At 49.7% G+C, this 71,867-nt stretch overlaps 2 protein-coding genes and 1 long non-coding RNA gene across 3 annotated transcripts; all 3 read right to left on the reverse strand.

Annotated features, from left to right (window-relative positions):
• Window positions 1-40,380: 40,380 nt before the first annotated feature.
• On the reverse strand, window positions 40,381-46,615 carry LOC139830505 (uncharacterized). The gene is made up of 4 exons (XR_011742718.1): window positions 43,048-46,615; window positions 42,678-42,958; window positions 41,941-42,025; window positions 40,381-40,630 (listed from the first exon to the last, which is right to left on the reverse strand). It is a non-coding gene; the product is annotated as an uncharacterized lncRNA (long non-coding RNA).
• A 17,484-nt stretch (window positions 46,616-64,099) lies between these two features.
• LOC139830506 (uncharacterized) lies at window positions 64,100-65,205 on the reverse strand. Its single transcript, XM_071818720.1, has 2 exons — window positions 65,173-65,205; window positions 64,100-64,805 (listed from the first exon to the last, which is right to left on the reverse strand). The coding sequence occupies exon 2, from the start codon at window positions 64,702-64,704 to the stop codon at window positions 64,219-64,221; it is 486 nt and encodes a 161-aa protein (XP_071674821.1). The 5' UTR covers window positions 64,705-64,805; window positions 65,173-65,205; the 3' UTR covers window positions 64,100-64,218.
• Window positions 65,206-65,303: 98 nt separating this feature from the next.
• LOC127293518 (uncharacterized) lies at window positions 65,304-65,971 on the reverse strand. Its single transcript, XM_051323157.2, has 3 exons — window positions 65,807-65,971; window positions 65,594-65,699; window positions 65,304-65,509 (listed from the first exon to the last, which is right to left on the reverse strand). The coding sequence occupies exons 1-3, from the start codon at window positions 65,969-65,971 to the stop codon at window positions 65,304-65,306; spliced, it is 477 nt and encodes a 158-aa protein (XP_051179117.2).
• Between the last annotated feature and the right edge of the window lie 5,896 nt (window positions 65,972-71,867).

Genomic DNA, 71,867 nt, shown 5'->3' on the forward strand with positions numbered 1-71,867 from the left:
TTGCACCGTTGAGAAATTATCGTCGCTGGAATATGCACCGTGAAATAATGAAATACCAAAAGTCCAAAAAAAACATATTGTAGCATATGCTACATGGCGCAAGCTGATTGAAATGAAAAGTTGTACCGGAAAATGACCATCGAGTAAATAAAAGAAGTTGGAAAATACAACCGTAGACGTAGGCTAACTAACGTCAAAATGTTATGGCCGAAAATATGTATCAAATCGAGTTGCATCAAATATTAATGCCGGAAAGTTGTGCCATAAGATTACCATCAAGTCATTTTTTAAAGGAGCTAAAAAATATACGGTCTACGAAATATGGCTATAAAGACGTGTCAAGCAAAAATACCGGCAAGCAGTTTTAAAAGAAGGACATAAAAATATTGTTGTAGATGTAGATAATTTTTTATTTGAGAGGTAGACGGACACCCGGAAAATTAAAGATAAAAAGTTATTGCATGTAAAATTATATAATTCAAGAGTCTTAAAGAAGAAGAAAAAAAGGAAACAAAAGCACATTGTAATAGTCCATGTGGCGAAGATTGATTGGATTAAAATAGTTGTCTACAGTGCTCCAACGTGGAGCACTATTGCATGTAAAATTATATAATTCAAGAGTCTTAAAGAAAAAGAAAAAAAGGAAACAAAAGCACATTGTAATAGTTCATGTGGCGAAGATTGATTGGATTAAAATAGTTGTCTACAGTGCTCCAACGTGGAGCACTATGGTGCAAGCAAACCCCTTCAACTTTAATATATAGTATATAGTAGCTCAATACGGGTGTGTGATATAGTTGCGCATCCCAAAAACTCGGACATACATACCTGCTTCAGCCTTCCGTGTATACAACTCTTTTGCATGTATACTGCCTCCGTTCGAAACTCGCTGGCGTAGCTCTGGTTAGATTTGATCTAGTTATATGTATATAGTATAACGCGTTTTAGTCTGTAGGATACTAGGATCACTTGTTTTGGATAAAAGTTGTTGGACGTAGATGGGCTGCAGCCTAGTAAGTCAGCTAATGTACCTATAATTTTTGAAATCTTAAGCCCCATCACGTTGGCAGCTTGAAGACCCATCACGTTGGCAGCTTGAAGACAGCCTTGGGGGACAAAGTTTAGTCCCACATTACTAGTTGGGAGGGAGTTGGAAGTGATATATAAGAGCTGCTCTTCTAGTCCTTCCAAGTGAGTGAGAAGAGAAGGAGCCCTCGCGCACTCCTCCTCTGCTGCCCGCCTCGCCGTGTTTCGTGACTCGAGACACCTTCCGGGAAGCTTAGTCTGTCTCTCTCACGAAAAAGTTCTTTTTGCTGCGCTACTCTCTAGTCTTCTCCATCCCAGCGACTGCGTGCACAGCCGTACGGGAGAGCAGGCCTCCGAAATCCCATCCGTTCAAATCTTGCACCGGGAGGCGGGCGATAAGGTTTTTGAGGAGCGTCTTGGCGCGACTGCTCGCTGCTGTTCGTGTTCTACTTCGCCGGTTTGACTGCTTCCTCGACAAATCCGTCTACACCATGGGTTGTTAGAGATATGCCCAAGGGGCAATAATAAAGTGGTTATTATTATTATATCTTTGTGTTTATGATAATAGTTTGCATCTCATGCTATAATTGTATTAACCGGAAACATTAATACATGGGTGTTATGTAAACATAAAAGAGTCCCTAGTAAGTCTCTTGTTAAACTAGCTTGTTGATTAAAATATGATCATAGTTTCATGATCATGAACATTGGATGTTATTAATAACAAGATCATATCATTAGGTGAATGATGTGATGGACATACACCCATAGTAAGCGTAGCATATGATCAAGTCATTTAGTTCTTTGTGCTTCAAGCTTCAATATGCATAGTAACTTAATCCTTCGACCATGAGATCTTGTTAATCACCTACACCGGATGGTTGCTTTGATGACAGCAAACACTACTGTGTAAATGGGTTGTTATAAAGGTGGCATTAAGTATTCGGAAAGTATAGGGTTGAGGCACTTGTATCAATAGTGGGATTTGTCCATCCAAATGACAGATAGATATAGTTTGGGCCCTCTCGGTGGAATGATATCTAATTAGCTTGCAAGCATGTGAATAGTTCACAAGGGATATCATATCACGGTACGAGTAAAGAGTACTTATCAGTAACGAGTTTGAACTAGGTATGGAGATACCGACGATCAAACTTCAGATAAATAAAATATGGCGAGACAAAGGGAATTGTTATTTTATGTGAATGGTTCTTTCGATCACGAAGTCATCGTTGAATATGTGGGAGGTATTATGGATCTCCAGGTCCCGCTATTAGTTATTGATCGGAGAGGAGTCTCGACCATGTCCGCATAGTTCTCGAACTGTATGGTGACACACTTAAGGTTTGATATCGTTTTAAGTAGATATGGAATATGGAATGGAGTTCAAATGTTGTTCGGAGTCTCGGATGGGATCGAGGACATCACGAGAAGTTCTGGAATGGTCCGGAGAATAAGATTCATATATAGGAAGTCACATTCCAAGTTTGGAAATGATCCGGTGCATTTATGGAAGGTGCTAGAATGTTCTAGAACCTTCCGGAAGAAATCACCATGGAAGGTGGAGTCCCGGATGGACTCCACCAACCCTAGCCAGCCGACCAAAGGGGAAGGTGGAGTCCATGGTGGACTCCACCACCATGGCCGGCCATAGGGGAAGGAAAGGGAGGAATCCCACTTCCCCTATGTTCCACCCATATGGTAAGTTTTGAGTTGGACTCTTATTCGAATTTTTTGCAAACCCTAGGGGTTCCACCTATATAATGAGGGAGAGAGGGAGGGGGCCGGCCACCACACCAGCTGTACCACCTAAGGGCACCAAGGTCGGCGCCCCAAGTGCCCCCTCTCCCAAACCCTAGCCACTCCCCTCCTCCCGATACGCCCGCGGTGCTTAGGCGAAGCGCTGCCGGAGATCTCCACCACCACCGCCACCACTCCGTCGTCCTGGCGGAATTTCGAGGAGGATCTACTACATCCGCTGCCCGCTGGAACGGGGAGAAGGACATCATCATCAAAAATGAACGTGTGACCGAGTGCGGGGGTGCTGCCCGACTGTGGCATCGTCAAGATCTTCTATGCGCTTTTGCAAGCGGCAAGTGATCGACTACATCAACCACGAGATCTAATCTCGTTAACGCTTATCGATCTTCAAGGGTATGATGATCTTCACCTCGTTGCTACCATCTACTAGATTAGATCTTGGCTTGTTATTCGTTCTTGCTGTAGGAATTTTTTTGTTTTTTATGCTACGAATCCCTACAGTGCAGAACCGTGTCTATGCATAGATTGGTTGCACGAGTAGAACACAATAGTTTTGTGGGCATTGATGCTTTTTTGTCTTTTTTATGTGTACTTTGCATCTTGCGGTATGGTGGGATGAAGCGGCTCGGGCTAACTTTACATGACCGCGTTCATGAGACTTGCTCCACGCTCGACATGCAACTTGTATTGCATAAGTGGCTTTGCGGGTATCTGTCTCTCTCGCCATAGTTAAGATTCAATTTACTATTTCAACTGACAACACTAGTATCAACGTTGTGGTTCATGTTCGTAGGTAGATTGGATTTTACTCGAAAACCCTAAACCACGTAAAATATGCAAACCAAATTAGAGGCATCTAACTTGTTTTTGCAGGGTTTGGTGATGTGATATGGCCATGATGTGATGATGAATATGTATTAGATGATCAATATTATATTGTGGCAACCGGCAGGAGCCTTATGGTTGTCTTTATATTTCATGTGGTAGTATTATTTCAAAGTAGTTGTAATAGTTGCTACATGTGGTGAACAACCATGAAGACGGCGCCATTGACCTTGACGCTAGGCCGACGATGATGGAGATCATGCCCGTTGATGATGGAGATCATGTCCGTGATTTGGAGATGAAGATCAAAGGCGCAAAGAAAAAAGGGCCATATCATATCACATTATGAATTGCATGTGATGTTAATCCTTTTATGCATCTTATATTGCTTTTAGATCGCGACGGTAGCATTATAAGATGATCCCTCTCACTAAAAATCAAGATAATAAAGTGTTCATCCTTAGTTAGCACCGTTGCTAATACTCGTTGTTTTGAAACATCACGTGATGATCGAGTGTGATAAACTCAACGTGTGCATACAACGGGTGCAATTCAGTTTTGCACATGCAGAAACTAGGGTTTGACTTGACGAGCCTAGCATGTATAGACATGGCCTCGGAACACGGAAGACCGAAAGGTTAAGCATGAATCATATAGATGATATGATGAACATGTTGATGTTCGCCATTGAAACTACATCATCTCACGTGATGATGGAACTTGGTGTAGTTGATTTGGTTCGTGTAATCATTAAGACAATACGAGGGACATTGTTTTGAGTGGGAGTTCACCTAGCTAGTTAATTTTAAATTAATAGTAAACTCAATTTGTCATAAACTTAGTCTAAATTATTTGCAAATATGTTGTAGATTATGGCGACGCTACCATCAACTTTAATCGTTCCTAGAGAAAGAAAAGCTGAAAAACAATGGAAGCAACTTTACAGATTGGTTCCGTAACTTGAGGATTGTCCTCACAGCTGGACAACTGCTCTATGTGCTCGATGCACCACTGGGTGACCCACCTACAGAAACAGCTACCGATGAGGCTAAATTTGTTTATTTCACTCGGAAGACACATTACTCCACAGTTTAGTGTGCCATCCTCTACGGTTTAGAATCGGAGCTTCAGAAACGCTTTGAGACCCACGACCCTCATGATATAATCAGTGAGCTCAAAATGATATTTGGAACTCATGTGGCCGTGGAAAGCTATGATGCTTCTGAAAAGTTCTTTAACTGTAAGATGGAAGAAGGCAGCTCCGTTAGCAAGCACGTGCTCAAGATGTCTGGCACGCGAAGAAACTCCAAGACTTGGGAATAAACGATTCGTAACGCCTTGGGGATTCATCGTGTTCTTCAATTACTGCCACCTAGTTACAAGAACTTCGTGATGAACTACAACATGTAGTGCATGGACAAGACGTTGCCTGAACTCTTCTCAATGCTGAAAACTGCTGAAGTGGAGATAAAGAAAGAGCACCAAGTGTTGATGGTCAATGAGACCACCAAGTTCAAGAAGCAGGGTAAGCCTAAGGAAAGGGGTAAATTCAAGAAGGGCGGCAAGAAAGATGACGCACATCCTAAGAAACCCAAGTCTGGCCCTAAATCTGATAGTGTGTGCTATTACTGCAAAGAAGAGGGACACTGGAAGCGGAACTGCTCAAAGTACCTGACAGATCTGAAGAGTGGCAACATCAAAAAGAAAGGTATATCTGATATACATGTTATTGATGTCTATCTTACTAGTAATCGTAGTAGTACCTAGGTATTTGATACTGGTTCGGTTGCTCATATTTGTAACTTGAAACAGGAGCTACAGAATAAACAAAGACTAGTGAGGGACAAGGTGACGATGCACGTTGGAAATGGATCCAAGGTCGATGTGATCGCTGTCGGCACGCTCCCTCTACATCTACCATCGGGATTAGTTTTAAATCTGAATAATTGTTATTTGGTTCCTGCGTTAAGAATGAACATTATATCTGGATCTTGTTTATTGCAAAGTGGTTATTCATTCAAGTCTGAGAATAATGCTTGTTCGGTTTATATGAATAATATCTTTTATGGTCATGCACCTAAGATGAATGGTTTATTTCTGTTAAATCTCGATAGTAGTGATACACATATACATAACATTGATGCTAAATGAAATAAATTAAATGATAATTCTACATATATGTGGCACTTTCGTCTTGGTCATATTGGAGTGAAACGCATGAAGAAACTCCATTCTGTTGGACTATTTGAATCACTTGATTTGAATCACTTGATAGATGCGAGGCATGTCTGATGGAAAAAAATGACTAAGACTCCATTCTCTGGTATTATGGAGCGAGCTACAGACTTGTTGGAAATCATACATACTGATGTATGTAGACCAATGAGTGTAGCATCACGTGATGGTTATCGTTATGTTCTTACTTTCACAGATGGTTTGAGTAGATATGGGTATATCTACTTGATGAAACATAAATCCGAAACTTTCGAGAAGTTTAAGGAATTCCAAAGTGAAGTACAAAAGCAACATAACAAGAAGATTAAATCTCTATATTCTGATCGTGGAGGTGAATATCTAAGTTATGAGTTTGTCATATATTTAAAGAAATGCGGAATACTTTCACAGTTGACACCGCCGGGAACACCACATCGCAATGGTGTGTCTGAACATCGTAATCGAACTCTATTGGATATGGTTCGATCTATGATGTCTCTTACAGATTAACCATTATCTTTTTGGAGTTATGCATTAGAGACAACAGCATTCACTTTAAATAGGGCACCATCTAAATCCATTGAAATGACATCGTATGAATTGTGGTTTGGAAAAAAAACCTAAGTTGACGTTCCTTAAAGTTTGGGGCTGCGAAGCTTATGTAAAGAAGTTACAACCTGACAAGCTTGAACCCAAAGCGGAGAAATGCATCTTCATAGGATACCCTAAAGAAACAATTGGGTATACTTTCTATCACGGATCTGAAGGTAAAATCTTTGTTGCCAAGAACAGATCCTTTCTTGATAAGGAGTTTCTCTCAAAATAAGTTGATACGTCTCAAACGTATCTATAATTTCTTATGTTCCATGCTAGTTTTATAACAATACTCACATGTTTTATATACACTTTACATCATTTTGATGCATTTTCCGGTACTAACCTATTAACAAGATGCCGAAGCGTCAGTTCCTGTTTTCTGCTGTTTTTGGTTTCAGAAATCCTACACAGGAAATATTCTCGGAATTGGACGAAACAAAAGCCCACGGTATTATTTTCCACGGAGTCTTCTAGAACACCGAAGAGGAGATGAAGAGGGGCAACGAGGCGGCCACACCATAGGGGGGCGCGGCCCCACCCCTGGCCGCGCCGCCATATGGGGTGGGCCCCTTGGGCGTCCCCCGACTCTGCCCCTTCGCCTATATAATCCTTCCGTTGCGAAAACCCTAGTACCGAGAGCCACGATACGAGAAAAGTTACTGAGACGCCGCCGCCGTCAACCCCATCTCAGGGGGGTTCTGAAGATCGCCTCCGGCAATCTGCCGGAGAGGGGAATCATCACCGGAGGGCTCTACATCACCATACCCGCCTCTGGACTGATGCGTGAATAGTTCATCCTTGGACTATGGGTCCATAGCAGTAGCTAGATGGTTTTCTTCTCCTCTTGTGCTATCATGTTTAGATCTTGTGAGCTGCCTATCATGATCAAGATCATCTATTTGTAATGCTACATGTTGTGTTTGTTGGGATCCGATGAATATGGAATACTATGTCAAGTTGATTATCGATCTATCATATATGTGTTGTTTATGATCTTGCATGCTCTCCGTTGCTAGTAGAGGCTCTGGCCAAGTTGATACTTGTGACTCCAAGAGGGAGTATTTATGCTCGATAGCGGGTTCATGCCTCTATTGAATCTGGGACAGTGACAGAAATTTCTAAGGTTGTGGATGTGCGGTTGCCACTAGGGATAAAACATCAATGCTTTGTCTAAGAATATTTGTATTGTTTACATTACGCACAGTACTTAATGCAATTTTCTGTTGTTTGCGACTTAATACTGGAAGGGGTGCGGATGCTAACCCGAAGGTGGACTTTTTAGGCATAGATGCATGCTGGATAGCGGTCTATGTTCTTTGTCGTAATGCACTAAGTAAATCTCATAGTAGTCATCATGATATGTATGTGCATTGTTATGCCCTCTCTATTTGTCAATTGCCCAACTGTAATTTGTTCACCCAACATGTTATTTATCTTATTGGAGAGACACCACTAGTGAACTGTGGACCCCGGTCCATTCTTTTACATCTGAAATACAACCTACTGCAATCGTTGTTCTCTGTTGTTCTTTGCAAGCAAACATCATTCTCCACACCATACGTTTAATCCTTGTTTACAGGAAGCCGGTGAGATTGACAACCTCACTGTTAAGTTGGGGCAAAGTATTTTTATTGTGTTGTGCAGGTTCCACGTTGGCGCTGGAATTCCTGGTGTTGCGCCGCACTACACTCCTTCACCAACAACCTTCACGTGGCCTTCATCTCCTACTGGTTCGATAACCTTGGTTTCTTATTGAGGGAAACTTGCTGCTGTACGCATCACACCTTCCTCTTGGGGTTCCCAACGGACGTGTGCTTCACGCGCCATCAGAAGTGACTGGAAGAAAAGTAGAAATCGATGAGGTTACTGAACCTTCTCTTGAAAATCAGAGTAGCGCAACAACGGAAGATGTTCTTGTGCCGCCTACACCGATTAATGAGGAAGCTAATGATAATGATCGTGAAACTTCGAACGAAGTTACTACTGAACCTCGCAGGTCAACGAGGGTTCACACCACTCCTGATTGGTATGACCCATGTCTAAATGTCATGATTGTGGACAACAATGATGAAGACCCTGCAACGTATGAGGAAGCAATGATGAGCCCAGATTCCAACAAATGGCAAGAGTCCATGAAATCCGAAATGGAATCCATGTATGATAACCAAGTATGGACTTTGGTAGACTTACCTGATAGCCGTAAGGCTGTCAAGAATAAATGGATCTTCAAAAGAAAAATATATGCTTGTGGTAATATTACTGTCTATAAAGCTCGACTTGTCACGAAAGGGTTCCGACAAATTCAAGGAGTTGACTACGATGAGACTTTCTCACCTCTAGCGAAGCTAAAGTCTGTGAGGATATTGTTAGCAATAGCTGCATTTTTCAATTATGAAATTTGACAGATGGATGTCAAAACGGCGTTCCTTAATGGTGTCATTGAGGAAGATTTGTATACGGTACAACCCAAAGGTTTTGTCGATCATAAAAAATGCTTACAAGGTATGCAAACTTGAGTGTTCAATTTATGGACTAAAGCAAGCATCCCGGAGTTGGAACCGACGCTTTGATAAGGTGATCAAAGACTTTGGATTTATACAAACCCATGGAGAGGCTTGTATTTACAAGAAAGTGAGTGGGAGCTCTATAGTATTCCTGATATTAGGAAATGATGTAGAACTTATGAGTAGTGTAAAATGTTATTTGAATAAGTGTTTTTCAATGAAGGACCTTGGAGAAGCAGCATACATTTTAGGCATCAAGATTTATAGAGATAGATCAAGACGCCTAATAGGGATTTCATAGAGTACATACCTAGATAAGATTCTAAAGCAGTTTAGACTGGATGAAAGCAAGAAATGGTTCTTGCCCATGTTACCAGGTAAGACCTTGAGTAAAACTCAACGTCCAACTACGGCAAAAGAGAGAGAAAGGATGAACAAAATCCCATATGCCTCGGCATAGGCTCTATCATGTATGACATGTTGTGTACAAGACCGGATATCGCACATGCTCTTAGTTTGACCAGCAGATATCAAAATGCTCCAGGAATGGAACACTGGATAGCGGTCAAGAATATCCTGAAGTACTTGAAAAGAACTAAGGATATGTTTCTTTGTTATGGAGGTGACGAAGAGCTTGCTGTAACCAGTTACACCGATGCTAGTTGGAACACTGATCCGGATGAATCTAAGTCTCAATTCGGATACGTATTTATTTTGAATGGTGCAGCAGTAAGCTGGAGGATTTCTAAGCAAAGTGTTGTGGTGAAATCTTCAACTGAATCAGAATATATAGCTGCTTCGGAGGCTTCATCAGAGGTAATATGGATGAAGTGTTTCATTACTGAGCTTGGTGTGGCTCCTAGTGCGTGGGACCCGATGATCATCTATTGTGACAACATGGGTGCAATAGCCAATACACAAGAGCCAAGGTCACACAATAAGCTGAAGCATATAAAGCTACGTTTTCATTCTATTCGCGAGTATGTCGAAGACGGCGACTTAAAGATTTGCAAAGTACACACTGATCTGAATGTGGTAGATTCATTGACTAAACCTCTCCCTAGAGAAAAACATGACCTACACCAGAATGCCATGGGTGTTAGGTACATTACAATGTAATCTGGATTATTGACTCTAGTGCAAGTGGGAGACTGTTGGAGATATACCCACGAGGCAATAATAAGTGGTTATTATTATATCTTTGTCTTTATGATAATAGTTTGCATCTCATGCTATAATTGTATTAACCGGAAACATTAGTACATGTGTGTTATGTAAACATAAAAGAGTCCCTAGTAACCCTCTTGTTAAACTAGCTTGTTGATTAATAGATGATCATAGTTTCATGATCATGAACATTGGATGTTATTAATAACAAGGTCATGTCATTAGGTGAATGATGTGATGGACATACACCTCATAGTAAGCGTAGCATATGATCAAGTCATTTAGTTCTTTGTGCTTCAAGCTTTAATATGCATAGTAACTTAATCCTTCGACCATGAGATCTTGTTAATCACCTACGCCGGATGGATGCTTTGATGACACTAAACACTACTGGGTAAATGGGTTGTTAAAAGGTGGCATTAAGTGTTCAGAAAATATAGGGTTGAGACACTTGTATCAATAGTGGGATTTGTCCATCCTAATAACGGATAGATATACTCTAGACCCTCTTGATGGAATGATATTTAATTAGCTTTCAAGCATGTGACTTGTTCACAAGGGATACCATATCACGGTATGAGTAAAGAGTACTTATCAGTAACGAGGTTGAACTAGTTATGGAGATACCGATGATCAAACTTCGGATAAGTAAAATATCGCGAGACAAAGGGGATTGTTATTTTATTTGAATGGTTCTTTCGATCATGAAGTCATCGTTGAATATGTGAGAGATATTATGGATCTCCAGGTCCCGCTATTAGTTATTGATTGGAGAGGAGTGTCGATCATGTCCGCATAGTTCTCGAACCGTAGGGTGACACACTTAAGGTTTGATGTCGTTTTAAGTAGATATGGTATATGGAATGGAGTTCGAATGTTGTTCGGAGTCTCGGATGGGATCCAGGACATCACGAGGAGTTCTGGAATGGTCCGGAGAATAAGATTCATATATAGGAAGTCACTTTCCAAGTTTGGAAATGATCCGGTGCATTTATGGAAGGCGCTAGAATATTCTAAAGCCTTCCAAAAGAAATCACCATGGAAGGTGGAGTCCCGGATGGACTCCACCAACACTAGCCGGCCGACCAAAGGGGAAGGTGGAGTCCGTGGGGGAGAGGGGCGGCGCACGGCGGCGGCGGTGGCGAAGGGGCAGAGTCGGGGGACGCCCGAGGGCCCCACCTCATACGGTGGCGCGGCCAGGGGTGGGGCCGCGCCCCCCTGTGGTGTGGCCGCCTCGTGGCCCCTCTTCGTCTCCTCTTCGGTGTTCTGGTAGGCTCCGTGGAAAATAAGACCGTGGGCTTTTGTTTCGTCCAATTCCGAGAATATTTCCTGTGTAGGATTTCTGAAACCAAAAACAGCAGAAAACACGAATTGGCGCTTCGGCATCTTGTTAATAGGTTAGTACCGGAAAATGCATCAAAATGATGTAAAGTGTATATAAAACATGTGAGTATTGTCATAAAACTAGCATGGAACATAAGAAATTATAGATACGTTTGAGACGTATCACAACCCCGCAAGCCTCACAAGCCTGCGAAGGAAAGAAACTTGGTACCAATAGAGCTCATACATTCAGATCTATGTGAAATGAATGGTGAGTTGACAAGAGGTGGAAAGAAATATTTCATGACTTTGATTGATAATTCCACTAGGTATTGTGATGTGTATCTCTTGAAAACTAAAGATTGAGGCTCTTGATTTCTTGAAAATCTATAAGGCTGAAGTTGAGAACCAACTTGAAAGAAAGATAAAAAGGGTTCGGTCCGATCATGGTGGAGAGTACTTTTCTAATGAGTTCAATATATTATGTGCGGAACATGATATAATCCATTAGAGGACGCCTCCCAATTTCCCAAAATCCAATGGGATTGCGGAAAGAAAAAACCGTACTCTAACATATTTGGTTAACACCATGTTAGATGTTTCGGGTTTATCCAAGGAATAGTGGGGGGGAGGCTATATTAACTTCGTGTCATGTCCGAAACTGTGTTCCAACCAAGAATAAAGAGATTACCCCATATGAGGAATGGGAAAAGAAAATGCCAATACTCTCCTACCTACGAACTTGGGGTTGTCTGGCTAAAGTGAATTTGCTAATCAACAAGAAGCGAAAGCTTGGACCAAAACCGTGGACTATGTCTTTCTTGGCTATGCTGCCCATAGCATTGCTTATAGATTTCTTGTGGTGAAATCTTGAGTGGATGATATGAATGTTGGCACCATCTTTGAATCAAGAGATGCTACATTCTATGAGGATATATTTCCTATGAGAGATATGCATGACATGTCTAGTTGGGAATCTGATCCAATTCATGAAACTCCTATGGAGTTTAGTGAATTTGATGATGAGAGTTCAGATTCTGATGAGGATGAAAATGAAGCTCCCATAAGAAGCAAGAGACAAAGGAATGCAAAGTATTTTGGTAATGACTTCATTGTGTATCTTGTGTATGATACTCCCACTACCATTTTAGAATCTCTTGTATCTCCTGATACAGACTACTGGAAGGAAGCGGTTCAAAGCGAGATGGATTCCATCTTGGCTAATGGAGTTAACTGAGCGTCCTTATGGGTGCAAACCTGTAGGATGTAAATGGGTATTTAATAAGAAGCTTCGATCTGATGGAACTATTGAGAAGTACAAAGCTCGACTTGTAGCCAAAGGCTATACCCAAACAGAAGTCGAAGATTTCTTCGATACCTACTCACCTATGGCGAGATTGACCACCATTCGATTACTACTGTCATTGGCTGCCTCACACGGTCTTCTCGTTCATCAATGGATGTTAAGACGGCTTTCCTAAATGGAGAGTTGGACGAGGAAATTTACATGGAACAGACTGATGGTTTTGTACTAGAAGGTCAAGAAAGAAAGGTGTGTAAGTTAAAGAAATCTTTGTATGGTCTCAAACAAGCGCCTAAACAATGGCATGAGAAATTTGAAAGAACTTTGACATCTGTGGGCTTTGTTGTTAATGAAGCCGACAAATGTGTGTACTACCGCCATGGTGGGGGTGAGGGAGTTGTCCTATGTTTGTATGTGGATGACATACTATGAAAGATCTTGGAGAAGCTGATGTTATAATAAACATCAAGTTATTGAGAGATGGGAATAATGGGATTACACGTGTACAATCTCATTATGTTGAGAAGGTGTTGAGCAGATTTGGCTATGCTGATTGCAAATCTTCCCCCACACCTTATGATCCTAGTGTCTTGCTTCGAAAGAATGAAAAGGAAACTAGAGATCAATTGAGATACTCTCAAATCATTGGTTCGCTTATGCATTTAGCTTGCGCTACGAGGCCTGATATCTCGTTTGCTATATGCAAACTTAGCCGGTTTGTGGCCAATCCTGGAGATGATCATTGGCATGCTCTTGAGAGATTGATGCGTTATCTAAAGGGAACCATGAACTACGGAATTCACTATACCATGTATCCAAGATTACTTGAAGGGTATAGTGATTCCAATTGGATTTCAGATGATGATGAGATGACGCCACAAGTGGATATGTTTTCACTCTTGGTGGTGGCGGTGTTTTCATGGAAGTCTTGCAAGCAGATCATCTTAACAAGGCCAACTATGGAAGCAGAACTCACAACATTACACACAGCTACTGTCGATGCGGAATGACTTCGTGAGCTCTTGATGGACTTGCCCATGGTTGAAAAACCAATACCGGCTATCCTCATGAACTGTGATAATCAAACTGTGATTATCAAAGTGAAAAGTTCTAAGGATAACATGAAAAGTTCCAAACATGTCAAGAGGAGATTGAAGTCTGTCAGTAAACTGAAAAACTGCAGAATGATAGCATTGGATTATGTCCAAAGTGCTAAGAATCTGGCAGATCCTTTCACAAAAGCACTATCAAGAAACATGATAGACCTTGCATCGAGGGAGATGGGTTTGAGACCCACGTGAGTTGCCGAGGGGGTAACCCAACCTATGTGATCGAAGATCCCGTGACTTACGACCTAGGAAAACAAACCGGAGCAACTTAGTTGAGAGAAAATTTATATACCCCCACTCCGCTGCAGATGAAAATTATCTCATAGTTACTGTAAGGCAGGTTGACAATGTCTTAATGTGTTCTGTGTGGCTCCAAATGAGCGAAGACGATGTCCTAGAGGGTGATCTTTAAAGAACACACCTATATCAGTAACACTGATGGTCACAGTGTGGGAGATTTTGGTGAATCTCTTGTAAGCTCATGAAGGCCTAGGAGTATGACTTATAAGCTCCACCCGAGGGGAAGGCTATGGTAGCCTAGTACCATGCCAGCATTGAGTGAAACTTGCTGCACAAGGCTGACAATTCATGGCATAGTCCATTGTTCAGTTGTAGTCACGCGTAGCTCCTTGCCTATGTGGAAGTTCAACTTAACAGTCTCCACTGAAGTGTAGGTATATTAAACAGCGAATGGAACTAGAGTGCCATCCGATGTGCCTCCGAGATCTTGTGGGGGATTGTTGGATGTAGATGGGCTGCAACCCAGTAAGGCAGGCCATGTAGCCTACAATTCCTGAAATCTCAACGCCCATCTGTTGGCAGCTTAGGCACGGCCTTGGGGGACAAAGTTCAGTCCCACATTGCTAGTTGGGAGGAAGTTGGAGTGGTATATAAGGGCTGCTCTTCTAGTCCTTCCAACTGAGTGAGAAGAGAAGGAGCCCTCACGCACTCCTCCTCCTTCGCGGCCCGCCTCGCATCATCACGCACTTCGCGTTTCGTGACTCGAGTTCGAGTTCGAGACACTTTCCGGGAAGCCTAAATTTTTGCTTGGTGCACCAACTGAGTTGGGTACGTGCACAACCTTCTGGGATAGCGTGCATAACCTTTCAGGAGAGAGTGCCTCCAAAATCCCATCCGTCAAGATCCTGCACCGGGAGGCGGGCGAAAAGGTTTTTGGGGAGCGTCTCGGCACGACTGCTCGCTGTTGTTCGTGTTCTACTTCGCCGGTTTGACTACTTCCTCGAAAAATCGGTCTACACCATGGGCGACATCAACGATGGCCATGGTGGTGGTGGTGCTGCTGGTGCGACCTTCCCGGTCGCGATGTACGTGATTTTCCTCTCCTAACTTACGCTGCTACTTGTTCCATGTTCAGATCTGATGCATGTGCTTAGTCGGATGTGTATGGTTAGGTATGCTAGTGCATCTGTAATGTTACTTTTGATAATTAAACTCACACGGAAATTGTCAAATAATCTAACAAAAGTTGTGTCACTTAGCTTAGAACGGAGGAAGTACGCATTATGGAAGCTCATACAGAAATACACTTAGAGCATCTTCAGTCGCGTCCCCCCAAACCGTGCCCCAAAGCGATTTGGGGCGCGCTGGACAAAAAAACGTTCCCAGCCGCGTCCCCCAAAGCCTCTTTTTGTCCGGTGCGGCTAGATACGGTGTCCGGCGCCCCGAGCCCGTCCCCGCCCCACAGGGGACGCTCCGGGCATGCCGGACAAAACGTAAAGCGAGGCGGGGAGTGGCGGGGATGACGCGCAAGCGAAAAATTCAAGTTTGGACCTAACCGTCGCCTACCTCGTGGCGGAAGTTATTCACGCGCAGTGACTCACGGCCGAAGGGTCGCAGCTTTGCCTTAATGGCGACGGAGGGGTAGGCGAGACGTCTCGTCGGTGTTGCGCAGCCTCCACGCGTCGCCGGCATTCGCACGCCACCGCGCGTTCCCGCGCTTTCTTCCCGCCACTTCTCGCCTCTTCCCACGCTTTCTTCCCGATGCCAGCGTCTATAAAAGGCCATCCCGGCTCAATGGCAGCCACCACAGCCACCGACACCCCTTTCTCCGCCACAAAAGCACACCCCTAGTCGCTCCACTACCGTCTCCTCCACCACCACTGCCCAATGAACCGCCCCGGCGATGGCCAGTCCCCTCCACCGCCGTCTCCACCACCGGGTTCGCAGTTCGACATCTCCGCCGCCGCCCTGGAAGAGCGGCGGTGGCGCGGGGTGATACGTCCCAAACGTATCTATAATTTTTGATGCTCCATGCTTGTTTTGTTACAATTCTTATATGTTTTATGTGCACTTTTCCACACTTTTTAGCATTTTCTGGGACTAACCTATTAACGCAGTGCCGCAGTGCCAGTTCCTGTTTACTGCTGTTTTTGTGTTTCAAAAAGTTGTACATGAAAGTTTCTCGGAATTGGACGAAACAAAAGCCGAGAGTATTATTTTTTCGGGAAGAAGACGGAGCGAGAACGACACGCGCAGGAGAGCTGCCACATGGCAGTACATAAGGCAGGCGCGGCCCCACCCTTGGCCGCGCCTGGCCCATGTACTGGCGCCTCATCGCCTCGTTTGCTCCGCCCTTCCGCCTATTTATTCCTCGTATCGGGAAAATCCTAGGGACCAGAGCCTCCATCCACGAAAAGTTCCGACGCCGCCGTCTACCGAAACCCTAGTTCGGGAGGGTTTTGTAGTCCATTCCGACACCCCGCCGGAGAGGGAAATCACCGCGGAGGCCTCTACATCGACATGTCTTCATCCGAGGTGATGCGTGAGTAGTCCTCCACGGGACCATGGGTCCATAGCAGTAGCTAGATGGCTATCCTCTCCTTGTTGTGCTTCATGTATAGATCTTGTGAGCTGCCTAACATGATCAAGATCATCTATTTGTAATTGCTACATGTTGGTTTGATGTGGATCCGATTTATAGAGAGATTGCTTTGGTTGAGATTATGTATTATGTTATTAAGATCTTGCATGCTCTCCGTTTCTATTAGATACTCTGGTCAAGTAGATGCTACCGAGTATTTATGCTCGATAGTGGGTTCATGCCTCTATTTAACCATGTGAAGTGACCTTGTTCTCTACGTTTGTAGATGTGCTGTTGCTACTAGGGAGAAAACAGCGGTGTTCTATTCAAGGGTAGTTCCATCGTTTACTTTACACACATTGCTTAAAGCGATAGTCTGTTGCTTGCAACTTAATACTGGAGGGTGTCGCGGATGCAATCCTGAAGGTGGATTATTAGTCATAGATGCAGTTGGATTACGGTCTATGTATATTGTTGTAATGCCCGCATATTTTCATAGCATGTATTCTGCACCAACCATTAGCGTAGAATCTCTGTTTGTCAATTGCCCATCTGTAATTTGTTTACCCAACATATTTATTTTATTGGGGAGGCGCCTCTAGTGAACTGTGGACCCCGGTCCTTCTTCTTTTAATTGCAATCTTCTGTAGCATTTTTTTGTTATGTTCTCTGCAAACAATTCTTTTTCCACACGGTTCGTTTAATCCTTTGTTTCAGCAAAATCAGTGAGCTTGACAACCTCGCTGAAAGTTGGGGACAATGTACTTGGTTGTTTGTGTGCAGGTCTCCACGTTGTTGCTGATGCCGGTAGTGCGCCCTGCCACGAGTTGGCTGGCAACACCTCGGGAGAGAACGTTTTTCTCCTACTAGTCGATAAACCTTGGTTTCTTACTGAGGGAAAACTAACTGTTGTGCTCATCATACCTTCCTCTTGGGGTTCCACTCAACGTTGTGCATAAATTCTCCTTCATCAAATCCGCGCTCAGCACGGGGCGGAGATCTGGCGTGAAGGGTGGCGGCAGCGGCGGGAGGCACTCGAGCAAAGGGCCCTCCAGCAGCGTGAGGCGGCGGCAGCAGCGGCGTTCTACGCTGCAGACCCCGTAGTTGACGAGAACGTGGCGGTGATGCGTGCAATTAACACACGTCCGTTGGGAACCCCAAGAGGAAGGTGTGATGCAGACAGTAGCAAGTTTTCCCTCAGAAAGAAACCAAGGTTTATCGAACCAGGAGGAGCCAAGAAGCACGTTGAAGGTTGATGGCGGCGAAGTATAGTGCGGCGCAACACCAGGGATTCCGGCGCCAACGTGGAACCTGCACAACACAACCAAAGTACTTTGCCCCAACGTAACAGTGTGGTTGTCAATCTCACCGGCTTGCTGTGAACAAAGGATTAACCGTATTGTGTGGAAGATGATTGTTTGCAAAGAACAGTAAAGAACAAGTATTGCAGTAGATTGTATTTCAGATGTAAAGAATAGGACCGGGGTCCACAGTTCACTAGAGGTGTCTCTCCCATAAGATAAATAGCATGTTGGGTGAACAAATTACAGTTGGGCAATTGACAAATAAAGAAGGCATAACAATGCACATACAAATATCATGATGAGTACTATGAGATTTAATCAGGGCATTACGACAAAGTACATAGGCCGCCATCCAGCATGCATCTATGCCTAAAAAGTCCACTTTCAGGTTATCATCCGAACCCCTTCCGGTATTAAGTTGCAAGCAACAGACAATTGCATTAAGTATGGTGCGTAATGTAATCAACACAAATATCCTTAGACAAATCATCGATGTTTTATCCCTAGTGGCAACAACACATCCACAACCTTAGAACTTTCTGTCACTGTCCCAGATTTAATGGAGGCATGAACCCACTATCGAGCATAAATACTCCCTCTTGGAGTTACAAGTATCAACTTGGCCAGAGCCTCTACTAGCAACGGAGAGCATGCAAGAACATAAACAACTCATATATGATAGATTGATAATCAACTTGACATAGTATTCAATATCCATCGGATCCCAACAAACACAACATGTAGGATTACAAATAAACGATCTTGATCATGATAGGCAGCTCACAAGATCGAACATGATAGCACAATTAGGAGAAGACGACCATCTAGCTACTGCTATGGACCCATAGTCCAGGGGTGAACTACTCACACATCAATCCGGAGGCGATCATGGCGATGAAGAGTCCTCCGGGAGATGATTCCCCTCTCCGGCAGGGTGCCGGAGGCGATCTCCTGAATCCCCCGAGATGGGATTGGCGGCGGCTGCGTCTCTGGAAGGTTTTCCGTATCGTGGCTCTCGGTACTGGGGGTTTCGCGACGAAGACTATATGTAGGCGGAAGGGCAGGTCAGGGGGCCACACGAGGGCCCCACACAATAGGCCGGCGCGGCCAAGGCCCAGGACGCGCCGCCCTAGTGTGTGGCCGCCTCGTGGCCCCACTTCTTATCCTCTTCGGTCTTCTGGAAGCTTCGTGTGAAAATAGGACTCTGGGCGTTGATTTCGTCCAATTCCGAGAATATTTCCTTACTAGGATTTCTGAAACCAAAAACAGCAGAAAACAGCAACTAGCTCTTCGGCATCTCGTCAATAGGTTAGTGCCGGAAAATGCATAAATATGACATATAATGTATATAAAACATGTGAGTATCATCATAAAAGTAGCATGGAACATAAGAAATTATCGATACGTTTGGGACGTATCAAGCATCCCCAAGCTTAGTTCCTACTCGCCCTCGAGTAGGTAAACGATAACAAAGATAATTTCTGAAGTGACATGCTATCATAATCTTGATCAATACTATTGTAAAGCACATGAGATGAATGCAGCGATTCGAAGCAATGATGAAGATAATGAGTAAACAAATGAATCATATAACAAAGACTTTTCATGAATAATACTTTCAAGACAAGCATCAATAAGACTTGCATAAGAGTTACTCATAAAGCAATAAGTTCGAAGTAAAGGCATTGAAGCAACACAAAGGAAGATATAAGTTTCAGCGGTTGCTTTCAACTTCAACATGTATATCTCATGGATAATTGTCAACACAAAGTAATATAACAAGTGCAATCGGTAAACATGTAAGAATCAATGCACACAGTTTACACAAGTGTTTGCTTCTAGGATAGAAAGAATAGGTAAACTGACTCAACAATAAAGTAGAAGAATGGCCCTTCGCAGAGGGAAGCATGGATTACTATTTTTGTGCTAGAGCTTTTCATTTTGAAAACAAGAAACAATTTTGTCAACGGTAGTAATAAATCATATGTGTTATGTATAATATATCTTATAAGTTGCAAGCCTCATGCATAGTATACCAATAGTACCCGCACCTTGTCCTAATTAGCTTGGATTAACACGGATTATCATTGCATAACATATGTTTCAACCAAGTGTCACAAAGGGGTACCTCTATGTCGCCTGTACAAGGGTCTAAGGAGAAGGTTCGCATTGGATCTCTCGCTTTTGATCATTCTCAACTTAGACACCCATACCGGGACAACATAGACAACAGATAATGGACTCCTCTTTTAATGCTTAAGCATTCAACAACAGTTAATATTTCTCATAAGAGATTGAGGATTTGTGTCCAAACTGAAACTTCCACCATGATTCATGGCTTTAGTTAGCGGCCCAATGTTCTTCTCTAACAATATGCATACTCAAACCATTTGATCATGAAAATCTCCCTTATTTCAGACAAGACGAACATGCATAGCAACTCACATGATATTCAACAAAGGTAAAAACTGATGGCGTCCCCAGAAACATGGTTACCGCTCAACAAGCAACTTATTAAGAAATAAGATACATAAGTACATATTCTTCACCACAATAGTTTTTAAGGCTATTTGTCCCATGAGCTATATATTGTAAAGGCAAAGAATAGAAGTTTAAAGGTAGCACTCAAGTAATATACTTTGGAATGGCAGAGAAATACCATGTGGTAGGTAGGTATGGTGGACACAAATGACATAGTATTTGGCTCAAGGATTTGGATGCACGAGAAGAATTCCTCTCAATACAAGGCTAGGCTACAAGGTTGTTTGAAGCAAACTCAAGTATGAAATGGTGCAGCAAGACTCACATATAAACATATTGTAAGCATTATAAGACTTTACATCGTCTCCTTGTTGTTCAAACACCTCAACCAGAAAATATCTAGACTTAGAGAGACCAATCATGCAAACCAAATTTTAACAAGCTCTATGTAGTTATTCATTAATAGGTGCAAAGTACATGATGCAAGAGCTTAAACATGATCTATATGAGCACAACAATTGCCAAGTATCACATTATTCAAGACATTATACCATTTACCACATGCGGCATTTTCCGTTTCCAACCATATATCAATGAACGAGGTAGTTCAACCTTCGCAATGAACATTAAGAATAAAGCTAAGAACACATGTGTTCATACGAAACAGCGGAGCGTAATATCTTCAATATAAAGAATGCTAGGATCCGATTTTATTCAAACAAAAACAAAAACTAAAGCAAACAGACGCTCCTAGTAAAGCACATAAGATGTGATGGAATAAAAATATAGTTTCATTAGAGGAACCTGATAATGTTGTCGATGAAGAAGGGGATGCCTTGCGCATCCCCAAGCTTAGATGCTTGAGTCTTCTTAAAATATGCAGGGATGAACCACGGGGGCATCCCCAAGCTTAGACTTTTCACTCTTCTTGATCATATTGTATCATCCTCCTCTCTTGATCCTTGAAAACTTCCTCCACACCAAACTCAAAACAAACTCATTAGAGGGTTAGTGCATAATTGAAAATTCATATATTCAGAGGTGACATAATCATTCCTAACACTTCTGGACATTGCACAAAGCTACTGAAAGTTAATGGAACAAAGAAATCCATCGAACATAGCAAAATAGGCAATGCGAAATAAAAGGCAGAATCTGTCAAAACAGAACAGTCCGTGAAGACGAATTTTACAGGGGCACTTAACTTAGTCAGATGAAAATGCTCAAATTGAATGAAAGTTGCGTACGTATCTGAGGATCACGTACGTAAATTTGCAGATTTTTCTGAGTTACCTACAGAGAATTCTGCCCAGATTCGTGACAGCAAGAAATCTGTTTCTGCGCAGTAATCCAAATCTAGTATTGACTTTACTATCAAAGACTTTACTTGGCACAACAATGCAATAAAATAAAGATAAGGAGAGGTTGCTACAGTAGTAACAACTTGCAAGACTCAAATATAAAACAAAAGTATTGTAGTAAAAACATGGGTTGTCTCCCATAAGCGCTTTTCTTTAACACCTTTCAGCTAGGCGTAGAAAGTGTGAATCAAGTATTATCAAGAGATGAAGCATCAACATCATAATTTGTTCTAATAATAGAATCATAAGGTAACTTCATTCTTTTTCTAGGGAAGTGTTCCATACCTTTCTTGAGAGGAAATTGATATTTAATATTACCTTCCTTCATATCAATAGTAGCACCAACAGTTCGAAGAAAAGGTCTTCCCAATATAATGGGACAAGATGCATTGCATTCAATATCCAAGACAACAAAATCAACGGGGACAAGGTTATTGTTAACCATAATACGAACATTATCAATCCTCCCCAAAGGTTTCTTCATAGCATTATCAGCAAGATTAACATCCAAATAACAATTTTTCAATGGTGGCAAGTCAAACATATCATAGATTTTCTTAGGCATAACAGAAATACTTGCACCAAGATCACATAAAGCATTACAATCAAAATCATTGACCCTCATCTTAATGATGGGCTCCCAACCATCTTCTAACTTCCTAGGAATAGAAGTTTTAAGTTTTAGTTTCTCTTCTCTAGCTTTTATGAGAGCATTTGTAATATGTTTTGTAAAGGCCAAATTTATAGCACTAGCATTGGGACTTCTAGCAAGTTTTTGTAAGAACTTTATAACTTCAGAGATGTGACAATCATCAAAATCTAAACCATTATGATCTACAGCAATGGGATCATTGTCCCCAATGTTGGAAAAAATTTCAGCAGTTTTATCACAAGCAGTTTCAACAGTTTTAGCAATTTCAGGTAATTTTGCACGCTTTGCACTAGGAGTAGAAACATTGCCAACACCAATTATTTTACCATTGATAGTAGGAGGTCTAGCAACATGTGAATCATTATCATTACTAGTGGTGGTAATAGTCCAAACTTTAGCTACATTGTTCTCTTTAGCTAGTTTTTCATTTTCTTCTCTATCCCACCTAGCACGCAATTCAGCCATTAATCTTATATTCTCATTAATTCTAACTTGGATGGCATTTGCTGTAGTAACAATCTTATTATCAATATCCTTATTAGGCATAACTTTCAATTTTAAAAGATCAACATCAGAGGCAAGTCTATCAACTCTAGAGGCAAGAATATCGATTTTATCAAGCTTTTCCTCAACAGATTTGTTAAAAGCAGTTTGTGTACTAATAAATTCTTTAAGCATGGCTTCAAGACTAGGGGGTACATTCCTATTATTATTGTAAGAATTCCCATAAGAATTACCATAACCATTACCATTAGTAGAAGGATATGGCCTATAGTTGTTACCAGAATTATTCCTATAAGCATTGTTGTTGAAATTATTATTTTTAATGAAATTCACATCAACATTCTCTTCTTGAGCAACCAATGAAGCTAAAGGAACATTATTAGGATCAACATTAGATCTACCATTCACAAGCATTGACATAATCACATCAATCTTATCACTCAAGGAAGAGGTTTCTTCAACAGAATTTACCTTCTTACCTTGTGGAGCCCTTTCCGTATACCATTCAGAGTAATTGACCATCATATCATCAAGAAGCTTTGTAGCCGCCCCCAAGGTGATGGACATAAAGGTACCTCCAGCAGCTGAATCCAATAGGTTCCGCGAAGAAAAATTCAATCCTGCATAAAAGGTTTGGATGATCCTCCAAGTAGTTAGTCCATGGGTTGGGCAATTCTTTACCAAAGATTTCATTCTCTCCCATGCTTGAGCAACATGTTCATTATCCAATTGCTTAAAATTCATTATGCTACATCTCAAAGATATAATTTTAGCGGGAGGATAATATCTACCAATAAAAGCATCCTTACATTTAGTCCATGAATCAATACTATTCTTAGGCAAAGATAGCAACCAATCTTTAGCTCTTCCTCTTAAGGAGAAAGGAAACAATTTTAATTTTATAATATCACCATCTACATCCTTATACTTTTGCATTTCACATAGTTCAACAAAATTATTAAGATGGGCGGCAGCATCATCAGAACTAATACCAGAAAATTGCTCTCTCATAACAAGATTCAGTAAAGCAGGTTTAATTTCAAAGAATTCTGCTGTAGTAGCAAGTGGAGCAATAGGTGTGCATAGGAAATCATTATTATTTGTGTTTGTGAAGTCACACAACTTAGTGTTTTCAAGAGTATTCATTTTAGCAACAGTAAATAAAGCAAACTAGATAAAGTAAATGCAAGTAACTAATTTTTTTGTGCTTTTGATATAGAGAACGCAAACAAGATAGTAAATAAAGTAAAGCTAGCAACTAATTTTTTTGTGTTTTGTTTTAGTGCAGCAAACAAAGTAGTAAATAAAATAAAGCAAGACAAAAACAAAGTAAAGAGATTGGAAGTGGAGACTCCCCTTGCAGCGTGTCTTGATCTCCCTGGCAACGGCGCCAGAAAAAGTGCTTGATGCGTGCAATTAACACACGTCCGTTGGGAACCCCAAGAGGAAGGTGTGATGCAGACAGTAGCAAGTTTTCCCTCAGAAATAAACCAAGGTTTATCGAACCAGGAGGAGCCAAGAAGCACATTGAAGGTTGATGGCGGCGAAGTGTAGTGCGGTGCAACACCAGGGATTCCGGCGCCAACGTGGAACCTGCACAACACAACCAAAGTACTTCGCCCCAACGTAACAGTGAGGTTGTCAATCTCACCGGCTTGCTATGAACAAAGGATTAACCGTATTGTGTGGAAGATGATTGTTTGCGAAGAACAGTAAAGAACAAGTATTGCAGTAGATTGTATTTCAGATGTAAAGAATAGGACCGGGGTCCATAGTTCACTAGAGGTGTCTCTCCCATAAGATAAATAGCATGTTGGGTGAACAAATTACAGTTGGGCAATTGACAAATAAAGAAGGCATAACAATGCACATACAAATATCATGATGAGTACTATGAGATTTAATCAGGGCATTACGACAAAGTACATAGACCGCCATCCAGCATGCATCTATGCCTAAAAAGTCCACTTTCAGGTTATCATCCGAACCCCTTCCGGTATTAAGTTGCAAGCAATAGACAATTGCATTAAGTATGGTGCGTAATGTAATCAACACAAATATCCTTAGACAAAGCATCGATGTTTTATCCCTAGTGGCAACAGCACATCCACAACCTTAGAACTTTATGTCACTATCCCAGATTTAATGGAGGCATGAACCCACTATCGAGCACAAATACTCCCTCTTGGAGTTACAAGTATCAACTTGGCCAGAGCCTCTACTAGCAACAGAGAGCATGCAAGAACATAAACAACTCATATATGATAGATTGATCATCAACTTGACATAGTATTCAATATCCATCGGATCCCAACAAACACAACATGTAGGATTACAAATAAATGATCTTGATCATGATAGGCAGCTCACAAGATCGAACATGATAGCAAAATTAGGAGAAGACGACGATCTAGCTACTGCTATGGACCCATAGTCCAGGGGTGAACTACTCACACATCAATCCGGAGGCGATCATGGCGATGAAGAGTCCTCCGGGAGATGATTCCCCTCTCCGGCAGGGTGCCGGAGGTGATCTCCTGAATCCCTCGAGATGGGATTGGCGGCAGCTGCGTCTCTGGAAGGTTTTCCGTATCGTGGCTCTCGGTACTGGGGGTTTCGCGACGAAGACTATATGTAGGCGGAAGGGCAGGTCAGGGGGCCACACGAGGGCCCCACACAACAGGCCGGCGCGGCCAAGGCCCAGGCCGCGCCGCCCTAGTGTGTGGCCGCCTCGTGGCCCCACTTCTTATCCTCTTCGGTCTTCTGGAAGCTTCGTGTGAAAATAGGACTCTGGGCGTTGATTTCGTCCAATTCCGGGAATATTTCCTTACTAGGATTTCTGAAACCAAAAACAGCAGAAAACAACAACTGGCTCTTCGGCATCTCGTCAATAGGTTAGTGCCGGAAAATGCATAAATATGACATATAATGTATATAAAACATGTGAGTATCATCATAAAAGTAGCATGGAACATAAGAAATTATAGATACGTTTGGGACGTATCAGGCGGCAACAGCGTCGGAGGAGGAGGCGCTGGCGGACACCATTGTGGCGTTCGACGCCTCCACGGCAGAAGAGGCGCGGTGGCACCAGACGGAGGAGATTGGCCAGCGGTGGGCTGATGAGCGCCGACGCCAGCGCGAGGAGCGGGAGGCACAGTACCGTGAACGGTGGGAGGCGATCGAGCACCGGCGGCGGGAGTCAATGGAGCGCTCGCAGCAGCTGGCGATGGAGGAGCGTCAGCAGCGGGAGGCGGCGCTGGCGGCAACCGAGGCGGCTTGGGGAAGGCAGGCGGATGCGTTGGCGGCGGAGGCCGACGCGTTGGCGGCGCGCCTGGAGGCGCGAATGGAGGAGGAGGAGGAGGAGGAGGAGACGGAGGCCGAGGGGGAGGAGGAGCAGACGGAGGCCGAGGCGGAGGAGACGGAGAAGGAGGACGATGATGACTATGAGTTCGAGTGGTCCGACGACGACTGGCCACACCCGGACGAGACGGCCGATCAGCAACGCGCGCTCGTCGAGTTCTTCGAGTCGGAGAAGAAGCTCCAGGACACCGCCCTTGCCCGCGAAGAGGCGCAGATTCACCGCGCCGTCGGGCTCTCCCTCCAGGCGGCGCAGCAGGGGAGGGCCGGCGACGACGCATGGAGAGGCGGTGCGCGCAGCATGAGCTGCGCGGAGGGGAGGTGACGACGGGGCAGAGCCGTCGAACGCACCGCCGGGCGGTCAGTAGGCTAAGGTTTAGATGAAATGTAGCCTTTTTCATTCAAACTTTGTAATATATAATTAAATTTAAATAAAAACCTTTATTTTTGTGCACTAATATTTATTTGAGGATTTTGTTTGGGGAACGCGACTGGGGAGCGACGTCCCCCAAACGCGGCACGGAGAAAACATGTCTCCCAAACACTCAATCCGGTGCTGTTTGGGGGACGCGACTAGAGATGCTCTTAATCTTGGTAAGATATCTCAGTAATGCAGCGGCAGCGCAATATCCTCTCTCAAATCACTAGTGGAAAAATAGGGCTTCCGTGGGAGCCTTTTGTCGCGGGCGCGCCTGCACCCGCGACAAATGGCCAGGCCACGTCGCCCCGAAACCATGTGGAGCGGGCAGGGCCTTTTGTCGCGCCCTTTTGTCGCGGGCCGTATCACGACCCGCGACAAAAGGTGTCTGAGTGCTGGCGCTTCCTGCCGGCACCCCTTTTGTCGCGGGTCGTAATACGGCCCGCGACAAAAGGGCCATGCCTATATATAGACACGCAGCCAGCCCCCCCCCACCTCATTTTTTCCTTGGTGGTGAAGGTGGAGGTGTATGCTAGCTCATTTTTTCTACATGTGCACAAGAGGTGTTTGATGGAATGCTTGTGAGAGGGATGCCCACTTGATTTTATTTGATAAGATTTCTCCTCTTTTTGATCCTAAAAGGTTAGCAACTATTTTCTCGTATATATATACATAGTCTGTACAATACTAATTTTAGGAAGGTGATTGCATCTGATACATATATAATTGTACTTATGATGCAGATGAGTCATCCATGGATGTACGGTAACCGCTTTCAGAGAGGGCGTGAATTCTTTCCTGCTTGTGGCCGAGGCCAACAAGTCGAAGCAAGGTTTTATGTGCTGGCCATGTCTAAAATGTAAGAACGAGAAGGATTACTCTTGCTCAAGAGACATTAAGAGCCACCTGCTTCGGTTTGGATTCATGTCCAGCTATAATGTTTGGACCAAGCACGGAGAAGAAGGGGTTATGATGGAAGACGGCGATGAAGAAGAAGATAATGATGACCAGTACCGATCTATGTTCTCTGAATGCGATGATACCGCAATGGACGACAATGAAGAAGAAGGAGGTGAAGAACAGGAATCAGATGATCCTGTTGATGATGATCTTCGTCGGGCCATTTCTGATGCAAGAAGAGACTGTGGCACGGATAAGGAGAGGTTGCAGTTCGACAAGATGTTAGAGGACCACCACAAATTGTTGTACCCAGGTTGTGAAGATGGGCATAGAAAGCTGGGTAGCATATTGGAAATGCTGAAATGGAAGGCAGAGGTCGGTGTGACTGACTCGGGATTTGAGAAATTGATGATAATATTAAAGAAGCTGTTTCCAAGAAATAATGAATTGCCCATCAGTACATATGAAGCAAAGAAGCTTGTTTGCCCTCTAGGATTAGATGTGCAGAAGATACATGCATGCATTAATGAATGTATCCTCTACCGCGGTGAGAAGTACGAGAATTTGAATAAATGTCCGATATGTGGTGCATTGCGGTATAAGATCCGAAAAGATGACCCTGGTGATGTTGAGGGCGAGCCACCCAGGAAGAGGGTTCCTGCGAAGGTGATGTGGTATGCTCCAATAATACCACGGTTGAAACGTTTGTTCATAAACAAAGAGCATGCCAAGTTGTTGCGATGGCACATGGAAGAATGTAAGAAAGACGCAATGTTGAGGCACACCGCTGATGGTCGGCAGTGGAGAAACATCGGGAGAGAGTTCCCGGATTTTGCAGGTGAGGCAAGGAACTTATATTTTGGTCTAAGTACAGATGGCATGAATCCTTTTGGGGAGCAGAGCTGCAGTCACAGCACCTGGCCCGTGACTCTATGTATCTACAACCTTCCTCCTTGGTTGTGCATGAAGCGGAAGTTCATTATGATGCCAGTGCTTATCCAAGGCCCAAAGCAACCGGGCAACGATATTGATGTGTACCTAAGGCCATTAGTCGATGAACTTTTGGAGTTGTGGGTCAAACCAGGTGTACGTGTGTGGGATGAGCACACCGAGCAAGAATTTGACCTACGAGCGTTGCTATTCGTAACCATCAATGATTGGCCTGCTCTCAGTAACATTTCAGGACAGACGAACAAAGGATACAATGCATGCACACACTGTTTAGATGATACTGAAAGTAAATATTTGGGAAAAAGCAGAAAAGTTGTGTACCCGTTCAATCGTCGTTACCTTCCGCGCAAGCATCCCTAAGGAAAAAAGGCAAGCATTTCGATGGCGAGGCAGACCGCCGTCCGAAGCCTGTCCCCCGTAGTGGTGCTGATATATTTGACATGGTCAAGGATTTAAATGTTATCTTTGGAAAGGGTCCAGGCAGTCGACCTATTCCGAAAGACGCTGACGGACACGCGCCCATGTGGAAGAAGAAATCTATTTTTTGGGAGCTAGAATATTGGAAAGTCCTGGAAGTCCGCTCTGCAATCGACGCGATGCACCTGACCAAGAATCTTTGTGTGAATATTCAAGGTTTCCTGGGCGTGTATGGAAAGACAAAAGATACACCAGAAGCACGGGAGAACTAGGAACTTCATAAAGGACGAAACGGCAATCATCCAGGGCAGTTTGTAGGGCCAGCCAGCTATGCTCTTACCAAACAAGAGAAGGAGATATTTTTTGAAGCCCTATTCAGTATCAAGGTTCCGTCTGGTTTCTCGTCGAATATAAAGGGGATAGTAAATATGAAGGAGAAAAAATTCCAGAACCTGAAGTCCCATGACTGTCACGTGCTTATGACACAATTACTTCCGGTTGCATTGAGGGGACTTCTACCAGAAAATGTTCGACTAGCCATTGTGAAGATATGTGCATTCCTCAACGCAATTTCTCAGAAGGTAATGGATCCAGAAACTTTGTCAGGATTACAGGAAGATGTGGTCGAATGTCTTGTCAGCTTCGAGTTGTTGTTCCCACCATCCTTCTTCAATATTATGACGCACCTCCTCGTTCACCTAGTTGAAGAGATTAGAATTCTCGGTCCTGTATTTCTACACAATATGTTCCCCTTCGAGAGGTTCATGGGAGTCTTAAAGAAATATGTTCATAACCGAGCTAGGCCGGAAGGAAGTATCTCAAAGGGCTATGGAACTGAGGAGGTCATTGAGTTTTGTGTTGACTTTCTTCCTGACCTTAAGCCGATTGGTGTTCCTGAATCTCGGTATGAGGGGAGGCTGACTGGAAAAGGCACACTAGGAAGGACAGCAACGGTGTGCAGGGACAAGATTTCTTTCAATCAAGCACACTACACAGTTCTATACAATTCCATCTTGGTGGCTCCGTACATCGAGAAACATAAGAATGTTTTACGAGAAATAAACCCGGGCCAGCCCGAGTTCTTGATTACACGTCAACACATGAATACCTTAGGAAGTTGGTTGCAAAGACATCTCATTAATGACCCATCTGTTGTGGAGCAGCTGTACTTGTTGGCCAGGTTACCATCTTAAAACATATGTACATTCCAAGGGTAGGAGATAAATGGGAATACATTTTACACGATCGACCAAGATAAAAAGAGAACCAACCAAAACAACGGTGTCCGCTTCGATGCAAAAGACGAGAATGGGCAGACCACCACATATTATGGATACATAGAGGAGATATGGGAACTTGACTATGGTCCCACTTTTAAGGTCCCTTTGTTTCGGTGCAAATGGGTGAAGCTCAGCGGTATACATATTGACGATAAGTACGGTATGATAACAGTGGATCCCAACAATCTTGCGTACCTGGACGAGCCATTTGTCCTAGCCAGCGAGGTGGCTCAAGTTTTCTACGTGAAGGACATGTCTAGCAAATCAAGAAAAAGAAATCAACAAAAGAATACATCAACCGAGGAGCCAAAGCGCCACATAGTTCTTTCGGGCAAAAGAAACATCGTGGGAGTGGATGACAAGATAGACATGTCAGAAGATTATAATAAGTTTAAAGAAATTCCGCCCTTCACGGTGAAAATTGACCCAAGCATCTTGCTAAATGATGAAGATTCTCCATGGCTACGGCGTAGAAGATCACAACACTAGATGGCGATGTAATAATGTATTCTTCATATTTAGTTCCCAAGACAATCTCTACATTTATGTAATAATGAGAACCCTTTCCCCAACACTGTTAGAGGAGACGGAGTCTTTCACGGGCTTGCAGGGAAATTTTTCCGAGGAGCAGCTTCCGAAGATGCCGTAGGGCGTGTGCACCAACGACATCTTCGAGAAGCTGCGCCACGGGAGATTTCCCAACCCTTTCCTTCATCCATGGGAATGAAACTGTGCTTGGCTTGTTGATCTGCTTGGCAAGGCGTATCGATGCTCCTTTTATAGGCACGGCACCGCTTCTACTTTGTATTGTTCCTTCGACAGGGCGTCGTGCGCTACATGCTTTACCTCATCGAGCAGTGCGTCCACCCACGCGTCCTTATCCTGCCGACAGCTTTAGTCCCGGTTGCAGCCACAACCCGTGACAAAAGGTTACCGACACATCCTTATCCTGCCGACAGCTTTAGTCCCGGTTGCAGCCACCAACCGTGACAAAAGGTTACCCGCACATCAGCCCCCCAGATAAGGCCCTCCTAGATAAGCCTCCTCTAGTCTCTTGTCCCGGTTTGAGCCTCCACCCGGGATGAAAGTATCACGCGCCACTTCGTTCCCGCCTATTTTCTTCCCGCATTCCCGCCATTTTTCCACTATATATATGTAGGCTTGGACTCATATCTGCAAACCTCATCACTCTCTCCCATGGCTTCCATCGTATGTCTAACACCCCGGGAGGCGGAGGCGCTTTGCGCCTTGAACTACCCCTGCCCGCCCGGCTACCGCGTCCCGACCGGCTGGTTGCTGAGCGTCGGAGGCGTACCGGTCCCTCCTATCCCTCTAGGTGTGCCACGCGAGATGGCCATCACGAACCACTACTATTTCGAGCTCACGCCTGAGCAGCGGAGGAATCCCGAGTGGCATCCCGTCTACAGCCCGACTTCGTACAACTTCTTCATCAATCGGCGTGAGAGGGCGGTTGCCAGGTACGAGGAGGACGGCCCACCTCCTTCAAACTTCAACGAGGCCGGCCGTCGGCTGTGGTGGCGCGGCCGGACTCTCCAGAGCGTCATGGCCTACCGTGGCCCCCGCCTGCGCTATCCTCAATCCCAGCCCACGCATGCTCACCCGCCGAGGTTCGACAACCGCGACCCCGATGGTAACGACGATGACGTCGGCGACTATGATGACTACAGTGGCGAGTATTATAGGGCTAGGCACGACTATGACTGAATGGCTCCAACATTCGAATCTGGCCATGTATCTTAATTTTTCAGTTGAGCTCTGTACTTTAATTCCAGTTCAATCGTAATAAAATTTTGTAACAACCACTTTATTGAACAAAAACAACCAACAACGACTTTATAAACTAAATTTAAACTAAAAGAACCGACAACGACTTTATAAACTAAATTTAAACTAAAAGAACCGACTCTATATAGCGCACGCGGGGCATGGCACGTGTAAGCCACGGCTACACACGTCGCACGCCGGCAGCGACGGGTCGAGGCACGTTGAAGCGGCGGCGACACGTGCCACGGGGAAACCTTAGTCGGTGTCACTCCGCATATCATTAGGGTGAAAGATACATGACTATCAATGTTTGATATGATGCGAGATGGAAATAGTTATATGGATGTCATATTCATGTTCATCGGATTTTTCTGATCAATTTTCATATATAAAACTTTTCTATTTGAGTTACCATTTAAAAGTTATTGAAATAATAGTTTTTATTAAGTTAAAATAGATAAAGTAGGGTTTATTTTTAAAACAGAAAAAAACAGCTCCAGGGGCTGATCCGCGTCCAACGGCTCCAGGCCGTTGGATTCAAACGGCCGGAGCCGTTGGATGCACTTGGCGCGGATCAGCCGCCACCCCCTCCCACCCCCTTTTGTCGCGGGTCGTGGCTCGGCCCGCGATAAAAGGCCCCCCCTTTTATCGCGGGTGGTAGCACGACCCGCGATAAAAAGGGGGGCCTTTTATCGCAGGCCAAGCCACGACCCGCGACAAAAGGTGCTAGGTATAAATACCTAGCGCCGCGGGCGAGCCCCACCCGTGACACACGGAGGCCAGCACTTAGCAAATTTCACGCCGCCAGGCTGCCGGATTTTTCCGTGCCGCCGTCGCCGCCGTCGATCTGCCGCGCCGTCGATCTGCCGCGCCGTCACCGCCGTCGATCTCCTCTGCCGCGCCATCACCGCCGTCGATCTCCTCGAGCTCCTCTGCGCGCGCGCGCCTCTGCCGCGCGCGCCGCCGGCCGCCAGGTGTCGCGCCGTCGATCTGCTGCCGTGCCGCCCCCGCCGCCGCCCTGTGCCGTGTCGGCCCCGCCGTCGCGCCGCCGCGCCCCCTCCGCAGGTAGCAACCGCCGTGTGCGCCGGCGCCCCCGGCCGGCCCTCTTTTTTTTAATTTTTTTGACTTAGTTAGTTAATTAGTTAGTTAGTTAGTTAATTAGTAGTTCAAATTTTTTGTAAGTATTTTAGTATATATACATTTTAGTATGTTAGTTTAAATTTTGTTGTACAAAATTTTGTAGTTAGATAATTAGTAGTTCAATTTTTTTGTAAGTATTTTAGTATATAGACATTTTAGTATGTTATTTTAAATTTTGTTGTACAAATTTTGTAGTTAGATAATTAGTAGTTCAAATTTTGTTGTAAGTATTTTGTTGTAATTAGTTAGTTTAATTTTTTTGTAAAAAATTTGTAGTTTAAATTTTGTTGTAACCGCCGACACCCCTCTCGCAAACACCCGCCGAGACCCCTCTTGCAAACAACCGACGTCGACTCCCTCCCCCCTCGCAAAAACCCGTCGCCGACACCCTCCCCCTCTCGCAAACACGCGCCCTCTCCCTCTCACAAACACGCGCCCTCTCCCTCTCGCAAACACGCGCCGACACCCCTCTCCCTCTCGCAAACACGCGCACTCTCCCTCTCGCAAACACGCGCCGACACCCCTCTCCCTCTCGCAAACACACGCCGCCGAGAACATCTCCCTCTCGCAAACACGCGTCGCCGACACCCTCTCCCTCTCGCAAACACGTGAGCATTGTCGAGATCCTCTACCTGACGCGCCCTCTTCTCCCTGCTCCACGCCGAGACTTCCCCTCCTTGAGCCTACCCCATCTGTGGTTAGGGTTAGGGTTTGCTTAGTATTTGATTAGGGTTAGGGTTAGAACATGTAACAGGAAGACATTTTCGCGAACATAATCCGCGATGGTGATGGAGAAGCCGGCGGCTCCGGTGATGGAGAAGCCGGTGGCTCCGGTGATGGAGAAGCCGACGGCTCCGGTGATGGAGAAGCCGGCGGCTCCGGTGATGGAGAAGCCGACGGCTTCGGTGATGCCGAGGTATACGATTAGTATAGAGGCATTAATGGAATTCTATATGTACATATGTATATAAATTAATTAATTTTTATTCTCTTAGGCCTCCGAAGATAAGTTGGACAAACGAGGCCCGGCAAAGAAGTTGACCAAAAAAGACCACTTCACAATTGAAGCTATATCACCGGAAGGCCAACCTGTGGCACCCTCAGCTGTCAGAACGAAATTTAAAAATCAGTGCGGAGTTCTGGTTAGGGATTCTCTCCCGATCACTATTAGAGAATGGAACAAGACCAAGAAGGTGTCCGAAAATCAGGTTGCCGATAGGTACAAAGACACACTTTTTGACGACCTCATGGCACATTTCACTTTGCCAGATTTGGGATCGGAGTCTGAGAATGCTAAGCAGAGGGCGCTAGTGAAGAAATGGGCTCTCAAGAAGATGGGGGGACTTTTCCGGGCGTATAAGAACCGGTTATGGGCAACTTATAAGGCCGAGAAGAAGCCTCCAGTATTCGAGAACTATCTATCAAAGTAGGAGCATAATTGGGAAGAATTTGTGAAGTACAAAGAATCAGAGGAGGCTGTGAACCTGTCCAAGAAAAACCAGAAGAATGCAAGCGAAAATAAATATCACCATCATACGGGGCGAGGGGGCTACAAAGTAGCCATGCCTAAGTGGGATGCACAAGAGGCTGAGATGGAGCTGAATGGGATCACTCCAGAACCCACGCGAGAAGGATGGGACATTAGGGCTCGAAATTGGTTCCTCGCGCATGGCTGTGAGTATGACATGAAGACAGGGAACATTGTTGAAAGTGACAGCAGGGTTAGGGTACCCAGGGAAAAATGGATTGCCGTGACGACTGATACGTCCCCGACGTATCCATAATTTCTGTTGTTCAATGCTTGTTTTATGACAATACTTACATGTTTTGCTTGCACTTTATGATGTTTTCATGCATTTTCCGGAACTAACCTATTAACGAGATGCCACAGTGCCAGTTCCTGTTTTCTGCTGTTTTTGGTTCCAGAAAGGCTGTTCGGGCAATATTCTCGGAATTGGACGAAATCAACGCCAAACCTCCTATTTTTCCCGGAAGGCTCCAGAACACCGAAGAAGAGTCGGAGAGGGGCCAGGGGGCCACCACACCACATGGCGGCGCGGGCCAGACCCTGGCCACGCCGGCCTAGGGTGTGGCGCCCCCAGGTGCCCCCCTGCGCCGCCTCTTCACCTATAAAATCCCTTTCGACCTAAAAACGCAGTACCAATTGACGAAACTCCAGAAAGACTCCAGGGGCGCCGCCACCGTCGCGAAACTCCAATTCGGGGGACAGAACTCTGTCCCGGCACCCTGCCGGGACGGGGAAGTGCCCCCGGAAGCCATCTCCATCAACGCCACCGCCTCCGCCATGCTCCGTGAGTAGTTCCCCCATGGACTACGGGTTCTAGCAGTAGCTATGTCGGTATACTCTCCCCCATGTACTTCAATACAATGGTCTCATGAGCTGCCTTACATGATTGAGATTCATCTGATGTAATCGGTGTTGTGTTTGTTGGGATCCGATGGATGATACATTATGATTAGTCTATCTATAAAGTTTGTGAAGTTATTGTTGCTGCAATCTTGTTATTCTTAATGCTTGTCACTAGGGCCCGAGTGGCATGATCTTAGATTTAAGCTCTATAATTATTGCTTAGATTGTATCTACAAGTTGTATGCACATGTCACTGTCCGGAACCAAAGGCCCCGAAGTGACAAGAATTGGGACAACCGGAGGGGATGGTAGTGATGTGAGGATCACATGTGTTCACGGAGTGTTAATGCTTTGCTCCGGTACTCTATTAAAAGGAGTACCTTAATATCCAGTAGTTTCCCTTGAGGCCCGGCTGCCACCAGCTGGTAGGACAAAAGATGTTGTGCAAGTTTCTCATTGCGAGCACGTACGACTATATATGGAAAACATGCCTACATAATTAATAAGCCTGATGTTCTTTCTTAATGCTTTGATTCCTATCAATTGCCCAACTGTAATTTGTTCACCCAACACTTGTCACTTATTGGAGAGTTACCACTAGTGTAGATCGCTGGGAATCCCGGCCCATCTCTCATCATTATATACTTGTTCTACATGTCATTGGAAGTAGTATCAACTATTTTCCGGTGCCATTGCTCTCATATTGCTATTACTGCTGCTGTGTTACTGTTACTATTGCTCTCATATTACTGCTACTTTCACATCACCCCTGTTGCTAGTGCTTTTCCAGGTGCAGCTGAATTGACAACTCAGTTGTTAAGGCTTATCAGTATTCTTTACCTCCCCTTGTGTCGAATCAATAAATTTGGGTTATACTACCCTCGAAGACTGTTGCGATCCCCTATACTTGTGGGTCATCAAGACTATTTTCTGGCACCGTTGCCGGGGAGGCATAGCTCTACTCATAAGTTCACCTGGGGAGTACACTCTACCTCTTTCTCTGTTTTTTTTTTTTTTTTTTTGCTTAGTTTACTTTTGTCTAGTTTATTTGTGCTTAGTTTATTTCTGTCTAGTATTAGTTTGCGTAGTTTACTTTTGCTTAGTTTATTTTTGTCTTGTTTTATTTGTCTCATATACCCAAAAATCCATAAAAATTTGAAAAACCAAAAAATTAAAAACTGCTGTTATGGGAGAACCTACAACCTACTTGGAGCTTATAGAATGCTATAATAATTATAGAGAATCAAGAACTGGTAAAATAATGAGTGCTATGATAGAAAAATTGAATACAATGGCTAGAATCTTGCTTAGACGCCATGATATAAACTGTTGCTCTCAACAGGATAAGCATTTTAAATTTCAATGTGGCTCTAGTGAGGAATTTTTAATTAAGAGCTATAATCGGAATTGCTATATTCATTATGGGTTCGAAGAGGTAGAACAATTTGTCTTATTTATGGGAGCCTCCGAGATAGAATCCTTCATGGTTGAGAATTATGAAACTTGTGCTATTTGTAAGGACCTTAAAGATTATGTCTCTACTATCCTTAATTCTTGCATAGAATGCTACAGTAGGAATCCTTATATCCTTGATTATAAAGAGAGACACATTAATGCACAAGAATGCACTCACAATTTGCAGAAATCGGTGGAAGAAGAAACTGATGAACCTAAAAGCTCATTGCATGAAAAAGAGGAGGAAATTGATGAAATTGAAAGCTCATTGGATGAAAAGGAAGAGGAGAGCGATGAACAAAAGGAGTGTTGGGGGGATAACCCCCGGTATGCCAAAGGCATGCCAAACCGGATGGTTTGAGCCATCAAGATACCGGTTTAATGTTCTTACCGGAAGCCTGGTAGGAATTTGGGAAAGCAAGCTAAGCCGGTATCCCCAAAGGGGTATGCCGGAACCCGGTAAAGAAGATACCGGAAAGGAGGGCCTGTTGGCAGGACTGGTCAAAGATTCTCTTCAGAACAAGAAGACAAGGATGAGCTAAGCAAAGTAACTTTATTCAGAGCCCTGGCGCCAAAGAGAGAGGTGACGCTGAAAGAAGCCGGAGGACATCAGCATTTCTGATTAAAGAGGACTCCGGCGTCACCTGTGATTAAAGTAGCTTTGTAAAGTAGTTTGTCCAGTAAAAGATGCCATTAGGGTTTCTTGTTCTGTAAGCCACCCTCTCCCCTATATAAGGAGAGGGGGTACTGCCTCTTACAGGCGAGCGTAGCGAGACCACAGAAGGAATTAGACGACAGAACTTGTAACCGTGTTGAGATCTATGAAGCTAGCGATCTAGTAAAGAGTTCTTCCTCTTGTCTCTCTTCTTGTATACTGGCCTTTGGTTGTGTTCTTGAGGAAAGCATCCGGAAGTTCTTCCCATCTAATCGCAAACCCTCCCCCGAATCCTCTAGCGTCCATTCGGCCCCAATCTAAGCCATCCTATGGCATCTGTCTGTTCACCACGACGACAGTTGGCGCCCACCGTGGGGCATGAAGTGGCGCTTGAAGGAGTTCACATTCGGGCGGGCATCCTCGAGGTCGCCGGCGAGCGTACGGTGTCCGCGCTCATGCAGCGCATGTACGCCATGGATTTCATCAACGACAACGCAGGCTGCTTCGCCAACGGCGGCATCTTCCCCAAGAACGGCCGCGTCATCGAGTTCGGCAGCCACCGCGTCTACTTCGGCACCGTCCCTGTGCGCCAGCGCTTCTCGCCGGTGATGGTGGCACCGGACCCGCCAAGATGGCTCTGTGCTGGTCGCACCGTCGGCAGCGTCGAGGTAATGATGACCGGTGTGGCTGGTGCAGGAAAGGAGGCTGTAGGCGAAGGTGCTGGTCGTGCGGTTTCGACCCGTGCGGCCAAGCCACCGCTGGAGCGCGACGCAGACGCAGCGGGGGCATCATCCGCGCCACCGGAGACACCGCCCCAAGCGGCGATGAACGTCCTCGCCACCCCCATCGCGCAGAACGTCGATCCGGCAGCGGCTCAGGCGGAGCTAGAGGCGCAGCGTCAGAAGGTGCTCGAGAGCGGCAAGGACATCCTCCGGGCGCAGCGCGAGCTGAACCTAACCCTACGTGAGTACAACGCTGCCCATGGCTTTGCTTCTGTTAGCGCACATGCTGCTAGGATGCCGGAAAACCGGCTAAAAGCTCGCAACCTAGATCAAGATTTGCGCAAAGAGATTCTTACCGGCAAGAGTGCCTCTGCATCTGTTAGCATCGTGGAAAAACCTAAGTACAGTAGCCCGGATAAAACTATAAAAGCTACTAAGGCTGCAGTAGAGCTATGCGAGTCGCTTTCCGGAGATGCTTTGGCAAAACAGCAAGAGCGTGTTAGAGAGCTGCTAGAAACTATTGAGCAGCAGAACGCTGAGCAGCTGGCTAAGCTGAACAAGGCAGCAGCCTCAAAATCCGCGCGTTCAACAAAGAATGCCGGTAGCAAGTCCCATGGGCAGGCTTCGTCCCCCCATCCGGACAGGAGAAGAGACAAAGAAGTGAATGCGCAGCAGATGACTGTGTATGATCCGGTTCTTGCCGGAAAGCAACAAGCCGGGCAACATGATGCCGGTAGAAAAAGCCAAGGGGCAGAGCGAGGCTACGCCAGAGGAGGCTATGCCGGAAACAATCATGCCGGCAGATATGAGACCGGGCAAAATTATCGAGCTGCAAGGGCAGCGTACGATGAGGAGGAAATAGATCCCCCGAGGTACCGGCAGGCGAGGGCCGCGGTACCGGAATGTTATGATGAGGCTGATTCTGCAAGACCGGCAGCATACCGGAACCCATTGGGAGAACGCTTGGGAGAGAAATACTTACCGGAACGGGATGCGAGGCACCGTCTGGATAGGGTGTACTTGTCGGAAATGATCGAGGAAGAAGGTCCTCCAGGTCCAAAGTGCTTTGGCCCAAGGATCATGAGAGAAAAACCACCAGTTCGCAACTTTACGTTGCCCCGTGACACAAAAACATACGATGGCACTACGAAGCCGGAAGATTGGCTCGCGGATTACGTGACCGCGGTATACGTCGCGGGCGGTGGAGGAACCGTAGCAGGAGGAGGAAACAGGCGTTGGGCCGTGAGAATCATACCATCGTTTTTAGTTGGACCGGCAAGAATCTGGCTGAACAACTTGCCGGCAGGAAGCATAAATGGCTGGCTGGATTTTGAGGAGGCTTTTGTGAGCAATTTCAGCAGCACATATCAAAGGCCAAACAGGCCGCAGCAACTTGCTCTGTGCGTACAGCGCCCGAACGAAACAGACCGGGATTATCTGGCCCGGTGGAACACTACGAGGAACTCCTGTGAAGGGGTAATCGAAGCACAGGCCATTGCTTGGTTCAGCAGTGGGTGCAGAAGAGGTTCGCCGTTGTGGCAAAAGCTGCAGCGGAACATGCCGACAACGTTGGCAGAAATGATACGTGTGGCGGATAGCTACGCGTTGGGAGACCCAACGCAGCCGGCAGTGCAACCTGAGCCGGAACAGCTACGCCAAGAGCAACACCGGGACAACCGGAATAACAAAAGAAGAGAAGATTTTCCGGATCGAAGGTACGGTCCGCAGCAAGTTGCTGCTGTGCAGGAAAACTCTGAGGCCAGCGGCAGTCAGAGACAAAGAACCGGCTCGCAGCCGTGGGCAGGTCCTAAGAAACAATGGGTGGAAAAGAAACCCTTGTGACGCCCCGGAACCGGTACCCTGAGGATTCCAGCGATCCCGCCGAAATCCGCACGATATCGATTCAGAGACGCCCTCCGACACGACGTGCGCGACAAATCACACACGTGATGCCAGAGGAATTAACACGAGCGGTAACATTACAACAGGATTACAATAGAGCCCACAAGATACATATATTACCACAACGACTCCAAAGAGTCAAGATACAAATAGATACATACAAAGATCTGAATCGTACAGAAGATCAAATACGTCCGAGTACGGACAAGATACAAATTGGACTAAGAGTCCTGAAGATAACCAGCGGCGTCCATAACCCTGCCCAGGCCAAGCCGGAAGGGTAACCTTGCTAACGTCGTCTTCTTCGAACATATCTTCATACCTGCCCGGTTATATCCCGTAGAAGCAGCAATAAGTACGGGTTCGTACTTAACAAGACTTCAAGACGTATAAGCATTCGTCAACCAGTCGTCCTTTGTACTTGAGGCACGCAGGGGACTTAGAGGACGCAAGAGGAACGTCATAGGCAATATGGTGGAGTTAAGCGGCAGCGCAAGCACTAAAAACCTATAGAGACACTCTACAACATTCGTCTAATCAGAGAAGGTGAGAGAGCGCATAACTAACAGTTCTATACTCTGCAAACATAACACAGCCGATGTGTTCCCCCCTCGCCAGGAGGTACTTACAAAGGCACTCACACGGTTGTCAAGTTTTAACCAGTTAATAGTGAAGTTGTGCTAACTTACTACACAAGTTATTATTAATAAACAACAGGTGTAAGTTGTCTATGGTCGAGTCATACAGCTCCAAGTCGTCCATAACCGCGGACGCGGCTTATCGATAAGATTGTAACCCTGCAGGGGTGCCCAAATGTGCCCACACGCACGATCAACCCACTTACGACAGGTGGATATCACGACACGCACTCTCCTTCACTACAACAATGTCCAGGAAGCCACCTAACTAAGTTAACCCGTTTCGGAGCCCGATCGAAACTCCGACGCGGACTTAGCTGTTTGCGTCTACGGCTTTCGGATGGAAACAGTGCCCGCAGGGTGAATCCATCTTCAGCAATACGTACCGCATCCTACGAGCGTGCAAGAGACAACGGGGTTACAAGGCACTCAGGCTTCCCCAAAAGTAACATCATATCATCTGACCACAAAGAAACAAGCTTGCACGCCCGGGAGAAACAAAACAAACATCCAAACTAGTTGTGGCCACTGGACAAAGCTGTAGATTCCGGCAGTGGTCGAGGGGAGACCCGGTAAGCATACCCACGTGTGGTTAGAGCGCTCAGTCTCGGAACAGATAACTAGAACTCGGGGTCCTAAGATATTTAGGAAACACAAGTGAGCCGTCACAAAACGATCAGCTGACCCACCGATGCCTCCGCTAAACAATTATCAACAACTAAAGTAACCATGATTCTTCCCAACATATAACCCGATAAGATAACAACAACGGTAACGAGATATAAACAGCACTAGCATGCACTACGACTCGCAAGGGCAGACTCGATAACCAAACAATAGCCATAGGAGGTGATGGTGGCAATATGGGCTGCTTAAGGTAACAAGTGGAAAGGACACGTGACAAGAACGCAACTTAAGGATAGCATGAGGGAGAAGGCAAAATAAAATAGGTAAGCGACTTCTGCAGGGGCAGAAGTATAGGGGAAATGCTTGCCTGTTAAAGCTTGCCGAGGAACATCCGAAGAACTTGGCGTATCTCACCGCACCACTTCGTGATCCTATCCGAGAAGAAGCAAATGCTGGGACAAACAACGGATGCAAGTCTTACTACTACGGCAGAAGAATCGGCATGCTCATGATATGGTATGCATGCATGACATGGCAAACATGATGCGACGATGCAACTTATCCAAATTAAGCGGGATAGGAACCCGGACAAACAAATTAAGGTTGGAGTTGTATTTTCTACCGGCAAATTGAAGTGTTGATTAGCATGGCAAGACATGGCAGGGGTGCGCTACTTCAATATTAAACGGAGCGGGGAAATCCTAGTTGGAAATCCAAAATACTCCGCATATATGTGAGGTGAACATGCACAACTATCAACGCGCGACATGATGCGAGATGCAAACAGATGAATGGATGGCATATTCATGTTCCTTGCATTTTTCTGATCAATTTTCATATATAAAACATTTTATTTCGAGTTACAGATTAAAAGTTATTAGCAGATTAGTATTTATTGTATAAAATAGATAAACAGATTTTGTTTTTAAATAGAAAAGGACTTGAACGAAAATACAGACAGTTATAAGGACTGCGGGTTGGTTTCAGGAAGTTACAGGGGGTTTTCAAAAGAGTGCAAGTGCCAGGGACGGCGGGTTGAAAAGGAAAACTAGCAGGGGCCTAGATGTGAAGAGGACAGATCTGAGGCTTGGGGGGTTTTCTCACCGAGGGGTGTTCTAACCCGAGCGGCTGACGGGTGGGTCCGGGTGGATGACGTGGCGCGCTGAGCTGGCCAACCATCTGCGGCTGCACTCCAGGTGCTCGACGCGCAGCTTGCCGCGCGCGTTCCAGAGAACGCGGTCACCGCGGTTGGCGAGGAAGAGAGCGGCGTCGCGGGGCTTCCCCGGATACAAGAGCTGGCGCGTGAGGTGCGCCTTGACGGCGTGGTTCAAGGGAGGGCGGCGCCACCCACGGAAGGTCGCCGGAGGACCGCCGGCGGCGAAGATCTGCGGCCGAAGGAACGGGTCATCACGGGAGAGAGCGAAACAGGGGTCTAGGAGGGGCAGGAAGATGTCTAGGACGGGCGCCTTGTTACCAGGAAACTCGACGTGCAGTCCTCGGCGCCGGGGGAGGTCGACGTTCGCCGTATTTTGAGGAAGAGCACCGGAGGCCGACGGGGAGAAACGGCGAGCGTGGCGTCTCTACGGGCCACGCGGGCTCGATTCCGTTGGGGAGGAGGCAGAGGACGTCGAGGCGGTCCCGATGGTGGCAGCGGCGAGGCTAGGGACGGCCGGATGCGACGGCGCCATGGGGTGCTGCGGCGGCCAGGGGGTTTCTCCCTTGCTTCTGGTTCTTCTTGGAGAGGAAGAAAGGAGGGGAGGAAGAGACGTGGGCGAGGAAGGGAGCCAGCTGGGGATGCTGTGGTCCAGGGATAAAGATGAGGAGAGGGGAGGCTCACATGGGGGAGGGCGATGCGGTGCTGGTGGAGGAGGACCACGGCAGGAGGAGCTCACGCTCTCTGCGTGAGGTTGAAAAGAGGACAAGGGGAAAGGAGGCTCGAAGGGGTACGGGCCGAAACAGGTGGGCTGACTTGCGCCGTCGGGTTGGGTTGCTCGGCCTGGAGGAAGGAAAGGAGAGAGGGAAAGACTGGGCCAGGGAGAGAGAGCCCAAGGGAGAGGGGAGGGTTTTATTTTTATTTAGAAAATCCTTTTCTCTTTTGTTTATTTTAGGAAAACTCTTTTAGCAAATAGTTTATTTTATTTTAAAAGTATTGTGTCAGGGTTTGTTAAATGAAAAGACATAGAGGAGGGTTTAATATAGAAACCATAAGAGAGGGAAACAAAATAATTGGGGTTTATAAAATAATTTTACTTATTAAAAACATGGATGTGATGATGCATATGCCATGATGATGCATGAAGGGGAAAAGAAACAAACAAATCTAATAGGGGTGCTACCCGGGGCCGTTACAATCGACACCACTAACAAGGGATCGCGCCCCGAGATCCCACGTCCAGGTACGGGGGAGAGAGGTGAACTATCGGGTCTTCAGGCGACGTGTCGATCTCCTCGACACCACCAACAAGAAGTCTTGCTCCATGAAGGAAGGTCGACACCACTAACAGGAAGTCGTTGTTCCGCTGTCGATGATGATGCACTTTTGCTGAGACCCTCCGAAGATCGGATCTATTAGGATAAGGCAAAGATCGTCCAACCCACATCGGTATCTAAGACTCGGAAAACTCAGATAAGAGAGAAGACTCAAAACTCGCAAAGGTAAGAGGAGAAAGAATATAGGTAAGGAGAAAAATCAGAGCTAATCAGAACTATCCAACGAATTTTCAGAAAATAGTTTTGGCACTAGACACAACGTCAGATGGCAAGGTTATCCTACAGGCTGGACTAGTGGGGTACCGCAAACCTGAGGCTCTGATACCAACTTGTGACGTACCGTCAACCTGAGCTCTGATACCAACTTGTGACGCCCCGGAACCGGTACCCTGAGGATTCCAGCGATCCCGCCGAAATCCGCACGATATCGATTCAGAGACGCCCTCCGACACGACGTGCGCGACAAATCACACACGTGATGCCAGAGGAATTAACACGAGCGGTAACATTACAACAGGATTACAATAGAGCCCACAAGATACATATATTACCACAACGACTCCAAAGAGTCAAGATACAAATAGATACATACAAAGATCTGAATCGTACAGAAGATCAAATACGTCCGAGTACGGACAAGATACAAATTGGACTAAGAGTCCTGAAGATAACCAGCGGCGTCCATAACCCTGCCCAGGCCAAGCCGGAAGTGTAACCTTGCTAACGTCGTCTTCTTCGAACATATCTTCATACCTGCCCGGTTATATCCCGTAGAAGCAGCAATAAGTACGGGTTCGTACTTAACAAGACTTCAAGACGTATAAGCATTCGTCAACCAGTCGTCCTTTGTACTTGAGGCACGCAGGGGACTTAGAGGACGCAAGAGGAACGTCATAGGCAATATGGTGGAGTTAAGCGGCAGCGCAAGCACTAAAAACCTATAGAGACACTCTACAACATTCGTCTAATCAGAGAAGGTGAGAGAGCGCATAACTAACAGTTCTATACTCTGCAAACATAACACAGCCGATGTGTTCCCCCCTCGCCAGGAGGTACTTACAAAGGCACTCACACGGTTGTCAAGTTTTAACCAGTTAATAGTGAAGTTGTGCTAACTTACTACACAAGTTATTATTAATAAACAACAGGTGTAAGTTGTCTATGGTCGAGTCATACAGCTCCAAGTCGTCCATAACCGCGGACGCGGCTTATCGATAAGATTGTAACCCTGCAGGGGTGCCCAAATGTGCCCACACGCACGATCAACCCACTTACGACAGGTGGATATCACGACACGCACTCTCCTTCACTACAACAATGTCCAGGAAGCCACCTAACTAAGTTAACCCGTTTCGGAGCCCGATCGAAACTCCGACGCGGACTTAGCTGTTTGCGTCTACGGCTTTCGGATGGAAACAGTGCCCGCAGGGTGAATCCATCTTCAGCAATACGTACCGCATCCTACGAGCGTGCAAGAGACAACGGGGTTACAAGGCACTCAGGCTTCCCCAAAAGTAACATCATATCATCTGACCACAAAGAAACAAGCTTGCACGCCCGGGAGAAACAAAACAAACATCCAAACTAGTTGTGGCCACTGGACAAAGCTGTAGATTCCGGCAGTGGTCGAGGGGAGACCCGGTAAGCATACCCACGTGTGGTTAGAGCGCTCAGTCTCAGAACAGATAACTAGAACTCGGGGTCCTAAGATATTTAGGAAACACAAGTGAGCCGTCACAAAACGAGCAGCTGACCCACCGATGCCTCCGCTAAACAATTATCAACAACTAAAGTAACCATGATTCTTCCCAACATATAACCCGATAAGATAACAACAACGGTAACGAGATATAAACAGCACTAGCATGCACTACGACTCGCAAGGGCAGACTCGATAACCAAACAATAGCCATAGGAGGTGATGGTGGCAATATGGGCTGCTTAAGGTAACAAGTGGAAAGGACACGTGACAAGAACGCAACTTAAGGATAGCATGAGGGAGAAGGCAAAATAAAATAGGTAAGCGACTTCTGCAGGGGCAGAAGTATAGGGGAAATGCTTGCCTGTTAAAGCTTGCCGAGGAACATCCGAAGAACTTGGCGTATCTCACCGCACCACTTCGTGATCCTATCCGAGAAGAAGCAAATGCTGGGACAAACAACGGATGCAAGTCTTACTACTACGGCAGAAGAATCGGCATGCTCATGATATGGTATGCATGCATGACATGGCAAACATGATGCGACGATGCAACTTATCCAAATTAAGCGGGATAGGAACCCGGACAAACAAATTAAGGTTGGAGTTGTATTTTCTACCGGCAAATTGAAGTGTTGATTAGCATGGCAAGACATGGCAGGGGTGCGCTACTTCAATATTAAACGGAGCGGGGAAATCCTAGTTGGAAATCCAAAATACTCCGCATATATGTGAGGTGAACATGCACAACTATCAACGCGCGACATGATGCGAGATGCAAACAGATGAATGGATGGCATATTCATGTTCCTTGCATTTTTCTGATCAATTTTCATATATAAAACATTTTATTTCGAGTTACTGATTCTAAGTTATTAGCAGATTAGTATTTATTGTATAAAATAGATAAACAGATTTTGTTTTTAAATAGAAAAGGACTTGAACGAAAATACAGACAGTTATAAGGACTGCGGGTTGGTTTCAGGAAGTTACAGGGGGTTTTCAAAAGAGTGCAAGTGCCAGGGACGGCGGGTTGAAAAGGAAAACTAGCAGGGGCCTAGATGTGAAGAGGACAGATTCGAGGCTTGGGGGTTTTCTCACCGAGGGTGTTCTAACCCGAGCGGCTGACGGGTGGGTCCGGGTGGATGACGTGGCGCGCTGAGCTGGCCAACCATCTGCGGCTGCACTCCAGGTGCTCGACGCGCAGCTTGCCGCGCGCGTTCCAGAGAACGCGGTCACCGCGGTTGGCGAGGAAGAGAGCGGCGTCGCGGGGCTTCCCCGGATACAAGAGCCGGCGCGTGAGGTGCGCCTTGACGGCGTGGTTCAAGGGAGGCGGCGCCACCCACGGAAGGTCGCCGGAGGACCGCCGGCGGCGAAGATCTGCGGCCGAAGGAACGGGTCATCACGGGAGAGAGCGAAACAGGGGTCTAGGAGGGGCAGGAAGATGTCTAGGACGGGCGCCTTGTTACCAGGAAACTCGACGTGCAGTCCTCGGCGCCGGGGGAGGTCGACGTTCGCCGTATTTTGAGGAAGAGCACCGGAGGCCGACGGGGAGAAACGGCGAGCGTGGCGTCTCTACGGGCCACGCGGGCTCGATTCCGTTGGGGAGGAGGCAGAGGACGTCGAGGCGGTCCCGATGGTGGCAGCGGCGAGGCTAGGGACGGCCGGATGCGACGGCGCCATGGGGTGCTGCGGCGGCCAGGGGGTTTCTCCCTTGCTTCTGGTTCTTCTTGGAGAGGAAGAAAGGAGGGGAGGAAGAGACGTGGGCGAGGAAGGGAGCCAGCTGGGGATGCTGTGGTCCAGGGATAAAGATGAGGAGAGGGGAGGCTCACATGGGGGAGGGCGATGCGGTGCTGGTGGAGGAGGACCACGGCGGAGGAGCTCACGCTCTGCGTGAGGTTGAAAAGAGGACAAGGGGAAAGGAGGCTCGAAGGGGTACGGGCCGAAACAGGTGGGCTGACTTGCGCCGTCGGGTTGGGTTGCTCGGCCTGGAGGAAGGAAAGGAGAGAGGGAAAGACTGGGCCAGGGAGAGAGAGCCCAAGGGAGAGGGGAGGGTTTTATTTTTATTTAGAAAATCCTTTTCTCTTTTGTTTATTTTAGGAAAACTCTTTTAGCAAATAGTTTATTTTATTTTAAAAGTATTGTGTCAGGGTTTGTTAAATGAAAAGACATAGAGGAGGGTTTAATATAGAAACCATAAGAGAGGGAAACAAAATAATTGGGGTTTATAAAATAATTTTACTTATTAAAAACATGGATGTGATGATGCATATGCCATGATGATGCATGAAGGGGAAAAGAAACAAACAAATCTAATAGGGGTGCTACCCGGGGCCGTTACAACCCTGGGTCCAGAAAAGAAACTGGCAAGAACCCGCAAAATACACCATGGAAGCTGCCATGGACCAACCATGCCGGTGGCACACACCGAACCCGGCACACCCGTCAAACCACTTGACGAAGGATTGTACCTGGACAAAGTACTTGATGCAAAAGGGAGCGGTAAAAGATGCACAACCGCCACAAGACATGCCGCGGCAGCAACAGCTACCGCCACCACCGCCGCTTACCGGGGCAAACGCCTTACCGGTGCAGCCAAACCGGCAGCAGTACCAGCAAGTTAACCGGGTGGAGCAAAACGATAACCAACCACCTCCACCGGCACCTTTAGGCCGGAATGTTTACGAAGACCCGCATCTGTGCTGTGTTGTTTTTGTCACTGAGCCGACAGACAGGCAAAGTATGCATCGCCGCTCCATGGAAGTAAACGCCGTGATGCCGGCAGTTCCCAAATACATGCAGTGGTCCAACCAGGAAATTGCCTGGTCGATTAAGGATCACCCCAAAATCATGCCGAATCCGGGTGGATATGCTCTTGTTGTGGACCCAATCATGAAAGGGCCGCAAACTCGAGTAAAGTTCAGCAAGGTGCTGATAGATAACGGCAGCAGCATAAACATCATGTACAAGCATACCATGCATACGCTGGGCATAACAGAAAACATGCTTCAGCCAACGCGCACAACGTTCCACGGAATCGTTCCGGGCTTGTCCTGCGCCCCGATAGGAAAAGTTCGGGTGGACGTAGCATTTGGAGGCCGTGACAATTGCCGGGTTGAAAATGTTGAGTTTGAGGTGGTGGATCTAGACAGTCCCTACCATGCATTACTGGGGAGACCGGCATTGGCAGCCTTCATGGCCACAACTCATACGGCTTACCTCAAGATGAAGATGCCGGCACCTCGTGGACCATTGACTGTGGTGGGAAACTACAAAGTCTCGCTGGAAACCGCATCTGCCGGATCAAACCTAGCGGAATCGCTGGTGATCGCGGAGGAAAAGAAAAGGATGCAAACAGCTGTTGCGCTGGCTCAGTCCTCACAGTTGAGCTTAGCGGCAATGAGTGGAAACTTGGGCTCACCGGCATTCAAGCCGACAAATGAAACAAAGGACATTGTGCTGGATCCGGCTTACCCAGAGCGCACCGTTCGTATCGGTGCCAGACTCGATCAAGCATAGGAAAGCGCGCTCATCAGCTTCCTCCGTGAGAATCGGAATATCTTCGCCTGGTCAACTGATGATCTGGTGGGTGTTCCGAGGGAGCTGGCTGAGCACTCTTTAAACGTCCGGAAAGATGCCAAGCCGGTGCGGCAACCACTGCGCCGGTTCGCTGAAGATAGAAGGAAAATCATAGGAGAAGAGGTGACAAAACTGCTCGTTGCCGGATTCATTGTGGAGGTCACGCACACAGAGTGGCTGGCCAATCCGGTAATGGTTGAAAAGAAGAAAGATGAGAACCTGGAGGCAAAAGCTCCGAAGGTGTGGCGCATGTGCATTGACTACACCAACCTAAACAAGGCTTGCCCAAGAGACCCTTTTCCTTTGCCACGAATCGATCAAGTGATTGATTCAACTGCTGGGTGTGAGTTGTTGTCCTTCCTGGATGCATATTCCGGTTTCCACCAGATTCCCTTGAAAAAGGAAGATCAAATAAAAACTGCGTTCATTACCCCGCACGGGGCTTATTGCTATGTTACTATGCCGTTTGGTTTGCGCAACGCTGGTGCAACGTACCAGCGCTGTATGCAAAAATGCTTGTTTGATCAAATCGGAAAGAATGTGCAAGTCTATGTGGACGACATTGTGATAAAAACTAAGGTAAAGAACACTTTAATCGATGACATCCGACAAACGTTCGACAACCTAAGAAGGTTCCGGATGAAACTTAATCCGGCAAAATGCACTTTTGGTGTCCCTGCCGGCAAGTTGCTCGGTTTCCTAGTATCAAGCCGGGGCATTGAAGTTAATCCGGTAAAGATCCGGGCAATAGAGAGAATGACTATCCCACGAGAGTTAAAAGATGTGCAAAAGTTTACCGGTAGCTTGGCATCGCTAAGCCGGTTCGTAAGCAGGTTGGGAGAAAAAGCTCTGCCGCTCTATGCTCTAATGAAAAAATCTGACACGTTCGTCTGGACCCCTCAGGCAGATGCAGCGTTTAAGGAGCTAAAAACAATGCTAGCCACAGCACCTATATTGGCTTCACCTTTAGAAAGAGAGCCTATGCTATTATACATAGCGGCAACAAACCGGGTTGTGAGTGTAGTAGTTGTAGTTGAAAGAGAAGAGGAAGGAAAAACCGTCCAGAGGCCGGTATACTACCTGAGCGAGGTGCTCTCCCTCTCAAAACAAAACTACCCTCACTTCCAAAAAATGACTTATGGCGTGTACATGGCCGCCACAAAACTCAAGCATTACTTTGAGGAGCACCCCATGAAGGTGGTGAGTGAAGCACCAATCTCCGACATCGTGTGCAACAAAGACGCCAGCGGCCGGATTGCAAAATGGGCAATCCAGATATCGCCGTACGTGCCGGTATATGAAAGAAGAGATGCCATAAAATCACAGGCTTTGGCTGATTTCCTCGTTGATTGGGCGGAGATGAAATACAAACCGCCAGATCAGAGGATAGAATACTGGAAAATGCACTTTGATGGATCCAAACTCAAAGAGGGCCTAGGTGCCGGTGTGGTGCTTACTTCACCAAAAGGAGACCACCTCCGGTATGTTTTGCAAGTGCATTTCAGGGCATCGAATAATGTCGCTGAATATGAAGCTTTGATCCATGGGCTTAAGGTCGCAAAAGAAATCGGTGCGCACCGGATCATTTGCTATGGAGATTCAGATCTTGTGGTACAGCAGTGTTCCGGAGATTGGGATGCAAAAGATGCCAACATGGCCTCGTACCGGTTTCACGTGCAAAAGATTGCCGGATTCTTCGAAGGTTGTGAGTTTCACCATGTGCCACGCGTGGAAAATGAAGCCGCGGATGCTTTGTCCAAGCTGGGCTCATCTAGGCAAGAAATTCCTCCCGGAATAGCTTTGGCTCACTTAAGAGTACCATCGATCAAGCCAAGCCCGGAATCGGAATCAATTTTTGTACCGGAATCACACGTAGTGCCCATGGATATCGATGAAGGGAACCCGGGGACTGCTCCGGCAAACTCGGGGACGGCTCCGGCAAGCTCGGGGACGGCTGTACCCATACCGGAAGAAATGATGCTGGTGGATAGCATGGAGATAGATGCACCGGTGTTTTTAGTCCGAGAGACACCGTCATGGGTTAAACCTATTAAGGAATTCCTGATCAACGGCACCTTGCCGGCTGATGAAAATGAGTCAAGGAGGGTACAAAGAAGGTCCAAAGCTTACACATTCATCAATGGTGAAGTGTACAAGAGAAGCGTTACCGGTATCCTTCAAAGATGTGTGGAACCGGAAGAAGGGAAAGAAATGCTTGAGGAAATTCACCAAGGAGAATGTGGGCATCATGCTTCGTCAAGGGCGCTGGTAGCAAAAGTATTCCGGCATGGGTTTTATTGGCCCACTGCTTTGGAAAACGCTGAGGATTTAGTGAGAAAATGCAACGGGTGCCAGAGGTACGCCAAGCAAAATCATACCCCAGCGTCCGGTTTAAAAACAATACCACTAACATGGCCGTTCGCCGTTTGGTGCCTCGACATGGTTGGCCCATTCAAAACTGCAAGAAGCAGCATGACCCACATCTTGGTTATGGTAGATAAATTCACCAAGTGGCTAGAAGTGAAACCTATCGCAAAGTGTGATGGGCACACCGCGGTAAAGTTCTTAAAAGATGTCATTTTGCGGTATGGATACCCGCACAGCATCATCACTGACAATGGAACCAACTTTGCTCAAGGTGAGTTCAAAAGGTTTTGTGAAGACAAGAACATCCGGTTGGATTTGTGCTCAGTGGCACACCCACAAGGCAATGGCCAAGTGGAAAGAATGAATGCTTTGGTACTTTCCGGTATCAAACCTAGACTCATTGATGCAGTGGAAAAGTCACCGGGATGTTGGCTCGATGAGCTACCATCAGTGCTGTGGAGTATAAGAACAACTCCGAACCGGTCTACCGGATACACCCCTTTCTTCATGGTTTATGGAGCAGAAGCAGTCATACCAACTGATATCATTCATGATTCACCAAGGGTACAGCTTTATACTGAGCAAGAGGTCAAAGAGGCCAGAGAAAATGATGTGGACTTGCTAGAAGAAGCAAGAGAGCTGGCTCTGGCAAGAACAGCCATTTACCAGCAGAACCTCAGACGCTATCATAACCGGAAGGTTAACCCAAGAGTTTTCCGGGAAGGAGATCTTGTGCTTCGACTAGTGCAGCGCACTGAAGGCCGGCATAAACTTTTGCCACCATGGGAAGGTCCCTTCATTGTAAGCAAGGTGCTTCACAATGATGCATACTACTTGATCGATGCACAGGAGTGGAAAAAAGGAAAGGCGGTCAGGTCCGGAGAAGAGAGCAAGCATCCATGGAACGTAGCTCTGTTGCGTCCTTTCTACTCTTGAAGTGGTAGTGTAAGAAGTTCCTTTTTGTACCTTAATTACTATGAATAAAAGTTGCCGGAACCTTGAATGAGTCTCGGGGACTACCACAATAAGGTTGCATGTAACTTGTTTATTTTTTCAGTATACCGGTTGCTTATTGAATGTTTTATCTTTCCGGTTTAGTAGTGTGCTAAATCCTACCGGAGTCTTCGACTCTGCTGCTGTCCGCAAACCGGCTTCATGGCAAGCAAGATAAACCGGTAGGGGATGAGCACATGAACTGTGGAGAGGAACAGCAGGAAAGAACAATCCGGAAAATTTAACTAACCCCGGTTAAACCGGTTTTTTGCAAAATTTCAAAGTTATTTCTGAGTTCAAGAAGATGTTTGTTTGGTGAAAGAACCTTGTGCTCATACGCCAAAGAACGCCCAGAGAAGGCAGGCAGAGCCAAGGCAAAAGAACCAAGTATGCATCAAATTGGATGCGGAAACAATCTAGAAATCTTTGCAGTGCAGGATAAAAGCAGAACCAAAAGCAAATATGCTAAAGCAAATTTAAGATAATTAGCTACCGGTATAACTTACCGGCATAAACTGTTGTGCCACAACCAAAAGCAGATTTAAAGTTTTACATCATAAACCCTGGCATACCGGGGTAGAATTTAACAAGCATTGTTTTAAAGCAAGCAGGACCAACAGACATATTACAGGCAAGCATTTGATAGAGGATCATCAGGCAGCAGGATCTTCCGGAGGAGCGTCGCCAGCATCAGCATCATCTAGAGGCTCCTCGTCGGCTTCATCCTCCTCCTCATCAAGATAATCTTTGACGTCAGGAGGGGGAGGGATGAAGGTGCGCATGTCGGCGTACTCCACAATGTGGTATGCACGATCTTGCCGCTTAGCGGTGAGGATCGGGTCCAGATCGGTTTCTGCGTCTTCGCGCACACCGGTAAGGGCGTCCAGGTCGAGCTCCAGGTACCAAGAACAAGCGATGCGGAGGGCGGAGTCCGCTCCAGCGCGGGCAGCAGAGCACTGCCACTCGCGGATCCTCCTGCCGGCACCCTTAAGACGATTGCTGATGAGGGAGAAGGTATCCAGCACCTCCTCGCCAGGCCATAGAGTCCTGAAGAGCTGGGTAGCTACATCAGGAATGTCCGATAGATTGCGATCTATGGCGCGCATGTGAGACACCCGCGCGTTAAGCGCGACCAGATGGTCATTGGGTGTCCATGGCACGGTAAGATTCGCTCGGCCTTGGTCTTTACGGCGCGCGTCAACCTTCTTGACAGCGTACTTCTGCGAGTCCGGAAAGAGGCCTGTGCGAAGAAAGAAAAAGGTTAAGGAAAAGAATCCGGAAGAAAAAGAGACCGGAAGGAAAGATAACGGAAAGGAAATGGGGTCGGAGGAAAAAAGGCTCGTATGTAGTAGTCAAAATATGTAAAAGAAAAGAACTCACGGTAGGCAAGTGTGTCTGTTTGCAGGATCAACTGGTTGCATTCCTTGTGCTCCTCCTCCAGCCGCGCGGCCTTCTCCTCAGCACCCTTCCGGGCCTTGGCCAGCTCCTCCAGCTCAGCTCGCAGTACCACTGTGGCGTTGTTGGCGTCCTCCAGAGCCTCGTCCATCTTGGCCGCTGCATCAGCTTCAGCGGCTTTGAGGGCCTTGGCATGGTCAAGCCCCAGCTGAATGAGCTGGGACTTAAGCTCCTGGTAGCTGGTCTTGTGGGCGCTCGGCTCCTCCTGATGCTGCCGGATGAGCTGGTCCTTCTCCCCTGAAACCCAGAAAAGAAGATGTTAACAAGATTATGCTAATAAATATGAAAAGGAAACCAAGTTAACATGAGAAAGGAGAAAAGTTATACGTTGGGCGGCGGCAAGCTGCTCCTTGAGAGCGTCGATGGAAGCTTCCGGGATCACTGTTAAGCAGAAATTGCGAATGTTAGGAGGAAAAAAGGTTTCCGGTAAGAAAGATGCCGGTAGAACAATAACTTACCTTGGCACTTATCGTGTGCCTCAGCGAGCTCCCGATGCTCCCATAACAGCTCCTCAAAGAGGGCCTTCCGAGCGTCAGCCGTGAGCTGTTCAAGAAGAAGAAATGAGTTAAGTTTTGCGCTAAGAACAAAGTTCTTAAACCGAAACTCGGGGACTGGCAGTGCCGGTTTTGCGCGTTTTTAAGATAAGTTTTGCGCTAAGAACAAAGTTCTTAACCCGAAACTCGGGGACTGGCAGTGCCGGTTTTGCGCGTTTTTAAGATAAGTTTTGCGATAAGAACAAAGTTCTTAACCCGAAACTCGGGGACTGGCAGTGCCGGTTTTGCGCGTTTTTAAGATAAGTTTTGCGCTAAGAACAAAGTTCTTAACCCGAAACTCGGGGACTGGCAGTGCCGGTTTTGCGCGTTTTTAAGATAAGTTTTGCGCTAAGAACAAAGTTCTTAACCCGAAACTCGGGGACTGGCAGTGCCGGTTTTGCGCGTTTTTAAGACGAGTTTTGCGCTAAGAACAAAGTTCTTAACCCGAAACTCGGGGACTGGCAGCGCCGGTTTTGCGCGTTTCTAAAGTAAGTTGTGCGCTAAGAAGAAGGTGTTCAACCCGAAACTCGAGGACTGGCAGTGCCGGTTTCACGCTAAGTTTTTAAGTTAAGTTTTGCGCTAAGAGCTGCGCTCTCACCGCAAAACTCGGGGACTGGGAAGATAGACAAGAGAGAAACCGGCATGAAACTAAAGAAAAGATAGAACAAAGCCGGAAACGAAGAAACCGGTAAAGATTGAAAAAAGTTAGTAGAACGTACCATCAGATTGTTCGTGGCATCATACCACGCGCTGTCGAGCTCCTTCACGGCGTTGCGAAGCCGCATGAAGTGCTCCTCGGAAGACCGGTCCCCGACAGGGTCAGGTGCCGGCAGCCTATCCTTGCCCAGACCACGGGTCGCCGGAGTTATGTCCGCGGCGTTCCACTTTTCGGCGTAGGGCAGGAGATGCCCCAGGTCCCGGCCTTGGCGTTGGAACTCAGTAATACGGCCAAGAAGACCGGTGGCCTTCGTGGCGGTATCTCTGGCGGCCTTGGAGACATGCAGCACCAGAGGCTGCTGGCCGACGGAAGGGGCGCTGGAGGCCGTCGCCTTCCCCTTAATGAGCTTGGAAGTCTTGGGCGGCGGCGCGGAAGGAGCGGCCCCAGAAGTCTTGGGCGGCGGCGCGGTAGGAGCGGCCCTGGAGGGCTTGGCGCGAGGAGCGTCTGGCGGTGGCATGAGGATGGTTCGTGGAGAAGGGGGAGCGCTAGGCGCGTCACCCGGGTTGGAGCCTTCCGGCGCGGAAAATTCCGGCGCGGAAGTTGTCGTCCTTTCAAGGACGGGAGGAGCTGGAGGCTCCGCCCGCCCGGCAGCTTGTTCTTCTCCGGCGCCGATGTTGCTGGCGCCGGTGTCTTGGTTCTCAGGGAGAAAGGAAAGATCCTCCTCCGTGCGGTGATCTGACGAGGAAGGGGCCGCACGCCCCGAATTTGTTGTGCCCCCCGAAAGGGAGGCAGAGGTGTTGCCGGCACCAGATGGTGCCGGGCTTGAGCGAGGAGGAGGGTGTCGGGGGGAAGACCCCGGGTAGGGCAATGGACGCGGAGCAGCCGGCTGGCCACTGGCCGGCTCGCGGCAAAGGCCGGCTGAGGTGCAGCCGGCTGGCGCCGTGGCCGGCTGGTCCGGAAGCCGGCTGGCTCTAGGTCCTAGTCGGCCTGGCTACGGCCACCAATGCTGTAGCTGGGCCGGCTTCTACAAGCCATATCCGACTGGGGCTTGAACCTCAGACCGACTCGAGGCTGGCGAGTCTTGCACTGGAAGGAACCGGGTTGGTGATCCGGGTTCCTAAAGTCCACGCTGACTCCATCTTCCGTAAAACGCGGGGCACTGTGGAGAAATAGTGCCGCGCGATGGACAGGCCGTCAGGGCTTACGACGATCCGTACAGGCTACAGCGGCTGACGGCGACAGGGACACCTCCTCCATACCGCTGACCGTGGCAGCCGGATGGGACAGGCCACGATGCCCCAACCACTCCTGACGTCACCGCCTCGGGAAGGAGCGGAAGCCGAAGCCGGCCCAGCCGGCCAGTAAACTATAGGGTCTTATATGTAAAGTGCCGGTGCCTATATAAGCCGCACTACCCCCTCTCGTGCAGAGGATCGATCATTTTATTGCTTCCACCTACCTACAGAGCTGCCCTGTGAGAGAGACCATCGTCTCCCTTAGCCTCTCAGGGCCAGCCGGACACAGCTCAAGGAGCAACCTTGTACTGTGTGACCATCATATACACTCACAGCAGGAGTAGAGGTTTTACCTCCATCGGAGGGCCTCGAACCTGGGTACGTCGCCGTGTCGCTCGTGCCCATACCCGCTTCCGGATACCGCCGTGAGATCTCTCAGGAACCACTTCGATTAGCCACCCTATGGCATATGCCGTGACGATACCACGACATTTGGCGCCCACCGTGGGGCCTTCAGCATCCTCGGCCGGTGTCTTCATCCGGACGGGCCTCACCATCACCACCGGCGAGCGAGTCGCTTCAGGCTTGATCTGGAGATTCGGCTCCCTCAACTGCGTCAGCGACAACGCTGGCTGCTTCGCTGACCGGCCTTTCCCAGCCAGCGGCAGCGTCATCTCCTTCGGCGGCTTCGACGTCTACGTCGCCACCGTCGCACCGCCGCGCTACCCGCGGCAGGTGCTGCGCTGCGCTAGCCCTCCTCCGCGAGCCAGCAGCGCTCCCGCCAGCCCCGCCGTCGTGCAAGTCATGATGGCTGGCGAGGAGCTCCCCGAGAAGAACCCGCGCACCCGCGGCCCCGGCTTGGAGCGCAACATCGACCCCAACGCCTCCGGCTCGGGCCCGAAAGCGCCACCACCACCATCCCGGCTGGATGCAGTCCGGGCAAAGTTGAGCACCCCGCTCACGCCTGGCGGAGATCCCACCGCCGTCGAGGCGGACTTGGAGGCGCACCGCCAGCTCCTCCTCAAGCAAACCGAAGAAGCGGCTGCTGCTAAGCGCCGGATGGAGATCACCCGGCGAGTATAACCGCGCCCACGGCCTCACTCCAGGCGGCGACGAGCCAAGCCGAGCCGGCCACATCCGCCGCAGGGGCCGCGACCTCGGCGCTGAGATCGCCCGCGACGGCGCTCCTTCGCCGGCTCCGTCCGCGGAGCTACCCGTCTACAACACCCCCGACAAGAACATGCGCGCGGCAGAAGCCGCCGCAGAAGAGCTGAACCGCCTTCGGGCGAAGAGTTACGCCGCCGGACCGGGCGGGTGGCGAGCTGCTCAACGCAGCCAACGGGCAGATCGCCGACCCCGGGTATGTCGATGCACCCAGAGCTTCTCACGCTCGTGGAGCTGCGAGGCAACGACGGGGAAGGCGCCGGGGACACGGCCGAGTCCTCCTCCCCGGCACCAAGCCGACGCCATGATTCCCGGGCCACGCACAGCTCGGGCCGGCCAAGCCACCAGCCGGCGGCGGCCGCAGCCGGCCCCTCCAAGCCGGAACCAGGAGCAAGACTGCGGGCCCCGCCGTCATCACCGGCCGGCTCCGGAAGCAAGCGGCGCGCGCCAGCCGGCACACTCCCGGCTGGGCCCGCGCATCGAGCCCGGCGACGCCGAGACCGCCTCGACCGGCTGGTTCAATCCCGCATCGCGGAAGAAGAGGGGCCAGCCGGCCCAAAGTGCCGGGCCGCGGATCCTCAACGAGCCCATGGTCGAGGGCTTCCCGGCTCCCGCGCGACACCCCCAAGTACGACGGCACCACCAAGCCGGAGGACTGGCTGCTGGACTACTCCACGGCAGTCGGCATCGCCAAGGGCAACAAGCGCTGGGCCGTGCGCTACTCCCCCCTCATGCTACTCGGCTCCGCCCGCACGTGGCTCAACAACCTGCCAGCCGGCAGCATAAACGGCTGGCTGGACTTCGAAGCCGCCTTCATCAGCAACTTCACCGGCACTTATCGCCGGCCGGGTCGCCCTCAACAGCTTGAGATGTGCAAGCAGGGCCCGGACGAGACGGATCGCGCGTACCTGACGCGCTGGTGCGAGATGCGCAACTCTTGCGAGGGCGTGCACGAGATGCAAGCCATCAGCTTCTTCATGGGCGGCTGCCGACCCAACACCATGCTGTGGCACAAGCTACGCCGCAGCGAGCCCAAGACGATGGCCGCCTTGATGGTCATCGCAGACAAGTACGCGCTGGCAGAGGAAGCCGGCAAGGCGCCGGCTGATGTTTCACCGGCCCCAACAAGACGGGAGAACAACAAGCCGGCCGAGGGCGCCTCGCACGGCAGCCGGCGGGACAACTACCGCGGCAAGCGTCACAACGACCAGCCGGACCGCCGGTACGGCTCCGCCCACGTGGCCGCCGTGGCAGACAACGCGGCAGGCGGAAGCCGCCGCCAGAAGCAAGACCGGCAGTGGAAGCCGAAGTACACCTTTGAGCAAATGCTCGACTCGCCGTGCAAGTACCACAGCGGCAAGAACCCCTCCAACCACACCACCCGCGACTGCCACTTCATGAAGCGGCTGACAAGCGGTGAACCTCTACCGCCTCCACCCCCGCCTCCACCAGCCGGCGGGCCGGGTGGCCAAGCCGGCGCAGAGAACGTCAACCTCGAGCACCACGAGGCCAACCAAGTGCACCATGCCGGCCGGTATCTGGCCGAAGACGCCACCTACATCATCTTCACCTCCGAGCCCGAGGACAGGACGAGCCAAGAGCGCCGTTCCCTCGAGGTCAACGCGGTCATACCGCCCGTCCCCCAGTACCTAAACTGGTCAGAGCAGGCCATCACTTTTGATCGCCGCGATACACCGGCTGTCCTGCCGAAGCCGGGCAGCTACGCCATGGTCCTCGACCCCACCATCGGCACAACCCGGCGCAGCGTGCGTTTCTCGCGCGTCCTCATCGACGGCGGCAGCAGCATCAACATCCTCTACCGCGACACCGCCCGCAAGCTGGGCATCCAGGAGGCCGAGTTGCGCCCCACCCCCACCGTCTTCCATGGCATCGTGCCAGGCCATTGCTGCCAGCCGATCGGCCGGATCACGCTGGAGGTGATGTTCGGGAAGCCGGACCACTTCCGCACTGAGAGAATCGAGTTCGAGGTGGTGGACCTCGTGAGTCCCTACCACGCGCTCCTGGGCAGGCCGGCCCTGACCAAGTTCATGGCGGTGCCCCACTATGGGTACCTGAAAATGAAGCTGCCTGGCCCCAAGGGGGTCATCACCGTAGCCGGCGACTATCGCCGCTCCATGGACTGCGCCACGCAGAGCTCCAAGATGGCCCAGACGCTGGTCATCGCCACCGAGAAGCAGCTCATCCACGACGCCGTCGCCCTCGCCAAAGCCGCGCAGACAGACATGCCGGCTGCGGGCAACCCGGCTGGGACGACTCACTTCCAGCCGGCCGACAACACCAAGAAGATCTGCTGGACCCGGCGCAGCCGGCTCAAGTTCGTCACCATCGGTGCCGGCTTGAACAAGAAATAGGAAAGCGAGCTCACCAGCTTCCTCCGTGAGAATCGGGACATCTTCGCATGGACTCCAAGAGACATGCCGGGTGTGCCGAGGGAGTTGGCTGAGCACCACCTCCACGTCCGGCCTGAAGCCAAGCCGGTGACGCAGCCTCTCCGGGGCTTCGCCGAAGAACGATGGCAGGCCATCGGTGAAGAAATCGCCGGCTCCCTAGCTGCCGGCTTCATCATGGAAGTACTGCACCCGGACTGGTTGGCGAACCCGGTCCTGGTTTTGAAAAAGAACGGCTCCTGGCGCATGTGTATCGACTACACCAGCCTGAACAAGGCGTGCCCGAAGGATCCCTTCCCCCTGCCGCGCATAGATCAAGTCATAGACTCGACTGCCGGCTGTGAACTGTTGTCTTTCTTAGACGCCTATTCAGGCTACCACCCCGATTCCTTTGAATCCGGCTGATCAAATAAAGACTTCGTTCATTACCCCGTACGGGGCTTATTGCTACACGACTATGCCGTTCGGCTTGAAAAATGCGGCGCCACCTACCAAAGGTGCATGCAAAAGTGTTTGCGGGATCAAATCGGCAGAAATGTTCACGCATATGTGGATGATGTCGTTGTAAAAACCAAGGAGATGCCTACCCTCCTTGACGACCTGAGAGAAACCTTCACCAATCTGAGAAGATTCCGGATGAAGCTCAACCCGGCCAAGTGCACATTCGGCGTGCCGTCTGGCCAGCTCCTTGGCTACCTCGTCTCTCAGCGAGGGATCGAAGCCAACCCGGACAAGATCAGTGCCCTGGAGAAGATGGAACTGCCGCGGTGCCTCAAGGACGTCCGAAGTTTGCTGGCTGCCTGGCCTCCTTGAGCCGCTTCGTCAGCCGGCTGGGGGAGAAGGCACTGCCCCTGTATCAACTAATGAAGAAGGCGGACAAGTTCGTCTGGTCACCGCAGGCGGATGAGGCCTTCCGTGACTTGAAGCGCGTGCTCTCAACCGCGCCAATCCTTGCAACGCCGGCTCCAATGGAGCCGATGCTGTTGTACATCGCAGCCACCAACCGAGTGGTTAGCGTTGTCCTGGTGGTGGAGCGCAAAGAAGCCGAAAACAGGGAGCAGCTGGTTCAGCGCCCAGTCTATTACCTTAGCGAAGTGCTCTCCCAGTCGAAGCAAAATTACCCCCACTACCAGAAGGTCACCTACGGCGTCTACATGGCGGCCAAGAAGCTCAAGCATTACTTTCAAGAACATCCCATCAGGGTGGTTGCCACAGCGCCTTTGGCGGAAATCATCGGCAGCAAGGATGCCAACGGCCGGGTTGCCAAGTGGGCCCTGGAGCTAGCCGCCCACACTATCCTCTACGAGCCACGCACAGCCATCAAGTCGCAGATCCTCGCGGACTTCTTCGTCGGCCCAGGCTGAGATGCGTACCTGCACACTTTGTGCCGGATTCCACACATTGGAAGATGCACTTCGACGGCTCGAAGATGCGCAACGGCTTGGGAGCCGGCATCGTCATCACTTCTCCCAAGGGGGACCGGCTGGACTACGTCCTGCAGATCCACTTCGCCGCCTCCAACAATGTGGCGGAGTACGAAGCGCTCATTCATGGGCTGAAGCTGGCCAAGGAGATTGGCGTGCGCCGCATACTTTGCTTCGGCGACTCCGACTTGGTCATACAGCAAGCATCTGGCGACTGGGACGCGAAGGACGCCAATATGGCCTCGTACCGCTTCCACGTCCAGCAGCTATCCGGCTTCTTCGACGGCTGCGAATTCCACCATGTGCCACGGGCAAACAACGAGGCGGCTGATGCCTTGTCCAAGATTGGCTCAACCCGGCAAGCCATTCCGCCGGGTGTCGCCTTGGCGGTTCTCAAGAAGCCGTCCATCATACCGTCACCGGACTCGGATTCAATATTCGTGCCGGCTGACCCGGGGACTGCTCAGCCGAACCCGGGGGCTTCATCGCCCAAGTCGGGGGCTAACAAGCCAAACCCGCCGGCTAGCATGCCGAACCCGGGGGCTTCTCAGTCCAACCCGGGGGCTTCATCGCCCAAGTCGGGGGCTAACAAGCCAAACCCGCCGGCTAGCATGCCGAACCCGGGGGCTTCTCAGTCCAACCCGGGGGCTTCATCGCCAAACTCGGGGGCTAGCAAGCCGAACCCGCCGGCTAGCAAGCCGAACCCGGCGACCATGCAGTCGAATCCGGAAGCTCCCATGCAGGAGGCCCTGTTGGTCAGCGTATTCGAGATAAGATGCGTACCTTCATGGGCACAAGAATTCCTCTCCTACCTCACCGACGGTGTGCTGCCTGATGATAGAGTCCAGGCCAGGCAGATTGAGAGAAGGGCCAAGGCCTATACCATCATCAACCACCAGCTGTACAAACGCAGCGTAAGTGGGGTGTTCCAGCGGTGCGTCGAGCCGGCTGAAGGGATTGAACTCCTACGGGAAATCCATCAAGGAGAGTGCGGACATCACGCCTCATCCAGAGCCATAGTGGCCAAAGCCTTCCGGCACGGTTTTGCGGCCATTGCGCTCGAGACGCGAAGATTTGGTGAAGAAGTGCAACGGCTGTCAGCGCTTCGCAAAGCAAAGACACCAGCCGGCTTCCGCCTTGAAAACCATCCCCATCACATGGCCATTTGCCGTATGGGGCTTGGATATGGTGGGCCCATTCAGAACAGCGCGAGGCGGCATGACACACCTCTTGGTGATGATTGACAAATTCACCAAGTGGATCGAAGCCAAGCCAATCAAGAAACTGGACGGGTCCACAGCCGTCACATTCCTCAAGGAGATCATTGTGAGATTCGGCTACCCCCACACCATCATCACCGACAACGGCACCAACTTCTCCCAAGGCATCTTCTCTCGCTATTGCGGGGAAATGGGGATCCGGATGGCCCTATCTTCTGTGGCACACCCAGAGTCCAACGGACAAGTGGAAAAGGCTAACGGCTTAGTCCTAGCCGGCATCCGGCCCCGGCTGGTGGAGCCGCTCGAGCGAGCAGCCGGATGCTGGATTGTGGAGCTGCCCAATGTGGTGTGGAGCCTGCGGACACCGACAAACCGCTCAGTCGGCGGCACTCCATTTTTCCTCGTATACGGGGCCGAAGCCGTCTTGCCGACTGATATCGAGCATGACGCGCCAAGGATCAAGCTCTACACAGAAGCCGAAGCCAAAGAAGCTCGCGAAGACGGAGTCGACCTGGTCGAAGAGGCCCGGCTGCTGGCTGAGTCTAGATCTACCATCTACCAGCAAAGCCTCCGACGCTATCACAGCCGGAAGGTCCAGCCCTTAGCATTCCGAGAAGGAGACCTAGTGCTCCGGCTGATCCAGAGGACAGCCGGACAGCATAAACTGTCATCCCCATGGGAGGGTCCCTTCATCGTGAGCAAGGCGGTAGGCAATGATTCCTACTATCTCATAGATGCCCAAGAGGCTAAGAAAAACAAGCCGGACAAGGCTGACGAGGAGACTAAACGTCCCTGGAATGTCAGGTTACTCCGCCCATTTTACACATGAGAGCAGGAATGTATGTATCCCTTGTATCCCTTTTGCAAGTTATGAAAAAGCTTGCGCCAAGAGCGCCGTTTCCGACAAGTTTTTCGCGTACTTTACCTTGTTTCGCCAATTGGCTTGAACCCTCTCACGCGGCCGGCTCAGTAACGTGATCCGGTTTCCGACAGCCGGCTTCCGATCCAGCTACAGACCGCAACCCGGCTGTCCGGCTGGCGGGAGTAAGGCCTAGGGAGCCGGCACGCGAAAAACGACTAAGGGAAAGAGTAAAAGCGAGTTGACTTGCAACTTTTCATAAAGTGCCGGATTGCCGAATTCAGCTCGTTCGACTGAAATACTGTCGGCCTCACCCAGCGGCCCGCTCTTGATCCGGCGACGGATCGCAAGTCGGACGTACGACCGGCAAGGGCACAGCCAAAGAGTGGGGCGGATGGGAAAAAGCGAACGAGTCGAAAGAAAGCAAATCGGCACACAAATGATTAACAAACACACTAAAGTGTGACTTAATAAAAGGCGATAATATTGTCTTACATCTGCACCCGGCATCCCGGGGATTTAATAAATTGTCTTGCAAAAGAACAACTGAAAAGCAGGAAATCTAAGCCGGAGGGGCATCAGTGGAGCCGGCGGCCGGGTCGTCCTCAGGCACGTCTTCCGCCTCCTCCTCATCCATGTATTCTTCATCATTGGATGGAGGAGGGTTCGGATCCGCGACGAAGAGGGTCTTGTCGACGAACTCGGCGATGGTGCTGGCTCGAGCGAGGCGGGCGGCCTTGAGATCGGCTGGGAGCTTGGTCTCCACGCCGGCTCGCCGGGACTCCAGCTGCCCCAGGTCCACCTCGTTGTACCAGGAGAGGACGAAGGACAGCGCCATGTCGGCACCGGCGCGCGTGGCCGACTCCTTCCAGTCGAGGAAGCGGTCCGGCGCCCGCTCCATCGCGGAGATGAGGCCGGAGATGTCTTGCGGCACCGCCTCCCCAGGCCATAGCATGGGCACCAGCTCTTCAGCCGCTTTCCGCAACTCCCAGCCGAGCTGGGTGACGGGCTCGATGCGGGCGGCCATGGACGCCAGGTGGTCCTCCATGGAGAAGTACTCCGAGCTGCCCTCGCCAGTCTCCTGCCTCCTGGAGTCACGTGCGGCGCCGACGGCTGCCAAAGCCGCCTCCTGCGTCTCAGGGAAGGCCGCTGAAGAAGAAGAAGCATGTCAGAAGCCATCAAAGCCGAAATAAGCTGAAAAATGCAAATTTTCGAAGTCCTAAAGTAAGCCTGGCGGCAGCCGGCAAGAACCGACTGCCCCCAGCCCGAAGATGGAGATTCCGAAGCTCTAAATTAAGACTGGCGGCAGCCGGCAAGAACCGACTGCCCCCAGCCCGAAAACGGAGATTTCGAAGTAAAAAAGAAAAAGCCTGGCGGCAGCCGGCAAGAACCGACTGCCCCCAGCCCGAAGATGGAGATATCGAAAAATCAGAAGTTTCTGCTGCCGGCTACCAACGAAAGTCGGCAGTCGACAGCCGAAAGCCGGCACAGGGTAGGAACATAAAGATGCACTCACCCGCCAAGCCGCGATCAAGCGCGCTAAAGTCATCGATCCGGCGTTTGGCGGTAGCCGTCGGCTCTGTGGACTTGGCGGTGACCTCCTCTGCAGCACAAGCCGCTGCTTCTCCACCTCCGACAGCCGCCGGCTCAGATCATCCACCTTCTCCTTCTCCGCCGTCTGAGGGAGTTGAGCTCGGTGATGTGGTTCTTCTCCGCCAGGCGCAGCCGTGTCAGCTCCTGCTCAGCCAGCTTGAGCTTGGCTGCGGCAGATCGGCCCGCCTCCTCGCTCTCGGCGCACTGCGCGCGAGCGGCTCGGAGATCCGACTCCAGCTGCGGGACCTTGGCGGCCTCAACTGCGAGGCGGCCGGAAAGAAATGTCAGCCAACCAAGATTAAGAAAGAAACAAGACATCAAGTCGAAAGAAGCGTAGAGCTTACCCTTGACAGCCTCCAGCTCGCGAGCCAAGCCGGCTCGCTCGATCTTAGCCTTGTGGTAGCTGGTCACCACCTGGTTGTACAAGAAGGTGCGCCGCTCCTCAACCGTCTGAAAGAATCAGTTGCTTAGACAAGACCTGGACTGGCTTCAGGCAGCCGGCCCACGTCTCGGAGGGCTACCAGAACAAGAAAATTGCAAAAGAAAAGAAAACACACCTTCTCAGCATCCTCCAGCGTCGCCAGCTGGGCAAGGGTCTCGGCGGCCTTGGTCTTGAGGCTGGCCCGATAGCCGGAGAAAAGCATCTTCATGGGCGCCGTGCCAGGCTGCCCCTCCCGGCTGAGTACCTCGCAGGAGTTCGCCTGATGCCATGCCCTCTCCATGGTTCTGCCGAGCCAAAGGCTGGAGTCGGAGGCGGACGGCACAGCCACCAGCCGGGCACCCTTGGCCACGTGAAGGCCCTCAGACGGGCCCGCTGCGCCCTCCGTCCTCACCAGCGCGTGCGAGTCGGCGCCCTCCGTGCGCGCCGGCTCGTCCCTCGCCGGCTCCTGCCTGGTTGGCTCGTCCCTCGTCGGCCGAGGCGGCGGCGTCGCTCCGGGCGCAGCGGATGGCCCAGCCGGCCCCGGTTGTCTCCGGCGCACGGGCGCCTCCGGACTCTCGTCCAACTCCACCACGGTGGGCCTGCTGCCGGCTCCGGCCGCAGCGGCGCGGCCCTGCCGGCGCCGGTCCTAGGAGCAGCCCCGCCGGCTCCGGCCCGGCTGAAGGCGGCATGCCCCGCCCGGCCCCGGCGGCCGAGAAGAGGCGTCCGGCGCGGGAACATGTCGTCCAGCGTCGGCTGCCGCGTTGGCTCGACCCGCATGCCGCGATGCGGCGCGGAGGCCAGCGGCACGGCAAAGGAAGAAGCCCTGTCGCGGCGGCGGCGGCGTAGGTGCGCGCGAGGAAGGTTGCGGCGTCTGCTCCCTCCTGCGGCGCGGAAGCGGCGACACCACGCGTGGAGCTTGCCGGAGCCGCCGCCACGAGCAAACTTGATAGGGGCCCTAGCCGGATAAACAGAAAGTTAATACGCAGAAAAGTAAGGAACGAAAAGGAATCAAACAAGAAATAGAGCAAGAGAACTCACCCGGCTTGCTCCGGAACCTTCTTCGGCTGCTGCCGGCGCTGCTTCTTCGCCTTCGCCTCCAAGGCGGCGGTGGAGCCGGCTCGTTTCGTGCCCTTGGGCGCCGAAGTCGCCGTGGTGCTTGGCGGCCTCGAGCGCAGAGGCACGGCGGGGATTGGCCCCGTGCCGGACGTCGCCGGCTCCTCCTCCTCCTCCTGGTGCTCTGGTGAAGGGCGGATTGTGCTCCCCCGGCCGCCTAGATCGGCGCCTGCGGCAGATCGTCGTCGCCGGCATGGTCGCCGGCTTGGTCAGCCGGATCGACGAGATCCGGCGTCCACCTCTTCGTCGCCGGTCGCCGTCCTCGGCGTTCTGGCGCTCAAAAACCTAGAAAGACAGAAAAGCATGAGCATATGACAAGCCGGAAGTCGGCAGAAGAAAAAAGAAGTCGGCCTCGCAGCCGCAAGCCGGAAAATGGCAAAGACTCGAAGCTTACCCGCGCCGGTGGATGGTTCCTGTCGCAGGGCGCCAGCCCGTAGCTCGATCCTCCGCCAAGTTCGCCTTGGTGATGTGGTTCACCCGGCTGGCCACAGGGCCTTGGTGAGCGGCGCCTTGGACGTCCGGTTCGGATCGAACCGGCCGGACATGTGCCCGATCTTGTGGGTGCGCATCTGGAGCGGCAGCACCGGCGCTCGGCGATGGTGCAGAGAAGATCTTCGGCGGTCAGCCCGCTGCGGTGGCTGTCGCCGGGGAGATCCCAGAGCAGGTTCACCTCGGCGTTCTGGTCCGTCGAGCGGGCGTTGTGGCTCCGGTTGATCCGGCCGGCGGAGGAGCCGGATTGAACTCCGGCAGGTTGATCCGGTCGACGAGCTCCCCCTCGTTGCGCACGTAGAAGAATGACATTTGCCAGTTCTTCACCGAGTCGACGGTGGGGATCTTGGGGAAAGGCGTACCAGGCCGGGTGTAGATCGAGGCGGCGCCGCAGGCTCGCAGGCGACCGTCGTTGGTCTGCGCCTTCAAGAAGAAGAGCCGGCTCCAGAAGTCGATGTCGGGCCACAAGCCGGCGTAAGCCTCCATGAACGCTACGAAGCAGCTCAGGAGGACGCACGCGTTGGCCGGCAGGTGGTGCGGCTGAAGGCCGAAGTGGTCGAGGAATTGCCGGAAGAACGGCGAAGCCGGCAGACCCAGCCCGCGGTCGAGGTGCGCGCCAAAGACGACGCGCTCGCCGTTCCTCGGCTCGGGCTCCGTCTCCTCGCCGGGCACCCGCGTGATGACCGACCGCGGGACTCGCCGAAGGCGTACCGAGCGCTCGATGTCGTCCTCCCGCATGTAGGAGCCCCTCCACGATCCTTTGAGGGGACGCCATTGACGAGGTCGAGGAAGAAGATGACCAGGAGAGGCTGAACGGCGAGGAAGAACCTTGCGACCGCGGCGGCGACAGCGGCGGCTGAGGACGCTCCGTCGAGACGCGCGGCCCCGTGGCGCCGGATTGGCGGGGTGGCGGCGGCGGATCGGTGGAGATTCGCCCGCCGGAGTTCGCCAGCGGAAGATGTTCGCCGGAGCAGCAGCGAGCTCGAGCGCGCAGAGGATAGCGATGGGGGCAAGAGCGCGAGGAAGAAGAAATGGCAAGTGGCCGCCTCGGGGCGCCCCCCCCCGCGGCATTTATAGCCACCCGACGCGGGCGGCTGGCCTCCAAGTGGCAGTCGTGGGCCGTAACTCCTCCCACGTCGCCGGATTTACTGCGCCGTAACTGCGTCGTAACTCCTCCCACGTCCACGACGGTTACCGAAAACGGCCACACCACGTCGCCCACTACCGCACCGGATCCGGGGGAACATTGATGTGACCAGACGAACCGACCACCGGGCCAGGCGTCAGACCCGTCAAGTCGGGCGCGGGACCCGAGGCGGCGGAGACTCCGGCGCGCCGCAAGCCGGAGCCGGACCAAAAGTTCCACTCAAGCCAAAATTCATCAGCAAGGCGGAGGCGCCATCAGATCTTGCGAGAAATCAAAAAAAACTGCACAAGTGTAAAAAGCGGCCGGCTAGAAGCAGCCGGCAGGAACGAGCCGGATGAGGGCGCAGCCGGCTGAATGGAAATTCTCAGTCGGCCCCTCCAAGTGCCGTCTAATATACTCGAGAAGCCAGGAAAACCTGCCTAGGTCCTTCTGGGCGCAGGACCTTGCCAGCTTCGGGGGCTAATGTCGGGGGGAAGACCCCGGGTAGGGCAATGGACGCGGAGCAGCCGGCTGGCCACTGGCCGGCTCGCGGCAAAGGCCGGCTGAGGTGCAGCCGGCTGGCGCCGTGGCCGGCTGGTCCGGAAGCCGGCTGGCTCTAGGTCCTAGTCGGCCTGGCTACGGCCACCAATGCTGTAGCTGGGCCGGCTTCTACAAGCCATATCCGACTGGGGCTTGAACCTCAGACCGACTCGAGGCTGGCGAGTCTTGCACTGGAAGGAACCGGGTTGGTGATCCGGGTTCCTAAAGTCCACGCTGACTCCATCTTCCGTAAAACGCGGGGCACTGTGGAGAAATAGTGCCGCGCGATGGACAGGCCGTCAGGGCTTACGACGATCCGTACAGGCTACAGCGGCTGACGGCGACAGGGACACCTCCTCCATACCGCTGACCGTGGCAGCCGGATGGGACAGGCCACGATGCCCCAACCACTCCTGACGTCACCGCCTCGGGAAGGAGCGGAAGCCGAAGCCGGCCCAGCCGGCCAGTAAACTATAGGGTCTTATATGTAAAGTGCCGGTGCCTATATAAGCCGCACTACCCCCTCTCGTGCAGAGGATCGATCATTTTATTGCTTCCACCTACCTACAGAGCTGCCCTGTGAGAGAGACCATCGTCTCCCTTAGCCTCTCAGGGCCAGCCGGACACAGCTCAAGGAGCAACCTTGTACTGTGTGACCATCATATACACTCACAGCAGGAGTAGAGGTTTTACCTCCATCGGAGGGCCTCGAACCTGGGTACGTCGCCGTGTCGCTCGTGCCCATACCCGCTTCCGGATACCGCCGTGAGATCTCTCAGGAACCACTTCGATTAGCCACCCTATGGCATATGCCGTGACGATACCACGACAGAGGGGTTGAGGTCCTTGCGGAACCCTCAGAGCCCGATGGCCTTGGGCCGAGCTTGAGTGCAGGGCTGAGAAAAAGAAAGAAAGACAGTTGGAAAAAAGCAACCGGAAAAAGAACTTGGCAAAAAGAGGCAAGCAAGAAAATGAAAAACTTACCCGAAAGCAGTTGGCATCGCCTTGTGCCCGTAGCGGCGCACGCCCACTTCCTTCTCCCCCACGGGCTCGGTCCGGAAGCGCTTGGAGGGAGGGGCCTGGCTGGGACCGGCATTAGATGCCGGCTGCTTGTTCTTTTGGCCCTGGGCCATGAGTTTGTCCACAAACTCAGAACCGGCCTCGGCGCGCAGGGGCGGCACGCGCTCGTGGATCTATGAGTTGAACATGGCTAAGAAGCAATTCGCAAGAAAGCAATAGCTGTAAGGTACAGGAAACCGGAAAAGAAGGTACCTCGAGCACGGTCAGGTCATCGGAGGTCCCGGTTGGCTCCGGCGGATCCCGGTCTAGGCGCGCAGCCGGAGTCTTGCCCATCTTCAGATCCTTCCAAAAGATGTAGGGATCTGGGTCGAAGGAGTCAAGGGCACGCTTTCGGCAAGTTCCTCGCCGCTCTGCTTGGATGAGGGGGAAGTGGTCCTTGGCCTGAAACAAAATAAAAAGGAAGGTTAACAAAAGCAGAAAGTTACCGGCAAAAGACAACCCCAAATTGCGCAATCTCTTACTTCTTGAGTCGGAGGGTTAGTAGTGCTGAGGGGAAGGAGGCCCCATTCCCAGGCAAATGGCATAGCAGTTTGGCAAATCTGCTTAGCCTTGCGAACAACATCCTTCTTGCTAAGAGGACGGCCTATGATCTTGGTAGGATCGCCAGGGCCATACATCTCGCTCATCCTATGCGCACGGCGCTTCAGAGGAAGCACCCGGCGTGAAATAAAGGTGCGGATGATATCATCAGAGCAGATGTTGGTCTCCTTCTTCAAAGAGGCCAAGAAGCGTACTACCCGGTTGGTTTCGGCGTGCTCCGTCTTCGGGTTGTAGCTCTAATTGGTTCTGCTAGGAGGCCCCGCTTGGAAGGGAGGAAGATCGATAAGATTGGCACGGCCATTGTTCTTCACATAAAAGAAAGTTCCTTGCCAGGCGCGGCAGGACTCGAGGCCGGAAAATTTAAGAAAAGTGCTCCCTTGGCGGGAGCCAACGATGCAAGATCCGCACTCCACGGGCGGTTTGGGCTTAGGGATTTCCTTGCCCTGGACGGAGTTAATCCGCAAATTGAAGAAGCGGGCAAATGTCTCACGAGTGGGACGAATGCCGATATAGGCCTCCATGAAGGTGGCATAGCAAGAAAGGTAGAAGATGGCGTTGCCAGGAAGGTGGTGAGGTTGGAGTTTATAGAAGTCTAAAAACTCCCGGAAAAAAGGGGAGGCAGGAAGGCCGAAGCCACGCTCAAAGTGAGCAAGAAAAACAACATATTCACCGGGTTCGGGGTCCGGTTCGATTTCGTCACCAGGAATCCGGCAAGTGACTCCTTCCGGAATCCTCCGAGACCGGTATAACCAATCGATTTCATACTCAGTGACATTGGAGCCCATCCAGGCTCCGCGGGTGATTGGGGAAGGCTCTGCGCCGGAAGATTGGCTAGAGCTACTAGAGGCTTGGCCAGAGCTACTCGCTTCTTGGCTACCGGAAGCTTGGCTAAAGCTACCGGATTCTAAATGGCCGCCGGACTCTTGGAGGCTACCGGATTCCTGCTGGTTGCCGGAATCAGTCTCCATCGGATCTGAAGCCGTGGATTCGCCGGGAGATTGTCTACGGCGCTTAACAGAAAGAGAAGAGGAAGATGCGGAGGAAGATTCCTCGTCAGACATTGGATGGCTAGGCAGAAAAACAGAAATCCCACTCTTGAACCCCGCGTGAAGATCTACGAGTAAGAGGAAAACCAAAGAAAAAGAGGAAATAAGAACACCGTAGGCCCAAGATCTGAAAGGCAAGCGGACGGCGAGCAAAGTAAGATTGCTACCAACCTTGAGCGGCGCAGTTGCTGAGGAGGACTTTCGCCGGCGAAGGAGAGGGCCTGCGGTCGCCAACGACCACCATCAACGGCGAGGCGGATAAG

This window comes from Lolium perenne, chromosome 4 (assembly GCF_019359855.2).
Source record: "Lolium perenne isolate Kyuss_39 chromosome 4, Kyuss_2.0, whole genome shotgun sequence".
Taxonomy (NCBI): Eukaryota; Viridiplantae; Streptophyta; class Magnoliopsida; order Poales; family Poaceae; genus Lolium; species Lolium perenne.

Bases quoted from the DNA above. Each gene is read 5' to 3' on its own strand.
- LOC139830506 (XM_071818720.1), bottom strand. From the start codon at position 64,704: ATGGAGGACCACCTGGCGTCCATGGCCGCCCGCATCGAGCCCGTCACC.
- LOC127293518 (XM_051323157.2), bottom strand. From the start codon at position 65,971: ATGGAGAGGGCATGGCATCAGGCGAACTCCTGCGAGGTACTCAGCCGG. The intron at 65,700-65,806 runs GTGTGTTTTCTT...TGATTCTTTCAG, and splicing joins CGCTGGAGGATGCTGAGAAG to ACGGTTGAGGAGCGGCGCAC. The intron at 65,510-65,593 runs GTAAGCTCTACG...GCCGCCTCGCAG, and splicing joins CGAGCTGGAGGCTGTCAAGG to TTGAGGCCGCCAAGGTCCCG.